At 36.9% G+C, this 62,833-nt stretch overlaps 3 protein-coding genes across 3 annotated transcripts in view; 2 read left to right on the top strand and 1 right to left on the bottom strand.

The window, feature by feature from the left end:
* Positions 1 to 11,770: 11,770 nt before the first annotated feature.
* On the top strand, positions 11,771 to 17,564 carry LOC145765344 (uncharacterized). The gene is made up of 3 exons (XM_082577147.1): positions 11,771 to 11,913; positions 13,774 to 13,980; positions 15,774 to 17,564. Exons 1-3 carry the CDS (start codon positions 11,782 to 11,784, stop codon positions 16,275 to 16,277), a joined length of 843 nt encoding a protein of 280 aa, XP_082433273.1. The 5' UTR covers positions 11,771 to 11,781; the 3' UTR covers positions 16,278 to 17,564.
* Positions 17,565 to 23,474: 5,910 nt separating this feature from the next.
* On the bottom strand, positions 23,475 to 36,696 carry LOC145765067 (uncharacterized protein CG5902-like). The gene is made up of 5 exons (XM_082576806.1): positions 36,461 to 36,696; positions 33,000 to 33,110; positions 28,068 to 28,182; positions 26,764 to 26,854; positions 23,475 to 26,102 (listed from the first exon to the last, which is right to left on the bottom strand). Exons 1-5 carry the CDS (start codon positions 36,661 to 36,663, stop codon positions 25,840 to 25,842), a joined length of 783 nt encoding a protein of 260 aa, XP_082432932.1. The 5' UTR covers positions 36,664 to 36,696; the 3' UTR covers positions 23,475 to 25,839.
* A 20,336-nt stretch (positions 36,697 to 57,032) lies between these two features.
* Positions 57,033 to 62,833, top strand: part of LOC145764965 (casein kinase I-like) — an 11,970-nt gene continuing 6,169 nt past the window's right edge. The window contains exons 1-5 of the mRNA XM_082576683.1: positions 57,033 to 57,164; positions 57,569 to 57,679; positions 57,791 to 57,939; positions 59,920 to 60,148; positions 60,393 to 60,563. Of these exons, the coding sequence (XP_082432809.1) occupies positions 57,089 to 57,164; positions 57,569 to 57,679; positions 57,791 to 57,939; positions 59,920 to 60,148; positions 60,393 to 60,563 (736 nt within the window). The 5' untranslated portion in view covers positions 57,033 to 57,088. The remainder of the gene's footprint in view (positions 57,165 to 57,568; positions 57,680 to 57,790; positions 57,940 to 59,919; positions 60,149 to 60,392; positions 60,564 to 62,833) is intronic.

The following is a 62,833-nucleotide window of genomic DNA, read 5'->3' as shown; positions in this document are numbered from 1 at the left end:
CTTCAAAACAGCAAAAAGCTAAGCGTTAATCCAAAGTTTTCGGCTAGCCTTGACCAATTAATACGGATGGATAAAATTGAGTTTTATAATTGTCTATAAGATATAGTATTTATGTCCTTTAGTTGCTGGCAGCGTAGGCTATATGCCAAAGAAACACTGTCAGTAAAAAGTAGGAAAGTTTCCTGTTTAATGAAAGAAATATTGGTAGACAATCTAAACTTTGCATCTATACAAACACTTTCAGTGGCAAAAGTAAATATTTTTCAAAAATACAAACCATTTTTTCTTCATTGTTACGACATAAAATTTAATGTAAATTTTTAGTGCAACAAAATGGCAGCCAAAATCTAATATACAGTCGAGCCAGTTACTTTCATGCTAGCATGCCACTGTAAGGGTCTCAAAAAAAAAAAAAAACATTCTTTAGACTTAGAACATTAATCGAATGCCTTTACCACTATGTTACTCAACCAAATCAAAAGACAATATTTCATTAGTAAACAAGTCATTTTAAAATTATGTTCTATTTTGAACATGCCCATATAGTATACGTACTTTACCTTCATTCTCGCAGTGTCAGCTTCGTTTCTTTTTGTCAGCAGTCTGCTAAAGCCTCCACTTTTCATGAGCTCAGAAAATAGCAGATGTATTTCCCATCAAGAAACGCCTGCCACTGCTCAATCAATATAAAAATTTGATGTCACTGCGCCACCATTTGGTGTCACTGCGCAAGAACTAGCATCGCGCGCTGCGCTGCTCAAGCGCCTAACAGGCTCCAGCTGGGAAGCGAGAGCTGACACTTTGCGTATAGCAGCCCTTGTCCACTCTTCAGCAGAGTACTGTGCACCTATTTGATACCGCAGTGCTTGCTGCCACCACATCGACACTGCCATAAACAGCGCCCTGCGCACCATGACCGGATGCTTGTGTCCCACACCATTGGTCAATCTTCCTATTCTTGTAAGCATCTAACCTGCTGAGCTTCGTCGTGAAGAAACCATTCTGTCTCTGAGTGGACGGGCATTGGAGTCCATCCATCTCTTTCACTCCAAGGTCTCTGCTCCTTCACACGAGCACCCCCATTGACTGAAATCAAGACACCCATTCGAGCCTGGACAAAGACACCCTTCTGATCAGCAAAGCTGATGACAAGTCGTCTCTGCGGCTATTTGGACGGACCATAAATGGAATTTTATTTCCCGTTCGTAGAAAGAAGACTTATAAAAACGTATATTTTAAACAAACAGCAACAGTTCGAAGTGGTAGCAGTCTCAAAAAATTTTTCACGATATTCAAAAAAGTTGCGCAGGGATGCATACTTTCACCAATATTATTCAATTTATACAGCAAAGAAATAATCAAGGAAACATTAACAACACTAAACAAAAACGGAGTTAAATTCAATGGTCAAGTAGTAAGCATTAAGCAACATACGAAACACTGATGACACTGTCATTCTCGCTGACACAGAAAAAAAAACACAAAAAGTATGGACAAAATCAATGAAATCAGTAAAAAATAGGCTACGGAATAAAACTAAAGTGGGAAGAAAACAAAGACAATGTTGATAGAAAAATAACAACGAAAAAAATTAAGCTGGAAGGAGAACAATTGGATCAGGTCACCACGTACACATACCTAAGGTTTCTCATTACACAAGATGGAAGATGCATCATTGCACCAATGATATAAAAAGAAGAATCGGACAAGCAAAAGCGTCATTTTGGAAATGCATCTAATTTTTAAGAAGAGTTATAGATTTACAATTAAAACTGAGACTACTAGAAACCGCAGTGAAACTGATGAGCTGGCTACAAGACGAGACGTAATAGCACTTTTGTAGGAGTTGCTGCTAAACAGCAGCTGAATAAATTTACACCTAGAGTGCTTGGTCTGTAGAAAGTGTAATAGCTCTTTTTGACTTATTTAATGTTTTAAAAACTGCGTGATATTAAACCGCTTAAAAGCAGGAATTAGTCGCCTCAATCATATTTGGTACGATGCAGCATGCGGACTTCAGTCCAGTGTTGCATGGCAGGGTAGTGCGGTGTAGAAAACAGTAAATCCGGTAACTTTTGGTTGTCTCGCTTATTCTTATCCACGACGACCAATACGTTTTTCATAGAGTTGATTCTGCCAGAGTTGCAGAAACAAAGCAAGCAATATACTGTATGATGAGTTTTCAACTTTGCTGCAGCACATCATTTTTTATAATTTTATAAAATATTTACTTGGCAAAATGGCATAATATGATTTTTGTATTTGTTTGAGGAGGTTAAAAGCGGCGGTCGGCGGCGGCTTGCCACAAAGCGGCGGTCGATTACCCAAGTGGCAAGAATACTGTGCGATACTGATGAGCCCAGCCTCATGGGCGAAACACGTGTCTATCGCTGTCTATTCGATGCTACAATCGGCTGCCCAGAAACTTATTTGGTCAATTGTTACTTATAAATATTTGGTTAAATTTATTACTTATAAATATGTTGTTTTTCTAAACTTAAGCCACAATTATAAATCTGATATACAAAAACGGCTATGGTCCACAGAGATTTCTAAAAAAAAATTATGGTCCACAGTCACAAAAAGGTTGCTCATCACTGATGTAAACCATTGCTTATGCCGTGACTTGTGAAATTTTACGTAGCTGAAGTGCCGACATAAAAAAGATAAATATTTACTCATTCCAGAAAACAATGATGTCGAAAATTTATCGCTATAAGTAATCACAAAGTGAATCCTTCAACAATGATAATTACACGTTTTTCTTTTACTGTCTTGTGCACTGTGCAGTAGGCTGAAGAAGATAGCCAGATTTTCCCCCTCTTGGTGCCTCTGTTTTATAGTAGCCTACGGTACACAAGTAGGCTCATCGCTGAAACAATGGAAGGAATTAATCTGGTGCCCAGCGAACAAGGCGTTTCTTTTGCAACTTTGCAATCCTGGTTCAACTACCCATTAGCACATCTTTAAAAATACAGAGTCAATAAAATAAAGTAATATAGAAAAAAAAGCCCTGACGTCAAGCAATCCTTTAATAACTCAAGCGAAAAAGTTATGACATTTTGATTTGAACTTAAATTGCGACTATATATAACATTTTTCAAAATCGCTTGAGAAATTTAATCTTCTACTACCGTGATTTTCTAAATGTGACAATGAAAGGTTTCGCGTCATTCTAAACGACAGTGCACGATTACTTTTGACACACCCTGCCCTGCAATGTTTAGCGATGTGGTCATTAGGGATGGTTATCAGAAGAACTTAAAGGTTAATCTAAAGTTGCTAGGAATTATCTGATATCTTGCATAGCCCACAACCAAGACAATGACAAAAAGGATTTTTCACAAGTTCTGGAAACAACCTACTGTAAGTGATTGTTTTCTTTTTGGCTATCTCAGAGAAAAACGTATGTTTGCAGCAACATAGAAGATCATGAAACAGATGGAGACAGCAAAACGGAAAATGTATGACGTAGTTCTAACATAGAAATAAGTTAAAGCATATTTAGTAAAAGGAAGTTTACACCATAAGATGTAAAGATTTAAGACAAAAAAATAATTTGCAATGAGATAAACAATCTAAAAGTCACGATAAAATTTTATAGCAGATACGTATACTTCTAACCCAATGTGTAATGGCAAACGTTGCATGAAAACCAGAAAAATGAACTTAATTGCAACTCTGCATTGTGTTCTAAAAAGGTTGATTCATGACAAAACTCTTCAAATACATCACAATAATGCTTGATCAAGTTACGACATTTTTTGTAGCTAATTACTGTATGTATAGGCTATACGCTTAATCATTTGTGGCTCACTGTATTTTCATCACATTTTCTTTAATAAAGTATCTTTTCAACTTTTAAACAACACTCCCAGCCCAGTGTATGCAATTTGGTTGAATAGATCTAGTCCACTTTTTTAATCTGTTGTTTATGGACGGTTGTCTGAAATCAACAATTACAAGCAAGTTACAACCCTCCATGAAGTGTTTTTGAAGCAACTTGCTTCTCATCAAACACTGTTGTAATCAACCAAATTCAAGCTGAACTTATCACATTGCATTCTGCGAGCTGGTGGAATTCAATAGAGAAATTTCCAGTTTTAATTCGTTAATCTTGCTAATTGCTCAGGCGTCACTTTAAAATCAGAACAAAGTTGAATTATTGACGAAGTCATGAGATACTTTTATTTGAATCACCCAGTATCGACTTTGAGTGTAAGCATTTTTTCGATAAACACACAAGAGAAAGTAGATGTCCTTCTGCGTTTTTTTAAAAATATATATTTATGCGTGTTGTTTTGTTTCATCAAACGATTTGTACCGGATTCATTTGTTAAAGGAGAGTCACTCCTTTAAGAAAAAGCCTTTAATCGTCTACTTAGTGATATTAAAGTAGCCTACGCTACAACCAAAAAGATGATAAAATAGAAAGGTTTTTTAACCCATTTCGCTTTATTTCGATAAAGATAATAATTGAAGGTTCCAGTCAGTGAAAGCAGAAAACGTAGAAAAAAGGCTGTGGCTATATTTACACTACATAGTGTAATAATAGCCTCAATAGTGTTGCCAGACAAGGAATTCTGTCCTAATTTGAGAAAAGTTGAGCTATTTAAAACAAAAACTTGTATTTTGGAAAAAAAAATTATTCCTGAGCAAAGATCAAAATCTTAATTTTATTCCTAACTCTTACCCTTACCTTAACCCTTCCTAACTTTAATCCTAACTCTGGCAACACCTGATTGTGGAAAAATAGCCACTTCCTAGAAAAAATTGGAGGCTTTCAAAATTAAAGTTTTTTAGTAACATTAGTCCAGAAAAATGGGTCACAACCCTGTTGTTGGTTTACTGTAACAATGCAATCAGTTGTTGTATTGTATGCTTCCAAAACGAAATACGGCAGTGGACTGAAGTTAAATCATAGCCTATAAAGTTCCATAAAAGCTATAGCTTCCTTGCAAGAAACCAAACAGCAATAAACTTTGCCAACTTTCTTTACGTTTCAACTGCTGATTCGCTTTTACCCTATTAAAATTTTTGGTTACTTCGGCTTCATCAAACTTAATTACTTATTTTTCAGGGTTTTGGTATGGTTATAATTTATAAACTTTTAGTTACTAAGCAATTTTCACGAGTATTGTGCTACAAGGAAAAGTAATCAGGAAAGTGTTTTTTTATTGCGATAAGATTGAGATAAACTTGTATTTTTAATTATCGGCTTACATTGAATATTAACCTAAAAACGATTATAGAATCGTCCCAACCAATTATTACAGCATTAGATGCAAATTACTATTACATTGCCAAGCAACTTTCCCCACGGCAACGTGGTTTTCAATAGAGAGTACATAGAAACAATTGGCGTTGTATGTAAATAAATCACATATATAAAATAGTGCATTTGGAAATGCTCGAGATAAATCCAACTTTTTACTGCAGGTTTCCTTATAAAAATGTCAATTTTCTTAATTTTACTGTCACAAAATCTTGCCTTAATGGTTGATATTTTTAGTTAGCTGGTTGCCTTTGACTTTAGCCGTGTATTTGTGGCAGTAAAACTTGGCAGAATCAAGCAGATAATTATATCATTTATTTCACAATAATTATGATGATTGCTGAGAAATTTTTTTATACCGTATTGAATTTACAAAGCAATTTTTTCATAGTAGCCTATGTGGCTAGGTTTGATTCCTAAGCAGCTTTACGATATATTTTGCATGAATGGCAAGCATTTTACAACGGTGGGAAAGCTCCTATTTTAAATGATTACGATAATGTTGTTATTTGATTTCATAGAGAAATAAAACATAGTAACTTTAGCGGGTTTAGCATACTTTATTTCACACAAAATATAACATAATTAAATAAAATAAACTCAAACGTTTTCGACACGTACGTGTGTCCTCATCAGGAATTAAATCTGCAATACATAAAATGAAAAATCGTAAGATAAATTGTGAAACGTGCACTGACAATGTCTCGATCGACCAATTTAAAATCATCTCTCGAGGCAGATCTGATTTTCAGACTAAGATCATGGAAGCCTTAGGAATCAAACGTAACAATCCATCTCTCAACCGGCAGTTATTCGCCTGTGGCTCATCGTTCCTTTTGTGTGTGTTCTAATTGTTTTGTCCAATGCCTGTAGTCTACACCTCACGTGATCTGTTTCCCACCGCATAATTTACTCGCAATCATTCTAGTATCATTTGTTCAGTTTGTGCTTTCAGTCCAGAGTGTCGTTACAGTTACAGTGCATAGTCAAATTTATCTTACGATTTTTCATTTTATGTATTGCAGATTTAATTCCTGATGAGGACACACGTACGTGTCGAAAACGTTTGAGTTTATTTTATTTAATTATGTTATATTTTGTGTGAAATAAAGTATGCTAAACCCGCTAAAGTTACTATGTTTTATTTCTCTATGGTTCAACAAAGCAAACTCTCTACCAAAGCTTTATTATTTGATTTCGTTAGTTAAATACAATGCCTTCCATGCAGACTAGGCTACTGTATTTATGTTTTTTCAAAAGCTTTGTTAATTTTATAATTGTGTGTATTACCAAAGAATAGACCTACGATATCATATATTTTCGACACGAGTAAAAGTTCTATGTCTTATGTAGTATAGGGTAGTAACTGCTCCCTTTGGCAAGTTTTGTTGAAAAAATGAGGATCCTTTTGTCTAAATTCAGGGGTTAATAGTATACTATGAATCCCTGTTTAAATTACACATGAAAGGCCGTAATTACCAACTAAGTACGTAGTCGGTGGTTCATATGAACATTTTCTTGAGTTTTTTGAGACAATGCGATAATTATGTCATTACTGGAAGCACCAACAAGCGGAAAATGAGGTAGCAATGGTTAATTTGACACTTAGCATACATGTGAACTCTACTGAAATTTTACTTGTAACGATAACGAGAAAAATGTGATGATACACTAGACAATAATTTACTTAAAACACAGAAAATAAATAAAAATTAGTGAGTGCATTAAGTTTTTGTTACTTTTCAAATAGCCTACTTAACACTTTAAAAACCGTTCACTCTTTTGCATTCTACACCAACCTATTTACCTTCAGGCTAAGATACAAATAATCTTGTGGTTTAGTCGTGTTGTTGCTTTCCGCAGAACGCGACCAAAAGTCATTGGCAGAGAATGTAAGCGACGTATAGTTCTTCGACTTGTGAGAGAGCCTATATAGAAAAAGTGAATGGCGTTAGTGACGTTTCTTTGGGACTTTCAAAGCGTAAAAATGAAATGAATTTTTATGAAGGAAAGTTCTCAAAAGACACCTAACTCTTTGTCTTGTTTTGTCTCTCCAAGACATGTCTTAGGTTATGCTATGATTTATTTTCCCTACTTAAAGTAGGTGGTGGAAGGAAATTTTTATTTCAACTTTAGCCCAGATTTTAGGATATTACAGGACATTTTAGGACCTTTGGAAAAAAAGAAACTTCCGTCCAAAACCCAGAGCAGAACTTTAAATCTTCTTTGATAAGATAGGCTAGACGCTAGATAGCAGATATGTGGGCTAGTCTCAAACGAAGTCACACTAGTGTGGCAACAGCTTCACAATAAGCTACATTTGAATTTATCAATTTAGTGCGGTAACTTACTGTACTCTCTACTTCTTTGACTGGTATTGGTCGCACTACGCAATGATTTGGATCATTCGTAAATTCAACAGTTTGAAAATTTGATTCAAAAAGTTTCAGTTTCGAATTTTGTATTGAGCTAGCTAAATTACCAAATAACCGTGGTGCTAAAGCTTTCCATATTTGGCTTGTGGAAAAACGATCGGGGGAACGCGGTAGGCTTCAAGAAAAAACGGTTCAGTCATTAATGTTGCTTTTTCTTTCCTGGAGTGCAATACTGTGCATTGTAAGGGAAGTTAAGAAAAGACCTTCTAGAAGTTCACTTCAAGATTAGCGCATTGTCTGGTGTTCTTTTGATAGAGCTTTCTCGACAACCACCTCGCGTCGACAACCATGCATTACAACAACTGTCTGTTGAGAAGCATCTTGAGCAGCAGTTATCAGCTTGAGGTTTTCAATTGGTTGTTGCAGCAAAAGCATAGGCTACCAAAGGCAAGTCAAAGCATAGGCTACCAAATGCAAGTCAATCTACGTTATTAAACTGAAACCAGCAGTTAAAATAGACAGCTAGATGGAAAAGAATTGAACGCAGGATCTCAGAATGAGGGTTTGAATCAAAAATATAGAGTAAATTTTTGCAGACTAAAACCAAAGACGTTTTATTTATTAAATCTGTTATCATAACAAAACAAGCTATATAGCGACTTCATTTTTTGAAAACTAGTTTTTTGAGATAGGTTTTGATCAATTTACGGCCGCTCAAATAGAACCAGCTTCATACAAACTGTTTACTTCAATTTCACGCTTTGTGCGCATGCGCGTAATCATGCGCACAAAGCGAAATAACTACTTTGCGAATGGGCACGAAAGCGAAGTGACTACATTTTCTGTTTTTTACGATAAAACTAAAATTAGAAAAATGTTTACGGAAGTCTTGCAACATATTTAATGTGTTTTAGTACAATAGAAAATAATATTTCAATTTTAAATGGCGTAAACAAAAATTGACGTCCATACAATATTATAGGCAATTGAACGCAAAAAGTAATTTTCAGGGTATGGGGGAGGTTTTGGACGGAAATTTAATTTATTTTCTAGAGGTTTTAGAATGTCCTGTTGTATTCTAAAACCAGAGATAAAGTTGGATTGGAAAAAAGGCCGATTAACCTTCCCCGCCACTTAAAATAAAGTTGCTTGGTCGCACAGAACTTGAAAATAGCAAATATAAGGTTGCTCAATGCTCATTGCTCAAAGCCATAGCCGTACGAGACCAAACCATTTTGGGGGGGGGGGGCAGAACGTAAATTTTCCCAAATCTGCACGCTTTTATAGAAATTGTCCAAATATAATGTAGCTATGCGGTGCATGATCACAGTGAAAAATTAACATAACAAGATCACCAGCTAGCTAGAATTTCTTACCAAAGTAGCTTAATCAAGATAGAACAACTGAATTCATCCTTGAAGATACGCATGCAGCTTGCCAACATTTTTTTGCAACCAGAAAAAGCAGGTCAAGTTAATGCAAACAACTGGATCTGTCTCCACAGAACAGAAGTCAAGATATTAATGAAAATAAGTGGAGCTGCCATGTTTCACACAAGATCTTGCAAAGCAAATATTTTGCCAGCTTGCATGGCAGGTTTTAAGTTTAGAAAGCTTTGAAATAAATGAATATAATATGATTGGTTTGAGATTATATATTTCAGCAGTAGCATTTTAAATATTGGTGAAATTAACATGACACAGTTGCATATACAAACTAAATATTTTATTTTTTTATTTTGGGGCGCAACTGCATCATTTTAGTTTGGGTAGTTTTATAAAAGTAACCAAACAAAGCTAAGCAACACCACAACATTAACATTAGGCTATACATTTAACAGGTATAACATTTTTGTGTTAAATGTTGTAGTGTTGCTTATAGCTATGTCCGTTTATGGTTGAAAAAGTAGGCCTACTGTAACCTCTCCACCCGAATTGTTTTACAAAAGTTTTCACCAGATTTATATAAATTTATAATTTGTAGTTGCCCAAATCAAGATGATGCATTTATGAATTCTATGAAAAAAATTAAAGACTTTGTAAATTTTGATGCCGAGGCAACTGCATCATGCCAATTTGGGCAGTTTTATAAATAGACTATGATCAGATAATTTCATATTTTTTGTTGCCCAAATCTAAACGATATAGTTATGTAAATGGGAAAAATTAATCAATTTGTTCATTTTGTGGAAACTGCCTCACGCTAATTTGGGTAGTTGCATAAACAGACTAATCAGTTCCATCAGATAATTTCATGTTTTCAGCTGCCCAAATCAACACGATGCATTTGTGAATATTAATAAAATTAGCTATATAGCAAATTTTGCGTTTTGATTTGTGCAGTTTCACAAAAGTATTAGAAACATAATTTAGGTGGCTGCCCAAATTGGCATGATGCAGTTGGTTAAATGCATTTCGTAGGCCTACTACAGTTTGATCACCATGCAATACAATACATCAATATGGGTGTGCTAAATGAAAATTTTGCGGCACATTTCTTGTGCTAATAAAAGACTGTAGGCTACTTAGTTTGATAGGTAGGCTAAAAGATATTAATTTATAGCTTTTCTTAATTCATGCAATTTTGTCGCTTTTTCATAGCAATGTTTGCCCTAATAATTGCAAGATTTTGCCCAAATTCGCGATGTTTTGAAACAACAGGGGGGCAGCTGCCCCCCTTGCTCCCCTGGCTCGTACGGCTATGCTCAAAGCTGCAGTTATTTGTCTGAATTCCTTCAAGAGCTGTCGTCAGAACAAAATAAATCTAAATGTGGTGAAATATTTATAGTTGAAAAAAAGAAGAAAAACGAAATGTAAATTTTGGCTAATTAGAGTAATTCAAGTAATTTGTAATTAACAGATAAAAAATAATTTTAACTAATTAGCTTTAATTATGAAAGTTAAAGCAAAACAATGCAAACCGCTGTGTTTTGAAACCTTAATTATCACGATCAATATTATTTATTACCACAGTATTTCTGAAACAAATCAAACTACAGTACTGTACAATTTAGTTTGTGTTTCTTGTACGTCAGCAATATAATTTGTTCACGACAAAATTTTCGAAAAAAAAAATCAGACTTTTATCAATACATGATTTGAAAAGTTAGAAACTGTATTTATCTAAACGATGAAATTGCTTTGATGGTTCACAAATATTCACAACTATCATACTATTCACAACTATCACATACTATCACAACTATTCACAACATTCTTTCACAGCTATAATAAGTAGCTATAACCAATAGGTTGATGCCGGATGACCTTTGTGTGACTCGAAATTGCTGTTTGAGGAATTGTGAGAAAATAAAATGATGCAAACATAGTTAACAAAATCTCAGAAGCATCTTTTGATCTTTTGCAGTCGTGTTTTAAATATTTTACAAGGTATCACATCACTCTTTTTCGAGTAAGAACTTCACGTAAATGCCACTCATACCCTGAGGCTTTTTTGACAACAGTTAGTCTCCTGAAATACGACCGGATACCTTGAATTGTATGACTTGAAGCAATATATCATTTGTTATAGCATAGGCCAGCATAACACCAGCTGCGTAGTTGAGACTCTGGTTCGACGCTCGATGGGGAGCTAGTTCGACACCGCCTAAGAGAATGTGATTGTGTCTTTGGCAGGATACTTAAAGGTAGGCTATGCCGTAGATTGCAAAGTGGTCCCCTTTCGACCATAACCTTTAATTTCTCTCTCTCATGAACATTGAACAATACGCTAAGCTGCTCTAAAGAGAAATCCCCAGGGCCCTTCTTAGTGCTATGACCTGCTGAACTGAGAAAAAATGAGGCCTCATAAAAAATAGTGCCTACAAACAAGAGATAAGGTTATGGTAATGCAGTTTGCGTTATTTGTTTTGTTTGTTCACAGAACAACAATGAAACAAATATAAATAGTTAAAATTGAAGCATTTCAACTTAAACAAAAGGTTACGCTATTCAGTAGCCTATTCTTAATCTTAGTGAAGAACCATATCTGCACTAAAAACCTCCGCTGTTAACCACTAAGACAAGACGAGACCTCAAAAGAAGTTTTCAGTATGAAGATTAATCGATAGGCTTCAACAACCGATTTAAATTACAGTCACGAATTACAGAGTCAGAAAAGTTATTGATAAATATGAACAATTTAATATATTTGATTTTGCTCATATGGAGCTACAAGCTTACAAATTGCTGCTCAGACACAAAGAACAAGCCACAGTCGGTTGAAGAGAGAGCACAACAAGCAGAAACAATTATTTACGCTGAAGTAAGTCATGACTAGGAAACAGTAAATTTCTTTTTGACAATTTTCTCAACATTTCTTATTGACAATTTTCCCTAACATATAGGCCTACTTGGACAAGTTGTAAACGGGAGCAATAAACATACAAACACTCAAAAAGAAGCTGATCAAGTTAATGCCTCAAAATATATATAAAATCCTGACGTTTTACTGATACTAATATCAGTAATATGCAACTTGTTTTATAAAAACAAATATATACGCAGTTAAAGAATAAATACTGTACAGTATTACCGTACATAATTATAACCTTTCTAAAGTATTTAACAGCTTTCTTTGACTGTTCAATGCAATAAAAGTAATCGCAATTACTTATTTTCAAGAACTTTGCCAACCGGTTTTGGAATAACTGATTAAAAAATTAATTACATGATTGTAGGTGTAACATGAACTCAAAATAGATAAAAGATACGTTTGCAAAATGTCGCAGTAAGGACACAGAATAAATCATTAGGCTAATTATTGTTTCTTCTATCAAAAGCAGGAAAACATTGTTAATGTCTACCTCGCTTCATTTTGTGGCTGGTTTATTGTGGAAACAATTTCTCCAAAATTTCTTATGCTTGTATAGGCCTGTAAGCGGTTAGAATGGCAGATGCACACGTAGCCTTTGAAATAATGTAGATGGAATGAATTTTTTTCTGGTTGAAGTGTTATTTTCTGCGAATTATTCTATCCAGTACATGCCTATAAATGGAAAGCTGTTCTTAAGATGTGTTATAGCCTACACTAAAACCTGGTCATCTTTCGGATACCGTATTAGCTTACTACTTGTAGTGCAAGCCTTACCCTACTTTCTCGTTCCGACGCTTGGTTATGGAAATTAGTGCATTTTTTAATTCGCAAGTTTGAGACGCTTCCCCATCACAAAATGAAATTTCGTTCAATTAAACTCCGAATTATTTCAGCTAAAATTAAGCATGAAAAATAAGAATCAGCTCTGTTGGCATTGATTGAGCGTCTGCAAACGTTAAATCGATGTGGAAAAGAAATGATTTGCCGACGACTGCCTGACATTTTTCGCTGGACTGCCACACCGTTTAGTTAAATGGTCACTGACGATTTAGTGGCATTTGTATGTATATGTGATAAGTATGTAAGCTTATTTATAAACAGTAAATACTATTAATGCTATAAAAACTGCTCAATGCCAAGCAAATAGCCAAGCAGAGCGAATTAAATCAAATATAGTTATTGCTCTCTAAAACCTTTTCTGTTTGAATAAGGACCTTCTGATGATCCTCCTTTTAGAGTGAAACAGTCTGAAGGGTTTAGGGAGTAATAACTATATTTGATTTAAGCTTATTTGTATACAGGCTAAGCCCGCTGCAGAGCACAAACACAAGTTTCTTCCATGCAATCTTTAACAAAAAATACAAGATGTGACGTAGAGCGAAACAATAGATTAAAAATATGTTCACTTGTATTTTAATTCTTGCTTTGACAGGTGATCTTTTAATATCAGCAATAAATAGGTTCACTCGTGGTGCACTTCATAATATAAGGCCGCCATGAGGCCTAATAAATCAAAGTATTTATGATTTTATTTAAATTATAATAACAATACCACTAAGAATATATTGCCGGTGGCGTGACTTAGCGATAGTTTCTTGACAAGCCTCGAAAATACATGAGTTCGATACCCTTAAAGAGCACATTTTTGTTTTTGTCAAGATATTTTATGCTATGCCTGAAGGTGGACACAAAATTGGCTTCCTTACTCCAGAGCACTTAATTTAAATCTTTTAACATCGTGCATAAGCCTCAAACAGGTTTAAATGATACTTTACATTGAATATCTAACGTTGATGTCGTACTTTTTAGGCTGTTCAAATTTACCCTTGGCGTTCCCTTGACCCATCGTTCAATATCATAACTGCAGAGTTCCGTATGCTTTGTCCTTTGAAGAATGAAGAAAAGTTTGTGACTGGTCTAAAAGAAATCACAGACGAGAGAGTTGGCGATCTTGAGGAATACAAACTGTTGTTCAACGTCACTGAGTTGGGATCTGCACCAGGACGCTGTGTAAATGTAAGTAGGCCTATAACACGTGAATTAAGCCTAAAAAATAAAAACAGGAAAGTGTTTTCCATGTCTTATTAAAAAATAAAGAGCCTAAAATGTAAATACTAAACTTATGTTCAACAAACAAACGTTTCGAAAACTATAGGCCAACCGCCTTCATCCTCACTGCTATAAATTAGTGCTAGGCCTATTAGGCCTATAGCGCTGAAGATGAAAACAGTAGAGTTTGCGAAATGTTTGTTTAGTGAACATGAGTTTAGTATCTGCATTTTAGGCTTTAGGCCTCAATTTTTTTTATTAGAGCAACTAGGCGTTCTAACCGTCTTGCTCCTATGTTTTCTATATAGGCTAGCCTATTTCATTATGCATTAAAGTCTGATCCATTCACCAGGCCTTGACATGTTTCATTTTATCGACTATGGACGGTAATACAAGTATTTTGAAAGTGAGAACCTCCATTTACTACATTACTTAATAATGCTCAGTTATGTCGTTTAGTCTATAGCCTAGTAGGCTATAGACTCTATACCCATATCACAAATTGCAGTGCATAGCATTTTCAACGCGGCTCCAATGGCCATCTTTACATGTTTTAAATTAAAGTCTAAAGTTACAGTCATGTGATAAAGTAATGAGATTCAATTAGCCTACCGTCGAAATTTTAGACAAATTATTAGGTTTTCAAAGTTGTCGATATTAGCCAACTACACTTGCGAGTTTTATTTTATTTTTTGTAACCAATTATAGTTCGAAACAATGTTTACCAACAGTCAACCAAAATTTGAAGCATGTTTGTAGGCCTAGCCTAATGAAAGAAAAAACATGTAAAATTTCAACAACGTTCATGTTATGCAGCTGAACTAGTTACTTTGCTTCAGGCAAATTGTTGTTCTCACCTTGTACAGCAATCTTGCTGCATCACTGAATCCAGTCAAAAATAAAGTAGCCTAATATTTTCTAACCAACACGAGAATTGAACTTTTCTATTTCGTTCATTTGTTGGACTGATGGCAACGTGTTAAGGAGATTAATTGCAAAAACATAAATTCGATTCACATTATAACTTGGTATTTCAATCAAAATTTATGTTTTTGTATTTTGTTCTGACCAACCTGTTGCAGAATACCGTACCTGTGCTAATTCTACAAATGTCAATTGTGAGAATGGTATTTACGTAGATCTATGGTGATAAATCAGTTCTAATTCATAAAGTCTTGATTTTAAACAACAAGTCAGTTGTAAATGAAATGGTAACTGACCTATTCTTATAAGAGGCCCACTGTGACATGTCGATTTGCCGGGTTATTTGATGGCGAATTGTCGAGCATCTTCCCAGACGTCATCAAGACATGTTTAAGCCTTAAAATTGCAGATACGGTAGTAAAATATCTTTGCAGTCTGAAAAAATATTCATTCCATTGGAGGATCGTTTGTGACATGAGTTCTGTCCATACTGTATCATATGTCTATTCTCGTATCTCATAATATGTCTCACTTAAAGTTTACAAAAACAGTAAGAAACTGTAGGCTACTTGAATCGTAACTGATTGCGGAGTCTTTATCAGCAGACTGAGAAGCTTAGTTGGAAGTTTAACAATGGCAGTATGACATACTTTTGTAACGAGGCTTCGAATCACTGACATTATTTCCTCCAGATAGTTTTCAAAAATAGGCTACTGTGGGCTACTCAGTTGACTGTAGCGTAAAGTCAAGTGTTTCTGTCATTCTATCTATGTTACAAAATATATCTGTACAAAATTTCTGCGAAATCAATGAAATAAGCTTGAAATATTTTTCAGACTAAAGTTGAATTGAAGCATCGTTATTTTCTCTTCATCCGACATCTCAGTGAAGAGGAGAAAGAAGTGAATCAATATCCTCATGCTTTTGCAGCTGATGCAATTAATCAAGAGGCGCCGGTGCTTGAAGACACGGAAGATCATAGAAACTCTTTAAAATACATCACAGTGGATTGCAAATTGCCGAACTTGTGGGATGAGGAAAGTGATTCAAGAAGCTCTGTGCAAACAACGATGAAGCCGAAAGAAAAAGAAACAAGGTTCATACCTGTTTCTTTAACAGAAGGGCCAGATGATATAAAAATAGAAGCAAATTCTGTGATAGAGACGACAACATTCATGGCAGACAGAGACTTAAAAGACTTTCCTGGAAATCTGCAACATCAAAAACAAAACCCGACAGAGATTTCTACGACGTCCACATCAGCTGCTGCTGTTCAAAGAGCTAGTCTGCAGCACTTCTTAGTTTCTACTTTTATTTTCTTTCTGACACAAAAAATCTAGTAAATTTTTATTCTTTTCTAAAAATACGTTTCTCTTTTTAAATGTTATAGTCGTAAGTCGACAGCTGTATTATTGCAATTTATTAGCATTTCCATTGAAATGCAATCTAAGTAAGTACCAGTAAACCACTTGTCAAAACAGCTTTTCTACCGCTGAAATTTTTTCAGCTTGAAGTGCTTGCATAGAATTTATTATTTTTTAAGAAAGTAGACCTCAGTATTTTCATTCAAAACGAGTTGCTTGTTTTCTCTATGAGGCAAATCACAGTTTGAAGTTAACATTTAAAACTTTGTTTTCAACCATCATGTTTTCGAATACGTTTATTGAAAGACATCCGCAATGCATATTAAATAAGGCTACTTTTTTGAACAAGTACTAAGCCTAATTTTGATACAAACTGTATCAGATTTCGTTTCGAATTAAATTCCTTGGTAAAAAATTTCATTTACACGCAGGCTATTTCAAATCGCATTTCTTTTTGCGAAAAAAAATCGTTACAGTATCTACACTCTACAACTTTTTATGATAAGCTGATAGGTTTCTATCTGTCAAACATGTTCGGCGTGTCCTAATAAAACCTTATCGGTGAAGAAAATCTCAATGAGTTTATGAAATAGGTTTGAACGTCAAAAGAGTTGATTATAGTGTATATTTGCATAAGTTTTTATCAAAACATTTTGACTGCCTTGTGGCTATTACAAATAGGTAAATTTCTTATTATGTTCTTGAGGAGAAAATCACGTTTAAACCCATTGCAACGCATATATTATAATTTGAAACAACCTCCTGTAATGTTTTTGCAAGTATCGTAGCCGAAATAACAAGAATGGCGAACCACTGGCCGGCAGGTCACAAATGAACCTACCATAGATTTTCAGTAATCAACTTGTCTTTATAGAAATGATTCAGCAAAGATTGATTCATTAAAAATGTTTAATATGGCCCCACTTTTGTTTACTAATGTAGTAAGCTCAGTAACGTTGACAGGGGTGTCCATAAGGTACTTTTGGACCCGGGCCCGGGATGCTTTTAGGGGCCCGTAATCTTTCCACGTGGCCCGGAAACTTGAAGAACCTACCGCGTATCCTTTGAATATATTGAATATACAGTAGTGTTTTATTTTTATTATTTTATAGAAGTGTCTTAGCTTGAAGGTGTAGAATCTCATTGGTACCGGGCCCAAACTATCCTCTCAACGGCCCTGAGTAGGCTACCTTATCAAATCGCCACACGATGCTCAACTGTTTTATTAGCATGGACAGCGCACTGGTACAAATAAATCACACGGCAAAAAGAGTACAATAAACATTGCCAGGTCAGCGACTTTACAGCAGAGAACCGGCCTGCCACACCCTCGACGGCGGGAAGCAGCGTGATTTTAGGGTGGCAATGCACCCGAGAGAAAGGTCCACCAGCTTAGGTCGCGAGGGCCAGGCTGGGGAGTGAAGGTGCATGTGAAAGACGAATGTGGATCGAAAACTTTATGCAACTCGTTCGCAAAACATAGAGTGGCGGAGCGGGCCAGAGAGACAGACTTAACTTTTCTCAACGCAAAAAGGTCGGCCACGACTGGCTGGAGGCCTGTCATGTGTTGTAGCTGGAACCGACAGTAATTTGACAGACGGGCAGCGCTCACGTCTCTTTCATGCAACCGTAGCACAGGTAGGCTACGTTTGACTCTAATACCCGGTCAGCCCTTCGGCAGAGAGGATAAACATACTGTTTCCCACAAAGAAGAAAAGCTTAACAACTTAGGAAAATTTATGTTTTTGTGGGAGACAAAATATGAATAAAAATTTGGAGCAAAGGCTCAATTTATTTGTGTAAAAAAGGTAGGCTACACTACATGCGATTATATTGTTATTTACTGGAGAAGACTAATCGTTGAATGAACGAGCTCGGATGAGTAGCCTACTGGTCAGACGTTGAAGTAGATTCTCCCAGTTTGGTTGGGAAGCTTGAAGCGAACCGGAAGCATGGCTAGGCTGCGTTACCACGGAAAGCAACTTTTGGTGTTGCACCTGGTTGATCAGGGGACTGTATTTATCGATAGGCTACGTTGAAAGCAACGCGAGGTTGATCCGAGAGGGCAATAACAGCCTGTGCAATAAAATATTTGATTGGTGAAAATACAGATACAGTGTGATAAATCATATTATAGAATTAATAGACGCTATGCATCCATTCGCATTTCACAATATGCAATAAATATTTATTTCGTCCATTGTTTTTGCTAGCATCAGTTTAGCATCACTAAAGACGTTGTGATGCCTGGTAAAGGCAAGTAGCCTATAACTGGGCAGCCTAGCCAACTTGTAACGTAACAAAGTTGTTGTATTTTGTAAATTTTTCGTTTTTATTCACATAACTTTGCACAAAGTTTCCAATTTTGGACTTGCTTCAACTTATAACGACTGCGATACTTTTGGGGTAGCCTTGAATAACAATTGGGCTAAAAAAAAAATTGTAGGGCTGCATGAGTATGCTATCGAATTTATATTTTTATGGGCGAAGTCAGCGCAGTTAGGTAAGGTTCGCCCCGAAAGCTCAGTGGTATAACACTAGAATTACCAAGGTGTCCTATAGGACACCAGGTCTTCTTTAATCTGTAATAGCCGCTTCGGATTAAGAGCTTTTGTTCTGAAATTCCTTGACTTTTAACAAAATTCACTTGACATAATGTTACCGTATTGACCGAATTCCAAGGATATTTGTTTAAAAAATTATATCGCATTTTTGATTGTACACCCTAGAATTACCACTGTGTCCTATAGGACACCACAAAGCATTTTACGCTGTAGCCTACTGGCTTAAAAACCATATTTTAAATCTAAATCTCTTTTGCTATCACTAGCTGCCTGTCGAAACTCACTCATTATGACGCAGCAGCAAGTCTTTGATTTGCAACACAGCAACAGCAAGGTTTTTACGTTTACATTTCACACACTATAGTACCTATGTAAAGTACCAACCAAAAGCTAAAAAGCAGTCTGTCTGTTATCCACCATGCATTCTACCCCAGACGTGGACGACACCTCCACGGCTGCCAAAAAGCCATGTGTGATCGATTTCTACAATGAGAACAAAGCCGGCGTCGACGTTTTTGATCAAATGGCTTGTTTGTGGAGTAGCCTACAGTACGTGATCAGTTTCCTGGAGGTGGCTATTAGCTGTATGGGGTAACATCCTCGAAATAGCGGCAATCAACGCATGTGCCCTTTTTATAAAGTCGACGACTGGTAGCCATATGTCACAAAGAGACAGGGTTGTCAGACAGCTTTTGAGAAAAAGAGCCAAATAATGTCGAAAAAAGGGCCAAACTGGGTAAAAAAGAGCCAAATTGTTCAATAATGTTAATAACGTTGCTAATAAAACATAATAACGTTAACAACGTCAATAACGTTACAACATTACAACAACACAGTCTACCGTACATTCTAATCTACAAGAACAATTCCAAATCTTCATCTTCGACAGTGTTTCCACTCGAATCTTTGGCATTGGCATAAACATTGTCAGCTAAACACTGTCTAAAAAATCGTAATAACACTTTTCAGTCTCAATTTCCGAAAGACATTTATTTAAATAGCTGGTTTGATAGTATGTGCCAACTGCTTCCAAAAAGAGCCAAATATTGAAAACAAAGGGCCAAGGGGCCAAACAATTTTTTTGGGGGCCAACTACCTCTAAAAAGGGCCAAATTTCACAAATTTGGCCCCAAAAGGGCCAATCTGGCAAGCCTGCAAAGAGACTTTATACTCGAGCTCATTGAATGTTTGTACCACCAACTACAAAACAACGCAACTGTTGTCATGACATCTGGGTCAAGAAAACGTAGGATATGCTATAGAAGAGGCTGCAACAATGCAACGACATTTACGTGTTCCAAGTGTTAGAATCCTACCTGTGGAAAGTGTTCGCAAAATGATTCAAAAGTTGTTTTTGTGAAATTCAGCGGGTATTATATGGCTGGTCACAACTACACAAGTGTACTCATTTATGTTTCTTTTACATCTGTAGGCTAGTCTAAGATTGCTAAACCGTGTCTCATAAAGTACTTATTTTATATGCTTTTTTGTTCGAAATAGGTTTTCAAGAACACAAGTTGCATGCAAATGTGTTTCTTGGGAAACAGCTTTCATTTAGAATGCAAAATAATAGTTAAAACACTAGCAGTTAGACAGAAAAACGCTGCATTACTGAAGGTTTTCTATAAGACACCGTGGTAATTTTAGGGTGTAAAAAATCCTGGTAATTCTAGCGTTAACCAGGCGCGGATCTAGGAGTTTTTTTTTGGGGGGGGGCCAGAAAATTTGAAAATGAATTAAAAAGTAATAAAAAGATAAAACAGATATGAACAATCAGTGGCGTAGCGAGGAATGTGAGGGATTTTGACGGCCGGCGGGCGAAGCTCGACGGCGTGTTTGCCAAAGGCGACACCCAGCGGCGGGGGGTCCGGGGGGCCTCCTCCAGAAAATTTTAAAAATTACTTTGAATTTGGTGCATTCTGAGAGCATTTTCAACAAAAATATGAGTATAAATATTCCTGTAAAATGGTGCTGTCCGGTGGCATAGCAAAAGTATATGATCATGTTTTCTTCGGCATTTTTTCGGTAATAAAGCTAAGTCTCTATGTTTTCTTATTGCTAATTCCTGGCTGAGATGTTTGAATGTTTGGTATTGGCAAAACTCGCTCTTTCAATGCAGTTTCGCTTAAAATTAGGCAAACTTTGTTTTAGAGACATAGAGACTGAAAGCATCATTCTCAATATCGTGACGTCACACGCGTGCCAAAGAGGGGGTTGTAAGTCCGCCGTGAGACTAATATCAGCTGTTTAGTAGCATATCAAACCATTCAACAATTTCTCACAAATTTTGGGGGGCCAGGGCCCCTTGGCCCCCCCCCCATAGATCCGCGCCTGGGTTTAACCACCTGACTATTCTCCATTCAGCGGCACCTAGCGGATGGAATAATTCAGACAACAAACACTTCAGCAATCGGAAACTTCACTCTGTCAAACTCGATGACTGATTGACTGGGCCTGCGTCCTCTACAAGTAGGCTATGCAACATTTCCAGGATTAAGCTCTCAAAAAAGATTTCCCGATCCAACGATTTTTCTAAACAATAAAAGTTTTGGAACCACTGGCATATAACTTAGGCTATCAAACTAAAGACCTACAGTTACAGTGGGATATCAATATTTTAGAAGTAACCGAGGCCCAATCCAGCCATAGCCTAACTAACATTTCAAAAATTTATCAAAACAACATCCGGTCTTTTAATTAATCTAATTTAAGCCTACGAAATTTACTTCACCTACAGTAGCCTAATATCTTTTAACCTAAACATTGGTAGCCTATAGGCTCATGTTACTGTAAGTTAGGTTAGTACTAACATTAGCCTATGTTGTTGAGTGAATAATGCTTTTACTTCGGAGTAAGCTATTGCATTTTGTCTCAGGTAGAGCAGTGGATTAGGCAGTCGCTTGTTAAAAATGTAGACCTGGATCTATTCGACACCTTGTATAAGCGGGTTGTTGAGATAAGTCAACCTAGCACCGCTTGCCTCTACCGAGGCCCTAGGGTATTCTAATTAGGGTGGGCGTAGGCCTAGCCTACTGGCTGAAAGACGGTCGAGAGAAAGGAATTAGTCATCCTATTCTCGTTAGTGCCAAAGGCTTAGTTGTCACGAGAACCTTATGTCGTCTCACCTCTGGAGTAACTGAAGATGTGACTTTTACTGCATTTTTCTCAGTCTTTAAAGTAGGCAACATGATCAAATTACTCTCCGTGGCTGATTTACTTACTCCTACTCCATCCGTGGCTGATTTATACCACGTCTGCGTAACATCACAGGCTTAGTTACTGTGACTGAGCAAGTAAAAAAATGTCAGTATTTTTCTATTTTTGAAGATAGGCTTGAACAACAAATGCTGATGGATTTACTAGACCTACAGCTACAGTTTGTCCATTCCCGTTAGCTTATTTAGCCTAACCTGTTTGTATTAGGTCTACTTTTTTGCGTTTACTGAAAATACTGGACAAATAAAACTAAAAATTGTTTCAAAAAAACAATACTTTAACTTGCAGCTTTTTTTGGGGGTGAGACTAATTTTTATCCCTTTGATTCCCGACATAGGGCAGGTGGCCGATAAAATGCAGCTACCAAATTATAGCCTACGACTGACCGGCCTCTATTATACAATCAGTTATCAGTAGCCTACAGCCTAGAATATGAATGCTTACTGTGGTATAGGTTTCCATCTTATCACATGAATAGCTCATAAAGCAGGACATTATTGTTTAACCTCTGTCAATTTATCTTGCAAAATGGAATTTATAAACTTAAAATTTAAAGATGCATCCGACGAAGAATTAGTTGGTTAACGTGAAGTACAGCATTAGGCCTACAGCTCTACCTAGTAGTTCTCGTTACAATAACGCGTTATTAAAATTTGCGATAAAATCTGCAATTTTTCACATGCCAACCGCCCAGAAATCTTCAAACGGAGAGTGCAATTCTAGCGATCAACTCTACTCTAGTTTCCGAGCGTGTTGTCACTGTTTTACAACGTGGTTGAGTTTCATTTTTCAGTAGATCTAGTCTTCTTCAATAGATTGATAATGCTAATAATGATATAAATCAGCTGTTACCTCCAGTCATTCTGTTTTTACAAGATTAGTACTTCAGACATGCTTTTCATTCTCGTAATTTGCTTGACATTGTCAAAATATTTCATATTTGTGGTCATTTTGCTCGTGTGCCTTGCACCATCACATTTCCAAGAGAGTTACATCTTTGCGTCTTCTCGTGTCCAAAACATCGTAGCCTACTTTTCTGAGGTTGTTGTTGTTGTTAACTGGATTCTAGTTATCGTCTATTTGTAGGCTAACAAATTAATTTGTTTTTCCTTCAATCTGGAAAATGTATAATATAGTTTCCAGTACACACGGCATCTCAACATTTTATGTCACGTTTTTGCATGTTTACACTTCACATTCGCAGCCGATGCGGCAATTGGGAATACTAGAGTTCGCAGTAATCTTAATTTTTGCCAATTGACCTATGTTTCCACACCGTTGTGAGAAATGTCATTTGTTTCGCCATATTTGCCGTAGCAATTCGTCTTGTAACTTCTGTGCCATCATCGTAAGTGTCTGTTACGACACAATCTAGATAGCCGAAACTATTAACATGAAAATGTTTTATTGTGGTGTTCACAAAATCGATAAAAAAAATTTAGGGTGGACTGTTGTTTGAAAATCAAACATTATATCTTAGTAAAATGATTAAACGATTGAATAGCACTAAAAAAATTAACTAACGTCCAAATATGATACATAGCACAAGAAAACAAGCATACTTCTGTACATTGATACAACGCCAAAGTGAAAAACAACAGGTAAATTGTCACTTGGACAGCCCACAACATTTCTTGAGCAAAATCCTGAATGCTAAGACGAGATTACCAAAAACAGTTAATGGGACTAAAGGTCACTGGGATTTACCAAAGCCTAATTAACAAATCATTTCTTACATGGTTTCAACGTCTCCAAACCTTGAATCGATGCACAAAGAACAGATTTAGAAGAATTGTTGTAAAAGATGAAAATGATTACAACTTTCATCACATTTCCATACAAAGAAAATATAACAAAATGGAGTTTATAAAGCGGGCTCTTATGAGAGACAACAATACTGATGAAATTAGTTTAAAACAACTCAATGTGATGAAACACTTTGCGATGCTAGAAAGTCGCTTGATATGAGTTTGTAGCAAAACGATGAGACAGGGCTGAGAGTTCGTTCGTGAAAACAAGTTTCACTTGTGAAAAAACCATCAGGCTTTTCTAGCAGTCTGCAACAGTCAATTGGAAGCCACGTTCAAAGCTAAAACATGGAGAAACAAATCTGCCACGAGCCAAAGCAATATTGGTAGAGAGGATAACGTATTTGTTTCTCTTAAAACAACTTTTTTTTTCTGTAAATGCACCTCGTCCCATTCAAAGCGCACTCCGAGTACATTTTTCACATCGCAATTTATGCACTGTGAATAGAATATTTCATAATTACAACACTATTGGATAGAAAAAAATTATATTTAATGACACTTGTGGCATGTCGAGTCTTTTTCTCTTCTGTGGAGTTCAACCGACTTGCAATCTTTGCTAATTTAACATTGCAGTATCTGAGACTACTATTTGTTGGAAACAACAGAATTAATGTTTCAGTTTGTTGGAATGCCCAAAAATTAATTTTGCTGGCTGCATTATTACTACTTTACATCCAGCGCAGCCAGAACTTCCCAATGAAAAGAAAAACAACAACAAAGCAGTCAATTTTAATAAATGACGAAACGTTTGAATAAACAGACTAACACGTTACATAATCTTGATGAAGTCTTCCTTGAATATCGACTAATTTAAATCAATGTTAGAAGACTTTGACTTTTTATGATTGAGCTCCGGTGATTATAGAGCATAAGCTTTTATGCTCTTGAGCGGTGTCGAACCGGCGCCTGCGGCTGTGTCTGTGGCAGGACACTTAAAGGCATGCCTGAAGGTGGACACGAAGATTGGCTTCCTTGCCTTCCCGTCCACTTAATCTAAATCTTCAACCACCGGATGTAAGCCTGGATATGACAAAAAGCTTTTATGCTGCAGCACACACAATCCGACTGTGGGTTATCAGAAGCAATTGCGAAAGCGCACAAAGTCAAAAGAAATGTTGATCACTTGTAAGGCCATTCGGTTGAGAATAACATTCGAACAGTTTTAATTTCATGGTACAAGTGAACACAAAAAAGATTAGAAACAAATGCACATCAAAATTTCAACAAATCCACAACAGCCGTATGCCTCTCGCATTTTATCTTTTGCTTCAAGTCTTTATGGTCCGGAGCACATCGTATAAACAACGTCAACATAACCAATCGGACAAGAACCTGAAGGAATGAAGAAAAATCAAACCTAGCAATTTCTTCATTAATTCAACATTTCTCACATCACAGAAAAACTAAACTTGGCTGAAAATTGTGATTCATTGCCATCATTATCTTTGACAGCTTCAGGTTACTTAAACGCTGCAGTCAGCAAAGGTTGTCCAATGTCCATTCACATCATTGCTATGTCTAGCGTCGTTGAAGGAACGATGGAAAAGGAAAAGCTTTTGGGTGGTGGTAAGACAGACAATAGCCTACTACTACTAGTCAAGGTAAGCAAGAATATTTCACATTTCAACGCCAAGTGACGTTAAATTGAATCAAAACTGCAACGTTGGGCAAGCGGGAACATATTTTAACAAATTTTCCTAAAAGTTTTTAAATTGCCTAAAACATAAAAGGTAAGACATCATTCTCGACAAAAAATCTTTATTAGTTTCGAAAGATTTTTAGAGAAACTGCAAATTTCTTTGTCGTCACATTTTCACTTGAACATATTGAGGTGAAAATTTCATAAAAATACGACTAAGTTAGTCTTCAATTTATCAAAATTCAACAGACTCAGAAGGAAAGTTTTCATAGCTGTTCTTAACTTTAAGATGCAATTTTTTTAAAGTACTAGTGGGGATAGTTTTTTTCACGGCCAAGTTTTCGAGAGCTGCTTTGACCGGGCGTAGAATAAGGCTTGTTGCCGTGGTGATGAGAGTTTAAATACGGCTTTCCCATGTCCCCTTTGTAACTGAGATAATCCTGATAAGAGACAGAAAGCTTTTCCGTTATATATCGCGTTGCTTTCACGGTGTCCAAATAAGAGTTTGTGACACGGGAGCGGTATCCTCCCTTGCGCAGTAAATTCTCAACCGTTTGCAACTGGTCCCACCCTGAAAATAAACGAAATACCTATTACTATTGGCATAAACCCAATGTTTAAAAACTGTCTGAAAGCGATTTGACACAGAAAACAACGTGGAAAAAATACAGTGATCAAGGCAACAGAAGTCAAGGAGGAGATATCGGTCAAAGAGGTTTACACGAAACCGAAAATCAGATGGAAAACTAGCAGGAAATGCATGATCAAAAGTTTAAGCATACACAAACATTGTAAAAAGTTCTCTCCGACAAGTTCTGTCAATAAAATATATATCCGACTCTGAAATTGATAAAACGACAAACTCAAGCAATTTTCTAAATGTGTAGTCGAGCAACCGCACTCATGGACAAATCCTCTAATCTCCATTCAACAGAACCTGACTGTTGAAAGTGGACCAGGAGTGGGAAAACTCACAGTGTAGCTTTCCAAGGAGTTTCAAGCCGGAGAACAAAACACTTACGTGATCAACCGATTCGCTGAAGCTGAAAATATTTCCAAAACTACTTTCTGTACACGCTCTATAGTCGTGAAATAAGTAGTTTCGTATTTTAAACGCCAAAAATTGATCAACAGCAAATAGGAATTGTCTTTTCACAAGGAATATATTTGTCGATGCATGAGCAAGATCAAAAATTCAGAAAATCTGTTTGACAGAATCTTGTGACACTAACCTTGCTCTTTGCTGACCTCTGGCAGATAAGTAGCAGTTTTGGTGTGGCCTCTTTCGTTTTTGAACTCGATTCGGATCCCGTGAACTCCCACCTAAATACCCAAGCAATATGTTTCCAATAAAATTTATAAATCCATACCAAATAACTATAAGAAATTTGGCTTATACCTCTATCTATGCATCGGGTAGTAAACTATTATGGCTAATTTGTAATCCTTCTCTAATAACAATTTCCTATTTTCTTTTCAAAAGGAGGTAGTTACGCATTACATGATTAAACCATTTAGTTTCGGAACTCTTCTAGAGTTAGCTCAGCAGTTTGTCTCACAGTTTTTGTACATTCAGCGGTGAACGCTACATGTGTAATCTGTATCGGCCTTTTGTAGCAATTAACAAAGTGTTTTCACAAATTCCTATTTTCGTTTCTAAATGAAGTCGTTATTCATTACACCATTTAGTTGGAAGTTTTGTAGAGTTTGCTCAATATGCTATGAGCCGCTATGTATTAACAACGTTGTAAGCTCACAAAGTTAAAAAGCCAAGCTCACAAAGTTAAAAAGCCAAGCTCACAAAGTTATAAAGCCAAGCTCACGCTAGCTGATGAGTTTACAAATTTACAAGTAAAACGAAGAACAATAAATCACTATCACCAGATCCCACTGTCGATGTCGACTCTGTCCCAGCCAGCCAAAGTTACTGTATTCACATCGCTTCGAAGTCTGATAACGTTGAAACGATGTAAAAGCGCCAACTTTGTCATCTGGGGTGTGACTGGCTTTTGTTTATGGATCTTTCATCTCCACTTGTCTATCTTTTAGTAATAGGGAACTTTACTATTTAGAACTATACCGGCTGCCACTGCACATCTCCTAATGTTTTGACCAGTGTTTGCCGCTACATGTATGTAATGATCCATATCTACCGTGGATTAGAGAATCAGTAGCGTTGTCAGGGGAGGGGGGGTCTAAGGGGTACTTCTGGACCGGGGATGATTTAAGGGGCGCGTAACCTTCCTAAGCGGCCCGGAAACTTGAACAAACTATCGCATATTCTTCGGATAAATGGCATGCTTCTTAATGGTCCCGAGAATCTCATTGGTACCAGGCCAAAATTATCCTCAACACTCAACAGCCATGGATTTAGGTGGCTCAGTAATCCTTGACTAAGTGGTCAGGGTGCCCCATCTTTGTTTTGTTCGAGTAGTGTGTTTACTGATATCGCCATATCATGCACGTGCACAAAATCAATACTTTCACACTGTGGGAACAAAAGGTTTTTCTAACAGCACTTCCATTTATTACTTACCTGCCAGTCCAAGCAATTTTTGCACGCTTCAAAGTTCAATAAAAGTGATACAGAGCAGTGCAGACGGGGCAACTCGCTGGCAACCATTGGACTGAATCGGCTGTCTTTCATGGCACTGCAAACGTAAGTTTAACTAAAGGCATACAAGTAACGTTGACACTTGACAACATACAGTAAGCAATAAGCATACTTGCTTCGACCAACACTTTTTCAGGTTCACTTGCTTATTTTTCAAACATAACAACACTTCAAGGATGGATGTCACTAGTACAGAGGACAGACATAATCCAACAAAGCAAAATCCACTAGTGCGACCGCTTAAATGCTGTCCATGGGTGGTTTCGAAATTATTTTTTTATATTTGTTATGACCATCTTTTTTGCATTGTCTACTACGTTACTGCGTAAAATTTGCAAAGATTGAGCAGTGTTCAGAGGTGCCACACAACCATTCAAGTTTTCACTTAAAAAACAATGTAAACTATGTAGCTTGTATTGTTAGGGTGGAATGAAAAACACTTCTATTAGAATTTGAAAAACAGGTTCTAAAAAGCCGCTACATGGACCTAAAACTCATTTCACAAAGTGGCACCCTCCAACAGCTGTGCCATCCAGCCCAAAATTTCAAGTAGCCACATTTCGAAAAGTACTTAAGATGGATGGGTCAAACAAAGCTCAAAAGAAGCAAAAACACAAAGTTTCTATCTGTCCTAAGAATTCTTTTTATCCTAACTGCACTACAAATTAAGTTATTAAAAAAAAACGCCTTTTATGCTAAATCGAGGACTGTGCAAAATCAGATAAATTGTAAATTAGGCTATAGAGTTCTGCTGAACGGTGTATTGTATTCATTTATGCCCCTCAATCCAGTCGTCTGTGACTGTCACAGGTCAAGTGTTATTAATTCTATTACTCTATAAGTAAAATCTCAAAACCAGGGTCCAACATGTGACTAGGCCAGGCAACCTGATGGAGGTACACTGGTACAGTATTTCACTTTTTTCTTAAACTATGCATACAAAGTTTGTTTGCGCGGCTAAATTCTTGAATACCGTACCAATTACAAGGTTAAATATATGGCACCACTACGTCAGGCAGAAGCTCCTTTTCTAACTGTATCATACCTTAAGAAGGTGACATGCTCAGTGGCATAACCGGGGGGGGGGGGGGTAATTGCCTCCCCCCTGTAAACATTACCTCTTGTAAATGCAGCTAATGAGACAATAATCAGGAAGAACTGTTTTTGATTAGAACTAAGTATCTCATAGTGCAGTAGCCTACAGTATTCTTCGATTCACCTGAAAACAATACGGCACAATTGCTCACAATTGATGATGGTGTTACCTTGATTCAACATATTCGTTCCTTAGAAACTATCATTTGCATCACTTTTCCTTCATTTATATAACTAAACCAGAATCAGCAAGTGCAATCTGTATGACTAGAAGTGTAGTCAGAGAAGGCAATTGCCCCCGCCCAACCCCGAAATATTTTTGTATATGTAACCGACTAACAGACTTGTAACCTATTGAAATGCTGTAGAAAAATAAGCTTATTTCTTTTCTGCTACAGAATTATTTAACAAGTTTTGCTATTGACTTATGCTGAAAGCACTCTGAGAATGTACAAATTCAAAGTATTTTTTTCAAAAATTTTTGGGGGGGCAACTCAGACGTCTGCTACAATAAGCTGCTCATTTGTATGGTTGGTTGGGTAAAACCTCTGCAGGGTTGATCGGTTTAAACCGCCCGGTAAAAACCGGTTAAAACCTGGTTTAAACCGGGCAGTTTTGACCACCTATTGCTGGTCAAAACTGGTCAAAACCCCTTTAGTGTATGAATCAAGTTGCTTTTCAATTGAATTAAAAGTATTACCCCCCATATTATTAGTAATGATGTTCAACTATATTTTGTTTTGATCAACTAAATGCTGGATTTGGATCAAAAAATATTCAACTTCTCTGTTTGTTTTTGATATTTCAATCAGTTGGTTATTTTAATTACTGAGAAAATTCAAATTTTAAAAATAAGTTTCTGATGAACCAAAAAATGCTTGATAGAACGATGAACAATTTGCACAGCCAACTGAAGTACAAGAATTTATTCCAACAATTTTTTTTTATGAAAAACATTTGCCATCAAATTTTATCCAGTTAAAATAAAACAATGCGAATGCATATTCTAAGATGCTTTAAAAATTAAAGACACGATAGTTTATGATTCGTTCTTTGAAGCAAAGTACACGTCAAGCCAAGAAAGGATTATCGGAAAAGGAACAAGTTGTGATGCCTTATGCCTACCTACTTTATGTAGAACACCTCAATTGAACAATTGGAATTAACAAGTCTCTCCAGTATATTCAAATGCTTCATTCACCAGTCAATTTCATCTTTTCTTTCTCCCTCCTCCCTCACCTTCTACCATCTCCCTCACATTTTCAGTGATTTTCTGGCGAACACGATCAAGCAACTCATTACAGGGTTTTGACCAGTCAGGTCAGGGTTTTGACCAGTCAGGTCAGGTCAGGGTTTTGACCAGTCAGGTCAGGTCAGGGTTTTGACCAGTTTAAACCTAGTTTTGACCGGTTAAAACCAGGTTTAAACCGCTTAGTGGTCAAAACCCAGTTTTGACCACTTAGAGATCAACCCTGAACCTCTGGGAGGTTTTTCCCAGTTTTCCCCGGGTAAAACTGGGGGAAACATGGACAAATTGGGGAAACCCTTAAAACTTCTAAATGCAATGTTTGTGGAGTTTCTTATGCAATATAATGACTAGCCAGCTGTTTAGCTGTTATCTCATGATCTGAATTGCACCAATACTTAGATAAAATAGATAAAGCTCCGAATCATCACAGAGTGATAGTTCAGGTTTTTCTTTTGACACTTTCTCAATGCGTACTGACTCACTGCGTTCTCGCAGTACCAATTGTAATTTCTTATTGAATTCAGATGGTCTACCTCCAGCTCAAGGACTACACCAGTCAGTGTTGTGCTGCTGTGACTTCAGGGCTTGAAATAACTTATTTTTTGCGGTGGACATATGTCCACCCAAGCGGAGTGTCCGGCGGAAAAATTGATTTTCCAGTTGAGCAATGAGCATGTATGATATCTAAAATACCGTCCCGCTGGCACAAAGTCGACGGAATCATAATAGCTGGCTAATATGATTGCACTTTTACCAGGCATTTGTATCTCTGTAATATCCTCTGTTTCCTCTTCTGCTGGTCTCTTTTTCTTAGACGTTATTCCAAACCTAAATAATTTTCGCTGCATACTATTTTGTTGGTCAACTAACTGTTTGTTGGTTAACTAACTTCAACTGATCGTCGTGAAAACTGTAGTCTAGCTAGATCTGACTAAGACTTTGACTTAAATTAGTACAATTATGAAGAGGAATGTTTGATGTAACAATATTCCTGTTGTGATTTTTCATTATCGCACGGAAGCAGTCTTTTCGTTTAATTGTGACATTATAATTCGTTTTTGAACTTTGCTTTTGAAAAAGATGACAATTTCATTCTCCTACTGGCAGGATATAAAACTAAGAATAAATCTATTTTTCCAACATCTCTTTTATCAAATCAATAAAAAAATTGTCACCATTTAAATATTGGCAATACATAAGAAAAGTTGCAAACAATGTGCCAGTAAAGAAGTTTTGTTCATTGATGATGGCAATATCATCATGCCCACCATCCAGTGCTGGAATAGAACGCTTGTTCAGTAGCATGGCTTTAATCCACACAACGCAAATAAATAGATTGGGCAATGAGAGGGTTGCCAAATTAGTACATGTTTATAGACACTTTGGATGGAAAGAATCTGAAACCCCAGATGCAGAGCTGTTCAATGTCGACAATCAAGACTGTTGTTATTAATGACTGAGAGATTTTACGGGCTCTTAATCTTTTCTTTTTTTGGTTTTTGTTGTTCAATGTTTACAATTTTGTTTGTTAACTGCATGTTAGGCACAGGGGAGCATCTGACTTGATAACATACCGGTATGTTCGTATGTGAACTAATGATTGGACCTATCTATTACTAGATATCTACTACTAGATAACATACCGGTATGTTCGTATGTGAACTAATGATTGGACTTATCTATTACTAGATATTAGTAAATCACGGTATTTTTTCTTTTTTCGTAGGATGAGCACAGAAAATCTGATAGGTTCATTCAAAATATGATGGTATTAAACATTAACTAGAGTAATCATTATTTCATTCGCAAAATTTGCAAATTTTAACAACTCAAGTTTTTCCCAGTTTCCTCCAAAAGGTTTTTTCCAGTTTCCCCCAGGGTTTTACTTTGTTAAACCAAAGTGGGGGAAACCTCCTTGGCCAACCCTGCTCATTTGTCTTTCATGAATTCCTCTGCTGGCCATGCCAATTGCCCGTGAGTATGACAAGACAAAAGCCTTATCGTGAATTATTGTTCAATGTTTACACAGTATATACTGCCTTCGCTCATGATGTCACTGAAAATGTTGCTCCCACCTAGAAAAAGCCTTGCCCTGTAAAATGGATCTGGTTATGCCACTGGACATGCTCCGCCATTAGTCCTGTGTGGACTGTTTGAGAAATTTGAGACCGTTTCAGTCCTTCAAAACACCTTAAAAAAACTGTACACACCCACTACAGTAAATATACAGTACACTATATACAGTATATACTGTACAGTGTACATATACCATATAATAATGTTTTTTCCCGATTTGCAGCTTCGTGTGGCATTTCTAATTATTGACCAATTTTTCTGAAATTTTGCTTATCTTCTTTTAGCCAATGTAACAATTAAGTGATAGGGTCGTTGAAATACTTTGGTAAACAAATTTGTCTCATACATTTCGAGACCAGTAACTGGTCAGGTAAGCACTAAGCAGGGTTCTATTGTCTTACAAAATGCAACTTTACAATATAGATATGCAATACCTAGTGATAGCGTATTCTCGTAATCCGCTATGCAATGATGTATCACTGAAAGTTCCAATGCAACCCCTCAGTCGAAGATCCTTACCGATTTTCCATGTTACAAACAGAGGGCTGAAAAAATCATAGTGTTAGTTGGTTAAAAAATGCTACTTTTTCTAGGCATAATTGTAGTATTCATACGATGAATTGGATAGTAATAGCAAAAAAAATTTAGTTTAGTATTATTATTGTTTGTTATTATGACACGTACCAGTCGTACCATGATAATACACATTCTTGAGCAATTATTTTTATGCAACTACAGTATATTGTACAGTTAGGGTAATGAAATAAAATAGAAATGTGTATAAATCAATGCAGGCGTTCTAACTTAGAATTTATAAAAGCTATAACTATAACTAGCTATTTACTTGACAGTTAGTAAACAATAGGGTGGGCTGAAAAACACTTATTTTTGAATTAAAAAAAAAAAGTGTTCAAAAAGCTGCCAAATCGACCTAGAAATCATTTCCCAAAATTTTGGGGAGTGGCCCCCTCAATCAGCCGTGCCACCACGCCCAAAAGGTCAAATCGCCATATCTCGAAAACTACTTGGGCTGGAAGGGTGAAACAAAGCTCAAAAGAAGCAGAAACATAAAGTTTCTATCTGTTCCAAGATAACTTTTTAGTACATAAATAGTTGCACTACAAATTAAAATATTTAGAAAAAACACATATTTAAAAAACACATATTTTACTAAAGCGAGTGGTTTAAGTTTTGGAAAAATTGTAGAAATTTTCACTTTGGTGACGCATTCGGTCTGGAATGTAGAAAAACATATATATAACATTCAAATTAAATCACTAGTAATAGTATTCAAAGTACTTTAACACAGCCTGTTTCATCCTATGATGGCATTCATAAGATTCTTATTCAAGAACTATCTGAAGATTCCATCACAGGGTGAAGCTAGCTGTTTTGGTTTTTGGTACTAGTATTAATAATTTTATTTGATTATATTTCTCTGCTTGGCCATGTGGTTGGTATTGAGCACTCTTTTTGTAGAGTTAATAGTTCAGTTTTTGTATATATATATATATAACATTCAATGGTTTTACTTGACATGTAATGTATATAATATTTTGCAAAACAAACAAAAACAACATAGAATTTAAAGCAGTTATTTCCTCCTGTAATGTGTTACAAGTACAAAGTCACCAATTATAGGCTACAATTAATCCAGCATTGCCTTTTCAGTTATGTACTTGCAAAGTCGAGTGATTTGACATGATTATTGATCCATAATCAATGCTATCATCAAATTATGATTAATGGGGAACAACTAGCCTATATCAACTATAATATAATATATATATACTTTCTACAACCAGTGAGCAAATTGGATACAAATTAGCAAGAAAACATAGCATAATATACATTCATCACATATCTACTATATATATACAATAGATATATAAATATTATTCAATCTGTTGTTAATCTACATGGTGAATTGTTTTTTTGTCAAACATTTTCATCAGTTTTCGTGAATGGACTCTTTGTCGTATCATCCCATCCCTTCTTTCAAATGTTGCAACTGAACTGGATGCTTCAGATACAAGTTTGTCATGTCTTTCCACAGTTTGGTTATGGCAAGGATGTTTAATTGTTTAAGTTGCAATGGACTTTGTCTGATTTGTTCAATTTAACTATCACTGAGATGTCTTTGTTAGAGGAGGTTCTAGCAGGCCAGAAAAATCCAGGTTCACCATTGTGTGAAATGCCTTTGCTTTCACATTGATTTTTGGAATTAAAAACTTACGAACTGAACTTGTTACCCTCTGGCTCTGCCTGTCTTGATCTTCTAGTTCCAGAAACCCTCCTTCAAAGTTGTGGTTGTCTAATTTGAATTCAGGGATCCTTACACGCAGGGTCAACACTTTGTTTACAGCTTGCCTGCGAATAATTTCATCCTCGAGTCCAAGCATCCCCAAAATATCTTGTTCAGGATGTGCACAAAAGCCATTTCTTTGCACAACTTCAAAGGCAATACCAGCAATTTTTCGTTTGGAAATTTTATGATCCTTTGTAGCATATTATAGAAGTTTTTCTGATCCATGTGTAATTATGTGATTTTGCTTGATTTCAAACCATGATGGAAAATACATCAGCATGCAAAATTTTGCTAGCAACACCAAATTGGTTGAGGGATTTTCTGTTGCGGTATAAAAACGTAGGATGCGACAAGCCAGAGTTAGCCACCTTGAGTGCACAATTGCACTAACCCCGATCAGCTTCAAGTCTACGTCAACAGATCCAACCATCATTGCTAAACAAATTTTGTAAGCGTAATTTTGATCTGCACTGAGATGGTAGGCTAAATAACATCGTTAGGCAAAAATGAAAAGTTTTGATTGAGAATAGAAAAAAAAAGTTACCACAAGCCAATCGGAAACACAACAGTCAATGGCTTTTCCAATAGGCCCAGTAAAACTATCTGGACTATTGGTAATGCCATCGAGAGTTGCAAAGACATGGTGCAGAGGGAGTTCATTTGCATGTAAAAAGGCACACCGACCACTGCAGAGGTCTCTTAAGAAGTACTTCCAGGCATCTTATGTATCCAGAATGGGGTCCAGTCATTGCAGGAGTGCCATCTGTTCCTACCATTGCAAGTTTTGTTTTCAAGTCAGTGCCTTCCATAGCTTCATATACACAATTTGCAATGTTTTTCCTTTTCCATTTTCAGGTGAGAAACAGGTGAGGTGAGCTTTTTAGAACATCTTTTTTTTTAAATTCAAAAATAAGTGTTTTTCAGCCCACCCTAGTAAACAACTTCAAACAGAAAGACTAATACCAGGGACCGGCAACCTTTCTATAATTGTGGGCTAAAAATGTCTAGAACTTGCAGGGCCACAAGCTAGGACAGGGGCGTGCAACCTTTATTCCAGGAGGGCCACATATAAATAACGGTGTCCGACAAATTGTACGTAAGCAATTGTTCGTAAAGCAATTGTTCGTAAGCAATTGTTCGTAAAACAATTGTTCGTAAAATTAATTCTTTGTAAAACAATTCTTCTTAAAGCATTTTTTAGTGCATGCAGTTAAAATTTGATGTATACGTAGAAATGCTTTACGAAGAATTGTTTTACGGATTTTATTTTACGAAAAACAGTTTACGAACAATTGCTTTACGAACATTTCCTTACGAACAATTTGCCTATAACCATAAATAACTGGGTAAAACCACAGGCCAAACGTTTATTTAACATAGTAGTTGCAGTCACAAAAAATAGTTTCTTTTTGTTATTAATCTTATGGCATTATTAGAGGTTACCGTATCTTCTAGAAGTATTTGGCTTACAAGTGTCAATCCAGCTCTTGTGTGAATTTAACAAAATTTCACAAAAAACTAAGACAAAAAAATTTCTTCTAAATAGAAATAATCTCATACAATTGAACAGAAACAATAAAAACCCACTATGCATTATTTGTAAAGGTAGGTATCTTCGGTGGCTCCATGTTGTTCAATCGACTATTGAGAACATCAAAACAAAAGAAGCACATTTCTTCACAGACAACAGAAAACTTTCCATAACCATTGCTTGCACCATGTGATATTGATGAATGACCATTATGGTTGGCAGTGCTTAGATCAACTTGCTTAATTAATTCACCATTCATTTTATCTTTTTTTCCACCACAACAATTTATAGCCATGCTAAATAAACACAAAAAGAATGACTTAGAATCTCAGTACAATTTAGCTCAAGGACATGAAAAACCTCACATTTTAATTTTGAAAGTAGCTATATTAATAATGCCATACATAAGTAGTCATTTTATACAAAAAATTGTGTTATAATCAACAATGTGTGGAATGGTGAAGAAGGGTTTGTTTAGAATCTTGTACCAGCAATAAAACTGATTGTCTACCTTAATAGCTCAGTTTGTTACCGTACCATATATATTAATACCAACTTTGCGAATGAAGGAACAGTTAGATCAAGTTGTGTTGGTTAGACTTCCATTGTGTGCACTTGAGCAACGCTTCTAAGGACTGCTTCCCATTTAGTGGCAGCTACCGTAGTTATGGAATAGCCTAATTCAGACAACACGCCATTATTGTTGCATTGCGACAAAGAAATTGAATTCTATTGTAAAAAGTATGATTATGTAAATGACCAACTTCAACAAATTGGTTAGGCAACTTAGGCTATTAGTATTGATTATTATTTTTGCAACATGAAAACCAGGAACAAACATTTAAAGGGATTTAGGACCCTACTGGCCTACTCGTAAAGTGATCATGGTCAATATACTTACTAAGGGAGTACAGGGTATATTATATGACTAATTATTCCATAGATCTGCTATTGTTACAATTAGAGATGTAAATGCAAAAAAAACGAACCGTTTTTTTTTTAAAAAAACGTGTTTTTTTTCAAAAAAAACTTGAGCCAAAAAAAACACTCGTTTTTTGTTTTTTTTTGTTTTTTTTCATATTTTTCTGAAAAAGTTGCAATTTTTTGCAATTTACAGCTTAGTTTCATTATAGTGCTCTTGAAAAACATTAAATTACTAAAAATAGTTTTATTGGTGTGCTGAAATTCCTAAGTGTTTGTGTTTGGCAGCATATGTTCTTGCATAGTCCTATGAGGACCTATGTTGTTTCGCTTTCTTCTTCATTCTCTGGCATGTTTGTGGCAGTAGACCTGACAAACATTGAATTAATGAAATTTGATACATGACATAATGTAGATGAGTTAATTTCTTTTTCCTTTTATGGAAGTTAGCCTATGATGTTAGTATACTGTGGTACTGGTTATTCTTGTACACACTCAATGGGTTGATGAAATTTTGACAAAACAAGGTGGCAGTATTCAGAACACACATTTACCTTGTTTGTGGACGTGGTAAGTTACTAATGCAAGCTATTGCCAATAGCTTGTTTAAACATGTTTTGTAACTGATAGCTTGCCAACGATGTATATGCTTTATAAATGTTGAAACAGAAGTATTCTTTTCGTGTGTTGTAAGATCTTGGATTGGACACTTCGTCATTGATGCTTCTTGCAGATTATTTGGGACAAATAATGCAAGAGACCTTATCACTGATATTTTTAGCTGTCAAAAGTTAGTGCATTTGTCAGAAAAGGTTTAGGTTAATGTTCCTTTCAAATGCCCACCACCCATGTTGACTATTGCTAGTAACTACCATTCTACCAACCTTGAATGAAGAAATTTTTCCTTTAAAGTGGAGTTTTTCAGCACTGCTCAGTGCTCAGTGTTCACATAGTGAATAAATGCTTTATAATGCTTTTCCTGACAAGAATAAAGTTTTAGGCTACCCATATTCCCACAATGCAGGATAAAGATACAAAACAAACATCAAAGATGAAAACTTATTTTATTTGAGAACTAGGCCTACTGTTTTTTGAGATAAAAAAAAATTGACCTCTTGTCGTTACGCACCAATAAAACTATGATGCAAACTTTAATTTTTTTTATTGGGCAGAGGAAAGATTGACGAAAAGTTAGGCAAAAACAAAAAAAGTGCTAAAGTCTCAAAGTTCTGCAAACTAGTTCAAATTGGATGGATTAAGTCCAACCAATAACCATACTTCTTTTAAACATGTCTATGACAGCACAATGGTGTGATTAAGGGAAAACAAACATGACTATGACGTCACAAAGGATTATTGAATCTCTTCAGGGAAAATAAAAAAACATCAAAACGTTTCCATCTTTCACTACATTTAAATGTGATTTGGGCTAAAAGTTGGGACTTTAGCACTACACTGCTTTTGCCAAACTTGTCATCAATCTTTCTTCTACCCAATTATTTTTTTTTTAATTTACGCACCATGGTTTTATTGGTGCGTAACGACAAGAGGTTAATTTCTTTTTAGCTCAAAAAGTAGTAGCCAAAACTTGTTGGGGGTAGAGCTAAAACTTATGTAAATATGTTGAGCGGTTCTTGAGATATGGCCGTTTTTCTATTGCTCCTTATCTATAAAACCACTTAGTGGCTAAGGTTATTTCACTTATAACTCGAGAACCGCTTGTGTGATTTTCATCACGTTCGCACCAAATGCACATCAACTGGAACAATCTCTTGACGTTGTACTGGTAATGGTGTGGTGTGCTGGTGAAAAGTGCCTTTGTGAAGTAGAGAAACAGGACCCTGACCACCTGGTCCTAACGTAACATGCCCATTAACCAAAATCCCAGGTGGCTTCGAAACTGTACACGAGTGTGGTACTGCATTTAACAACTGGCTGAACCAAATTACAGACAATACTTGAGATGTGCCAACCATAGGACACTGTGTTACTATTTGAGACGATGAGAAACCTTTATGGCTCGTGTGTTGAGACTTGAGAGACATATTGTCTCATTTGAAAGATGTTATACGAGTTATGAGACTATTTTTTTGTTGAAAGAGACGCTATTGCAATGAGTTTACCCTAATTGCTGCATATTGTGACATTTAATAAAAAAATAGGTAAAAAAAACAAAAAAAAAAAAAAAAAAACGAATAAAAAACAAAAAAAACGATAAAAAACAAAAAAAACGAGCTTGTTTTTTTTAAAAACAAAAAAAAACGTTTTTTTACATCTCTAGTTACAATCTACCCAAAAAAACTCCACCTCAAAGCAAAAACAAATCACAAGAGCAATGTCGCCAGCTCTCTTATGGAAAAGTACTAGATTTGACTGATAAAAAAAACACTAGGTATTATACTGTAGGTAGTATATATATATCATAAACAGTGCTTCCACTTTTACAAAGCTAGATTACCACTTGCATATTACGGAATGGCCCGTCCGATTCGGTGAGTCCGATTCCTTAACAGGGGATTTTTTCAATTTTTTTTTTTAATGATCGGGTACCGTAGCCTAATTATCATTGCCGTTTAGGGTTCGGGGTTAGCATTAGGGGTTAGAGGTTACGAACTCACCGAATCAGACTCACCGAATCGGACTCACCGAATCGGACTCACCGAATAGTAGCAGACCCTGCATATTACCACATTTGTCCTCAGATTACCACATTTTTTACTGTGATTTTCTTCCCGGTTTTAACCGTATTTCAATTTGCTTTTACATTAACAAAGTGGCTATTTTTACCCACTTGTTGCCATGGTTACAATCAGGTGTTGCCAGAGTTAGAATAAAAGTTAGGAAGGGTTAGACTTAGGAATAAGGTTAAGGGTTTCGATCTTTACCCAGAACTAAAAACAAAAAAATTCCAAAACGCAAGTTTTTGTCTTTAAACTTTTCGCAAATTAGGACAGAATTCCATATCTGGCAACGCTATTATTTGGCTATATTTACACTAGGCCTATACAGTGTAAAATAAGGTCTAAAACAACTACTCAATTTATTAACAGTGTCGGTTATTAACAGTTATTAAAACGTCCAAAATAAGTAGCCTAAGCAAAGTACCGTAGGCCTACTGTATTTGACACCGCAGCTAGAATCTGAAAGACATCTTGACTATGCATATGATCACCCTATGTTCAAAGTGAAAAGTCAGGACGCATTCCAAAATCAAACTGAAGTCTGAAAACAGCGGAACATGCTAGTCGCATGCCACATTGGAAAGTTTGGCCTGCGCGGGGGATAAATCCCCCGCGCACTTCAAATTCCAGCCGCGGTTTCAGCCGCGCAATTCACGAAAAATCACAAGCGCAGCCGCGCAATTCACTAAAAATCACAACCTCAGCCGCGCAAAATCGCTCCGGCCAGCCGCGAGACTGCAACTAAATAATGGCAACAATGGTGCTCCATTGCTCCTATAAAATCCGCTTTTTATGTCAATATGACGTCACAAAACGGACGCAACTGTTATTGGGAGGGTGAAAAAAAGGAATGTAAAAAGCGGCGGAATGGAGGTGATAAGGCGGAATGAATATGGATTTTTTGACAATTTTACTATTTTTTCACAATAAAAACATTACACCAACGTCGAGTGACTATTTTTTTACAATTAAAACATTACACCAACGTCGAGTGTTCGATATAAGACCCTAGGATAACTTATAGCTTATCAATTTGCATCAACTCAACTAAAAGTTTATCTAATTAAAGTTTAACATCAAAAATATGAAACCTTTGCCACTATGTGCTGTAGCTTTCTCATACTGCTCGGATTTTAGCAATTTTGCCATCGTTGGAGAGCACGATCGTAGGCCTACATCTACCTGAATCAATTGGCTACAAACCCAAAACAAGTAGGCTAGGCTACTATCTTTATTTTGTGATAACTTAAACTTCACCAACTTATACCAATTCTCAGCAATTTAATTTTTACATTAAAGTTATTATTTCTTTCCAAGCTAAAACAATAGCCTATGTCTTGCTTTATGCACCTGAAAAGTTTCAAGTTTATGTCTCATCTACAAAACGGGCAATCGTCGTTCAAACTTAATTGCCTGGAGAAGCTTTTTTACAATGCATTGTAAAGGCGAATCGATCATTCATCAGTAGCCTCTAAGCCACCCCTGTTTGATTCAGTAACAAGACTTTACATTGCCTGGTTTTGATCGGAAAGAAGAGAAAGGTTACTCAGCCTGCTAAACTCTAAGTTATGACAACAGTTTTGGGTCGAATTCTTTCAGGTAAAAATCCTCCTTGGTAATTGCTTAGCGGTTAAGTCCAGCGAACGCAGTTAGTAGCTATGACAATTGGTCAATATCTTGTTGTCCATATTAGGCTACTTGCTATTTGTAGACAATGGACTATGATATGTCAATAAACACCCTGTTTAAAAGGAGTTTTAATTCCAGTGTTTTGTTGTTTCATCACACTGGTGCCGCGCCGGGACCGAGCTACTCTCGTGGCTGAAATTATACTCCACATTGCTCCCGGCACCGAAATCCATTCCGATGAATGGGGCGCATAATCGAATTTATCCAGTGAGTGTTTGTTTATCTTTCAGTTTAATCGCAAACATGCAATAAAGTAACGAATAAAGTCAGTAGGCTTGTGTTAGCCTACTGTCCCTGCAGTGATTCTTGCTTGCAGTGATTCTTTCACTTAAACAAAACGTTTTGTTTCAGCAGTTTTGAGTTGTTCGATTCTTAAGTTGTAAAGGAGACTCAATTTCTCCAATATTTATCATTTATGTTTCTTCTTTAATCTCAACAGAGTATAAAACTTGTAAAAGTTTTTCATCCATACGACGTCATGAACGAAATTACAAATCGGCGTAATGACGTGACATCATCTAAACATTTTACCGAATAATAAATTAACAAATTCGATCGTCAAAAGTGGTTTGGTGGTGGTAAATATTACGTAATGAAAAAAATGTGATAAGGTTGGAAGACATTACGTCATGTATTTTTAATATAAATATGAAGTTTAAAATTTATTCTTTTGTTCATAGTCGTAATCCACCTTCAAAGCGGTACTACAAAGAACAATTTTCGATAAGGGGGGCATCAAGAATAAATCGACATGACTTTTAACCCTTAGAAGTTTGGGCTCCTGGAGTCTTGCTCAGTTTGGGGGGGAGCTGTCAATTCTTCTTATGCTTTAGAAGTGATATCTCTGTTATTTTGGCACGGTTTCAAAATTTGGGATTCACTTTGTAAAATTATTCACGCTGAGCATATCCGAAAATTAAAACTATGTGAATTTTAGAACTGGTCATAGGCCTATACGTTGAAATGTTGAGGTCACTTATGAGTGTAATTTGTAGCGTGAGTTTACACATTATTTTTTGGTAGAGTAATGAAGAACGTGCATAGTAATGTTGTGATTAATTTTTTTACATTATTTTACATACAGCCAATGCCCTTCACGCTGTGAAACAGTTAGGATTAACGAGACATGGGCCAAATTAATAACTTTCATCCAGCTGGTGGGAAAATATTTCAGAGGATGTGCTGAGAAATGCCTTATATCTTTCAATTTATAATCTTTATTCGCTCAAAATTTAATCTCAATAAAAGTGAATAAAAGTTAGGAAAGGTCAAGAAATCTCGTAGTCGCAGCCTCAGTGGTTTTAGAGATACAACTGTTGATACAAAAAAGTTGAATTGACAGCCCCCCCCCCCCCCAACTTTCAAAGGGTTTGAATTGAGTTAACAGATCTATGCCGTAAGGTTTACGTCAGCTCCGGAGATCAGTAAAATATAAGGTTGTCATCTTCAGTGCAACAAGACCATTGATTGATTGGTTTAGTGAGGATTCGTAGTCCCATTACTTTCATTTTGAGTGATTATACTGATTTTCAATTTATTCCTACAAGACGTTACATAATGAAAAAATATATAACTAAGGTTGGAAGACATTACGTCATGTCTTTTCAATTCAAAATGAAGTTTAAAATTTATTCTTTTGTTCATAGTCGTAAACTCGTAATCCTCCTTCAAAGCGGTATTACAAAGAACAATTTTCGATAAGGGGGGCATCAAGAATATGTCGACATGACTTTTAAGGTTTACGTCAGCTCCGGAGATCAGTAAAATATAAGGTTCTCATTATCGTGATTGTAAGCCGCGGGAAATTTTTTCTCTAAAAAACAGATTCCCGGGAAGCTAAACATTTTTTCCAGCCCTGGCAGAAAACAAGAGAAATTAAATAATATACCACTGTCTTGCACCAGTGGCGTAGCCAAGGGAAGGGGTTTCAACCTTTCAAATTGAATTTACGGATGTTCTACATTGTTTAGGCTACAAGAAAAGTTTTAGCCTATGATGTACTTTCTCGTCAAACTGTGCAAGGATGCAAGGCATCTGCAACTACTGAGATCGCTTGTTCGATCTAGATTAACATCTAAACAGCTATTCGTTATACAAAACTTGAATATATCAGAAATAACCTAAAGTAACTTCATTGTCTCAAAGCTTTTTGTTTGACACTCATCAAGATGTATGACTTCTATGACGTTACATTTTCTAAACTTTGGGTTGACTTTAGAGCATAAAAGTTAGTGACTTACCGGAATAAGATCGTTTTTTGAATCAACCAAGGAGAAAATTGATAAATAATAAAACTGTAATAATCTCGCAAAAAAAAGCAATTAACCTATGTCTCTAAAACAAAGTTTGCCTAATTTTAAACCAAACTGGATTAAAAGAGCGAGTTTTGCCAATACCAAACATTCAAATATCTCAGTCTGGAATTAGCAACAAGAAAACATAGAGACTTAGCTTTATTTCGGGAAAAATGCCGAAGAAAACATGATCTTATCCTTTTGCTATGCCACCGGACAGCACCATTTTACAGAAATATTCATACCCACAATTTTGTTGGAAATGCTCTTAGAATGCACCAAACTAAAAATAATGTTTCAAAATTTTCTGGGGGAAGCCCCCCAGACCCCCTGCCGCTAAGTGTCGCCTTCGGCGAACACGCCATCGGGTTTCGCCCGCCGGCTGTCAACAAACCACCTTTCAAAATTTTTGATTATGCTACTGTCTTGCACTGTCAATATTTTGCCCCCCCAATGTTGAAGGTCTGGCGGCGCCACTGGACTGTCAGGTCGTTTTCTTGAATCTCAGCCAATTTATTCCTCGTAACGATTAATTTAGACTGTACCTCAGCTATCCTTAGAGGCTTTACATTATCTTCCATCTTCCTTGCCTGTGCCCTCGTAACAGCGGCAGCACATATACCCCACTCCGGATCAGGTTCACTAGGTGGCCTTGCTTCTTCCACATTACCAATTACTAAATCAATGTCAAACAAACACCTTTCCAAACACAAGGCTTCCACCATTCCGGTAAGGTAAGGAGTATCGATATGCACTCTGGCTAAAGGTTCTTGAATTAAAGTGCTATCAATTGCCCTGGTACGGCCCGTTTTACCAGTCAACTGATCTTCACTGACTGTAGTGGCAAAGGTTTTATATCTTTGATGTTAAACTTTAATTAGACAATTTTTTAGTTGAATTGATGCAAATTGATAAGTTTTAAGTCATCCTAGGGCCTTATATCGAACACTCGACGTTGGTGTAATGTTTTTATTGTAAAAACATAGTAAAATTGTAAAAAAAATCCATATCCATTCCGCCTTATCATCTCCATTCCGCCGCTTTTTACCTTCCTTTTTTTCACCCTCCTAATAATAGCTGCGTCCGTTTTGTGATGTCATATTAACCAAGGAGGCGGATTATATCACAGACATCTTATTATAACTAGACTGCGCTTCTCGTATTTCGATTGAAGAAATTGAAAAAAGGCGGCGGCCATTGTTAGTGTCTCAAACTCGCGTGAAAGCTGCGCTGTTAACGATAACATTTCTGAGCTGGTTGCGCTTCTGCAGAAAACTAACTTGTTAACTATAATTTAGAACTTTGGTGTAATAGAGGTTTTATTCATCTATGAAATGAATAAAAGCATGTGTTAAATTGTACAGAATTATACATACAGTCTATAATATAAAGCAAAAACACTGCGATGCGAGAGCACGTATACGATACACTGAATGCATCATTTCCAGCAGTTCAGCAGAACTCTTACCGTATTCAATTTGGCGTTACAGCTGAGCTGATGATTAGCCTATTGTAAAAACAGCAACAAACAGTGTATTACATCAAACCTAAGCAAATGATACGCTATATTATAGCGGCTATAACGTAGGCCTATAGCTCAACAAAATCAAAACAAATTAAATATTCACCAATACTGATGTGATGTCGAAAGGAAGTAGTTTATTGGTGTTTGAAAAGTACTGTTTTGTTAAGCGTTTTACGAACCAATTTGCCTTGTATTTGCTTGCAGGTTTCCTTACCAATGTGGTAAAACCTAATTTTTAAATAACATTTGGACACAGTTTTGACTAGCGTAAAAATGTGATTATCGGTAACGGTGCATTCAAACACAAGATCCGTGAGATTAGTAAATATCTTGGAATGGTTTATATTTCCAAGCACAGCTACCGCAATAGCTTCCACAATGCCTGGATGAAGAGGTAATCTCCCAGCTGTGGTAGTTAGTAACCGTTTAATGCATAATTCAGTTTCTTCACAAATATATACAACACTGAAAGAAGGTTTAAAAAGTCCACTTCTATCTTTAAATGATAAGAAGCTGGGTTGAACAGGTAAAGTGTGTGAACTCAGTTCAAAGCGGCACCTTGCACATAACGTTATCTTTGCGCACATTTTGGCAGCATAAATTAACAAATTCTAACAATATGTTTGCGATTGTAGAACAGCAAAGGTGAAATCATATAAAGATTTCGTCATACTAGGTGAATTGCGGAGATATTTATTAGTTGTTATTTCACAGCAACTTGAAACTGAAGCTATTTCTTTAAAAGTTATTGTTGATGAAATCACACGAATTTACGTCATAATGCAACGTTTTGCTACAACGGAGAAAATCGAAAGCCATCAATCTCTATTGAACAGAATCCTGGTAAAAGCTGCGGTTGTGTTGTTGCATAGAAAACTATTTGTTTTGTCAATTATTTGTTCACAACAACTGAGTTTTTTAAGAAACGCAAATATTATAGGAGAATTACATTTTGTAGAAAGTTAAGTTGTGTTCAGTCGTGTTCTCATTGCTTTAAGAATTGGCGCTCCAGTTGTTTCAGGAACGAGGAGGCGACTGATTCTTAACTAAATAATTCATCTACTTCTACTTGTTTTAAAGTATCAGGTTTGGTGGCCGTGCTTAACTACTGTATATTTATCGATTCATATACCGCAATATTAAATCCGTTCATGCACGTCTTAAACCATAATAGTTTTGCCACCTTTTCCTTTTGTTGGTTTTGTTCCTGTATTTCTTTTTCACAATATCATTTGTTTTGCATTCTGACAAGGAAAAATAAATTGAATTGAATTCAAAACAATGAAAATTCATTACGGGTCCCTACAAAAGCATTGGCAAACGCGCGGAATAGGTACACTAATAATGGCTGACGTCTGAACCTGCTTTCTTCAAAAATCGTAAACGAGAGAAGTGACGATGCGCGGTCTAGTTATAATAAGATGTCTATGGATTATATACAAGACGATCCCTATAAGACGATAGAGATCGCCTTGATTCTATAGGAACACGCTTAGCGCAGTTATTAAGCTGCTGCTGTTATGCTATTTCCAAAAGAAGCTCAACGAGGCAGAACAGCATTGCAATTGCAAAGTTAAGGTTTCAGTAAGCATTTTCCTTACGTTTTTGTAAATAATTTTCAAACGCGCAATTTCCAGCGTTTGATATTGACAACCGCGCAATTTCCAGCGTTTGATGTTGACAGCCGCGCAAATGCAACACCTGAAACTCTTCTCCCCCGCGCAATGTTCAAACTTTCCAATCTGGGTCGCATGCTATTATAAGCAGTTTTTTGCATATCTGTTCAATTTCGGAAGACAACAGTTTAAATGCTCTTATTTATTGGTAGTATTTTATGTCAAATTTTCAAAATTTATGATTTCCACATTTTGGCAACATTTCCACACACAATTTCCATATTACCACAAAAATTTCATTACCACATTATTACCACAAGCGTGATGAAAATTCCCCAAATTTTGTGGTAATTACCATCAAAGTGGAAGCGCTGATCATAAATACACGATCTTTACATGCATAATGTACAAAAATGACAGCCAATGGCGTTAGTGAGTGTTAAAAGTCTTTAAAATCAGGGGCGCCGGAACGATTTTTGACTGGGGGGCCAAGATTATGAAGAAATGGCACTTTTGTTGCTGAAAAGCAAGTTTTTTTTTTAAGTTAAGATGTACCGTAGTGATAATGCTCATCTATCAGCTCATTATCGAGTAAAGTGTCCGGTATATAAACAACAACGGCACGGAAGGGCATCATGCTATGTTATAATGATGTAACCGGATGCAACCTAGTTCGTACCCTGAACAGTTCGTACCCTCAGTTCGTACCCTGAAAAGATCAAGAGAATAAATTAAAAAAAGCGGAAGTCAATGATCGCAGTTTCCGCAAACATTTCAAAATTTTTCCCCTGAAAAGACCGAGAGAAAGATAGCACAAAGCCGAAGTCGCTGATCGAAGTTTCCGCTAACCGTAACCCTAACCTTAACGCTAACCCTCGCTGATCGCAGTTTCTGCAAACATTTTTCTGCACTTTCCGCTAAACCTAACCATAGACTACTTTCTATGCTCTAACCTTAACCCTCGCTGATCGCAGTTTCCGCAAAATTTTTTCCGCAGTTTCCGCTAACCTTTACCCCAACCATAGAGTAATCTATGCTCTAACCCTAGCCCTCGCTGATCGCAGTTTCCGCAAACATTTTTTCGCTAACCGCAGTTTCCGCTTACCCTAAGTCTAACCACCGAGTAATCTATGCTCTCTAACCCTAACCTTCGCTGATCGCAGTTTCCGCAAATATTTTTCCGCATTACCCGCTAACCCTAACCCTCGAGTTGTTTGACAGAAAAATCGCTGTTCTCTTTGAATACCGTAGCACTAGAAATGGCCGAGTGGTTAGCGCGGTGGGCTCGCAGTCAAGAGCCTGCATGTTCGACTCCACCCACCCGCACTTGCTGTTGTTTCTTTGGGCAAACAACTTTACGATAATTGTCTCTACCCAGTGATCGATTTCGAGTAATGGGTAGTACGGTACCAAATTTAAGTCATAAGTATAGTATGCAATCGGAAACAGACATTGCAGTCGGCTGCAGCGTGGGTCAGGTGTACGTCGGAAGGCGGCCACCGATGCATAGCGCTTAAGTCCGCTTTCCCGCAATGCAGGATAAAAATAATAAAACAAACAAACAAACAAACATTGATGCAGCCAAACAAAAAATAGGTGGGGGCTACTTTGAACACTGTCCAAACTTATGCACATCACCAACATAGCGCTAAATCACTAAAAAAACACTAGATGCAATTCAAAAACACTAGAACACTAGATGCAATTCAAAAACACTAGATCTAGTGGAAAAACACTAGGAGTGGCACTACTGCGCAAGAGAGATCACCGCACCGATTCATCGAAGGAAGCTAAATCCAATCTGGCAACCTTTGTTGATGGTGAAGTGACTTTGTAATAAAATTGTAAAGGGTCTTATTTTTGGAACGATGTTTCTAGACCAAGTTGAGTCAAGTCAACATATTTTGTTTCAACAGCGACATATGTTAACAAACAAGCAGAGTAAATGTAATTGTCAAAACAATGCATTATACAGTTGTTGGTTAGATTATGACGCTATCAGGATGGTAGCGAAAGTCTCAAAAGACCATAAGCAGTCACGGTTAGTTGGTTTTGAATCTTTATCTTCGGACTGACAAAGCCTTGGTTGCTTATTCCTGGTAGTTTCGCACAGTGTTTTTTTAAGGTGTTTTGGGGGACCGAAACGGTCCCCCAAATTTCTCCAGCGGTTTCCCAAAATTTGGACTTGCAACTACAGTAGAAAAGTAATGGTTGTTTTTCGCTATGTCTTAAGCAAATATGGCTATTTTTCTGTATTTACATGAAACACTTGCGGTCTCTTAAAACTACTTAGCGGTCACCCAAACCAAACCTTAAAGAAAAACCTGGTTTCGCATACTTGTACAGTGTACACTGTACAGTAGAGGCTCTTGACGTAGGACCGGTTACCGAGATTGGCAAAATGAAGTTTTCCGATTGTTGAAGTGTTGTAGGCGGGAAAGTATTCCATCCATTGTGTGCCGCTGAATGGAGAGCAGTCCTGAAATGCTTTGCTCAAGCGCACACCCCGAGTTTTCAAGCCTATAAGGAAAATATTCTTCCTATAGGCTTGAAAAGGGCTGTATGACTAGCTGAAAACGTTAGCTTATTGTTTTTTGTTTTTATAATGTTAAATGTAGTGTTGTTGCTGAGTTACGTCTGTTTAATAGTTGAAGCGTCGAAGATTGATTGATTGAATTTTTATCCTCGGACTGGGAAAGCTTCTTGCAGAGCTTAATCCTGGCGGTTTAGCATACTTGTAGAGGCTTTGAATCACTGACGCAGGCCCGGTCACCGAGATTGGCAGAGTGAAGTTTCCGATTGTTGAAGTCATGCTGCCGGGGAACTATTCCATCCATTAAATGCCGGTGAATGGAGAGCAGTCCTTAACGTGCGTTGCTCAAGCGCACGCCCTGAGAGTCGAACCAGCGCGCTTGATCTTAAAGCTTCTTCGTTCTAGAGGTGACGCGCTAACCAACTGAGCTATCGAGGCGGACACTACAGGCCTATGATATGAAATGTGCACACCAAATGATTGTACTATCCACACAAGACGAAGAACAATCATTTATTGATAGTTGTTAGGAAACCATTGTTATCATAGATTGTTATATAGGCTGGTATGGTGCTACTTTAAATTATTTGTACTGTTTATAATTTTACCGTGCTACTTTTGCAACAGAAGAAATAAGTGTTTCACCATGCCATATTTCAAACTTATCGTCTTGCTTTGGTATCATGCACGCTATAACGTCCGCGTTTTGTCGCTTCTTTTTTTTTAAACCTTTGCTTTGTTTGGCATATATTTTTCTTTGTTATAATGGTCAGAAATAAAACAAATTGATACTGAAACTCCCCTCTCTCCAAATTAACAGAAGTTCAAATCAGGTTAAAATAGCAGTTGTTTAATCCAAATCTGATTTAAATGCAGTGACTCACTTTTAATCTGGCAGGATTTAAGTCTAAATAAATTCCATCTTCGTCTCTGTTATCTGATCTATTTTTTTCTCGTAATTTCAAAACAAAAAATTATAATTTCCTTATGCCAGCAGCTACACAATCCTCAAAATTAGGTAAAAAAAATTTTCTCTGGCAGCTTTATTTCCAACACAGAGCTGCCAGACTTTATAACGCAGTACAAGATACTGTAAAACAAAACTGTTGGATTTTGAAGCGATTTGGTGCTAAAAATAGTAAGCTTTGATTTGAACCTATTGGTGCAAAAAATCTTAGAACGAGACAAAAATCTCAGGAATATAAAACATGGTGTGTCAGAATACTTTTTGCAAAACTTCTTCAGAGATTCTAAACCAGTTTTTGCATTGTAATTTTTGAAAGGTCCGATTACTGTGTTGGCCGAGAGCAGAGCTAATTAGTATAAAACGACGAAAGGTCTAAATTTTTTCATACTAATTTTTTTTTTTTTAAAAAGTATTTTTGGCTACCATCTTTTCTATTACGTTTAACAAAGCCAGCAGAAAGCTTGCATTTTAAAAATTACGTGTTACAACAGCACAAGTTGTCACACTTGGTACAATGATATTGGGAGGAAGAGCATGTGACAGAAAACTGCTGAACAGTTAGCCTAACACACATAAGTTCCAATGCTAGTTTAAATTTTAAACTTAAACCATCCAAAAAATAATAAGCAATAAAGAACAATTGGTTACACAAATGTAAATTAGTAGGACATGGTCAATACAGAGGTTAAAGTTTATGTTTTTTTATGTCCGATATTTTATGGTTTGTAAGATTTTAAAAATCAAATTTTCCGCAAACAAACAAAAACTCCTAGGATCATTACCAGAAATTTTAAAATGTTTGCGGAAACTCCGATCAACCCTAACCCCTAACCTTTTTTAAATGTTTGCGGAAACTCCGATCAACCCTAACCCTTTTAAAATGTTTGCGGAAACTGCGATCAGCGACTTCGGTCGGCAAACTCTTAGAGTCATTTTTGGAAATTTTAAAATGTTTGCGGAAATGCGGAAAAACGGAAACTGCAATCAGCGTCTTCGGCTTTGTTCTATTTTTTTCTTTCTATCTTTTCAGTTTGTTTGTTTGTGGAAGCACCCTAACCCTTTTAAAATGTTTGCAGAAACTCCGATTAACCCTAACTCTTTCAAAATGTTTGCGAAACTGCGATCAGCGACTTCAGCAAACTCTTAGGATCGTTATCGGAAATTTTAAAATGTTTGCGGAAAAACGGAAACTGCGATCAGGGATGTTCTATTTTTTTGTTTCTCTCGATCTTTTCAGTTTGTTAGTGGATACCGCTAACCGATACCCTAACCCTTTTAAATTGTTTGCGGAAACTGCGATCAACGACTTCGGCTTTTTTGAATTTTTTCACTCGATCTTTTCAAAATACAAATTAGGTTGCACCCATGTAAAGCTATAGCCTACAAAAACAAACTTGAATGATTGATTATCCCAACTAGTATATAATTTAGTTTTCAAAGCGATCTACATGTTGCCCATAATTGTTTCTTGGACTATTTGATTCATGGTTGTCGGTATTTTACCCGACCCAAAAAAACCCGGGTGGGTTTAAAAAAAAAAAAACACTTAAAAAAACCCAGAGCATCATATTTGTCCAATTTTTATCAGAAAATTGAAAAAAGGAACCAAAGTACTACAAGGTACTTAAAACAAACTTCAAATTAGGACTTAAGGATGTGATTGTGAAGGAAATTTCCAAGGATAAATTGAAAACACAGTGGATATTTCTGTACACAAAAATCAAGTAATGCCACTTTGTACTACACTAAAACCAGGGTTGGAAGTCGTTAGTCAAAAAGCAATGACTATTTCACTATTCGATAGTGCTCAAAAAAGCAATGATTTTCCGCTATCGATACTTAAAAAAAGCAATGATTAGCAATTACTAAAAATATTGCATTTGCGTATTTAACCCATTTACGGCTGGTGTTAGGGATGGGCAAAATAGAATAATTAGCTATTCTAGAATATTCTAGAATACTGAAACCGAATATAGAATACAGATATGTATTCTAGAATAATTGACAGTTTTTACCATCGACACATTTTAATGATTTTTATGACTTTACAAAAACAATGAACATCACAAAAATTGCTTATCGCAGTGTAAGTTTCACCAGTCAAACGAGATCTCAACTTGGTGGCAGTTAAACCTGCACTTGAAAAACATCTCTCTGAAGAAGCAGATGTAGCAGGTACACAAAAATATTTTGAAACTAACTGACAGAAACAAGAAAATTGGTTTTTGTTTTGCTTTCCATCAAACAAGGGCGTTTTGAAGAGATGTAGTGAATGCTTTCAACAACGTGAGATATGTATCTATTTCTGAAGCAGGGGAAGCCAAATTTGCTGATTCATCTTCACTACTGCAAGCAGCATCTTCAATCCCACAGCTCAACAAGTCGTCCATGTCAATGTACTGGCATGTACGGTATTACAGGCCCGTAGCCAGCCGGGGGGCCTCGCCCCTCCACCTAAAAATTGTTGCCCCCCTGGCAAAATCCCAACATTCTCGAGCAACAGCTACAATTATAATGATTTTGTCCATTTAAATTTTTTCGGCCCCCCCTAAAAAAAAATTGCCCCCCCCCCCCCTTGCTCTGCGGCAGTACAGTAAAAGGCTAAGACAAAGCCCCCGTACTTCAGCAGGGGAGGGTCGCTAATTCGCACACCCTGTGGTCGACGTTGCCCTGCATACGAGAGTGGGAGCCCACGATGTTAGCGAAGGCAAGTCGACTGTTGTATTCTACCAGAAACAACTTAGGTTTGTGGTACCGAAATAGAGAAAAATCCTAAAAAGCGGATTAAGCTGTTTCGTACTACACTTCCGCAAGACTGTGAGGACTACAAAGCGCTTGACAAGAAAGATCTCTTTAATGCGAACAATGAAACTCGTGCGTTTTCCGACGCCGCATCGCACTGAATCGATAAACAATTCTACTTTCGCTGCAGCGAATTCGTTGCGATCAAACGGACTATTACGAAGTGGATCGTTAAAGCGGTTTCAATTATCCGATTTCATATGCATTTTGAAACCGGTTAGACTCTACAACCGGTTATTCTATATTCGGTATTCTATTTTGCCCATCCCTAGCTGGTGTCCTTTTAAAAGGACATCATTTTGGATATATCAGTAGGCTATTGCATCATCTTATTTTGATTGAATCATTGTGGACTTGCTAGTAGTTGTTTAGGGTCTGTTTTGGAAGGTGTTGATAAATATTTGCGAACAACATACGTACTTTTTCTGAATTTTGTGAAAGTTTGAAAAATGAGAAGAGCCAGATGAAGTGAAGTGATGAGGTACATTATGCATAGTTTATTGCCTATTAGTAATAGATATGAATTATGTCTCTTCATAGTTTGACACTCTATAGTATTGTGCTTCCTACTACACTCTAATTTGTGTAAGGTTTTGCTTCTTTTATTTGTTTATTTTGCTTTATGTTTATTGTTGCCTTTTAAAAGGACACCGGCCACATGGCAACATTTTGGCTGATTGTAACACTGTCAAAGAATATTCAACATCGTGTAAAAGCAGCACATTGTGCCTATAGAAGACTTAACCATCGTGTTTTCAACAACCATGCTATATCTATCCGCACAAAAATTATGGTCCTCCGGGCAGTCGTTCTATCCACCCTTATCTATGCTTGTGAAACCTGGACATTATACCGCCGTGACATCAAACGTCTTGAAAATTTTCAGCAGAAGAAACTGGATCAAATGCTAGGCACTCGTTGGGAAGATTGTTTCACCAAAGATGCAATCCTTGATCGCGCTAGGTTGCCCAGTTCAGAAGCCACCATATTGCAACACTGCCTTCGCTGGACAGGACAGGTCATGAGAAGGGACAACGAGGAGAGACAACTAGAGACAGGTAAAAGCCCCCCAGAAGACCAAAAATGAGATACAAAGATCAGCTGAAAGTCTCCCTCAACCATGCAAACATTGATCTGGATTCATGGAAAAACCTTGCGAGTGACAGGTTACTCTGGAGAAAAAGATCTAAGGAAGGCACGGAAATTTTTGAAAAAAAAGGATACAAAAAGCCCAAGAAAAACGAACACTAGATCTAGAAAAGCTAAAACTACCACGTCCCTACCTCCATACAATCCATACCCTCCAAAGCCATATTATGACATCACCATCCAAAGCCAAATTCGATTTGATGACGAAACTAATGCTCAGTCACGAGCTGGAGCCGACGACTGTCAGTGGCGTATAGCTATGGTTTGTGCTGCCCGCAGCGGACCATGATTTTGCACCCCTGAACGCGTGAAGTAGGAACCAGCAAAATAGAATTCGAGCCAAATTCGTTTCAAAAAAGATTTTTACTATGCTTTTTCGTTTACGTTTAAAAATATTCTGCCGCCACAAGCTTCCGACGGGGGGGGGACTGCCTACTGGAGGGGGTCACCCTCCCACTAGCTACGCCAATGGTTATTGTGAATATAATATGTTCATACAATAACTTTGAAGCGTCCTTCAAGAATGATCTGACAAATTTCTACTGAAACAAACACCTTCTTATGTTAAGGTATCGTGAGATTTACATTTGACTATGTGGCCGGTGTCCTTTTAAAAGGCAAACAAAAAAATGCATTAAAAAAGCAAAAATCATCAAATTGTTTTAAACTAATTAAAAATTTATGGCAATACAACTTTGTGGCTGAAATATTTCCTAAAAAGAGCAATGGGAACTTGTGGCGGCTTTTAATGGGTTAAAGACCAGTGATACCAGGTTGTTTTTTGAAAACAAGCAATTGAATCTAAAAAACAAGCCCAAAAAGGCAAATCAATTCCAATAATTTACAACCAATACCAATTAGCATAAAGCACGCAGTTTAGCAGTTCAAAATTTTCAATACAACCTTTGCAGTCCATACATCATGTTTATTTCAAGAATGGCATTTGTTTACGCCATTCCAAGAAATAATTATCTTGAAAAGAAGGGATACAATGTTGACTACAATAAAAACCTCGCAATTTCAGTGTCAAAAACAAGTTAAAAAAAGTTTGACTGGCCAAAAAACAAGCAACCCGCAAACTGAAAAAAGGTATGCAAACTCAAAGAAAACAAGCCCAAACTTGCGGGATAACAAGGTTGGCAACACCGTTAACGACTATCACTGGCATGGTTTTTCTGAACTGTGTTGCCGCAAAATTTTCCTTAATCCTTTAAAGTTCGAAAATCGGAAGGGGACTAGGTCGGATAGTAATCCGAAAACTAAATCTCGTAAATTTGTTTTGACGACGAAGTAAGTGAACAACAAAAAATGATTCAGCAGTTCTCCTAAATATCGATTAGCGAAAACCGAATAATGATTTCGTTGCTTGCATAAAAAAGCACTGAATAACGCGCATTTGATATTTATTTTTAAAAGAAATGGGTATAAGCATTCGATATTCAGAAAGCAACGAATAACGCTATCGAATAGCGACAACTAGTCGTTACTTCCAACCCTGACTAAAACTCATTTATGGAAGAAGGCCTCATAGTTAAACAGCTCTAGTGCATTATTTTGTTGAGTTATGCCAGCATGTACTGTGAGTGAGAGGCACTTCATTGGTAAAAAGTAGTATTTGATGTGAAATAAGTGCATGAATCTACCTTTTTTGCAGCTTTTTTAAATAAAACCCCAAAAAAAACGAGTTTTTTTTTAAAAAACCCATGCGAAAAAAAAAACCATGCGGGTTGGGCTTTTTCAAAAAAACCCGGGTTTTTCTCAACCCTGGTTTGATTGTGTATTCAAGTGTTCACACAAATAGAATCATTTAAGAACTATGCTGCTCACAAGGTGAAGGCTGTCTACTTGTCTTTCTCGAGCAACTGTCCGGGCAATAGTGGTATTGGTTCAATGCATGCAAGATGCAACCGTGCCGTGTGTTAAACTGATTGTCCTGTTTTGGTACCAAGCAGGTTATAACATATACGTTTTTCTACACCTCGGCTATGTTTGGTAGATATTGTTTTTCATTGTGATGATCAGAAATGAAAAAAAAATTGAATTGAATTGAAATTTTATTATTCTTTCAGCTTGAGAAACATAATCAAAAAGAAATTTTTGCTGAACTTATTTTACAAATGTTGTATGTCTTGATGCAATGTTAGAAAGTTGATGATGGTATTGAGGTAGAATGATGGAAGACTGTTTTCCATCTCATCATTGAAATTTTCCATTTGAAAATATGGATATGTACAAACCCGATAACAAGAATAGGCTACAAATTTGAATGTATATCGAGCACAAACTTCAAACTTGGTTAACTCTGGTACCGTACCATAAGCTTTTATTATTTTTCAACTATTGCCAGTGCTAATCTAGGAATCTGTATCATTTCTAGGAAACTTACATACATATATTTTATTTTAGTTGGAGCTTCTGAATTGTGAGATTTAATACCCCAATTTATACAACAGGCTACCTATTTTATTCTTTATACCAGCTGTTCATCTTTGGTAGGCTAGTTAATCATGGAGTTGAGAGTTGGAAATAAATATAGACTGGGAAGAAAAATTGGAAGTGGTTCTTTTGGTGATATTTATCTCGGTATGATATTTGTGTAATTTAGACCTAACTTTTCTTTGATTAGGAAATCATGTACCTGAAAATATGTTTTGTCACGTTACCGTATTTTGTTATAAAATTGACTTATAAAATTTACACATAAGAAAATGTGATCATGTGCTCTATAATTGTTATTCATAAAGAGGATATCGTGTGATGTCGAAAATGTTTGATCATGTAAAATTTGTTTTAAAGTAGTTTTGTTTTCTGTACATCTTTAAAATAGATATATATGTTGAATCTGGTTATGTTACAAGACACATTCTCTACCAAAGCCATATCTTTTTCAAAAAAATAAGTTCTTTGTGTTGCATACATATAGATAACCAATTAACCATTGCCATGCATTCATGTTAGTAATAATTTGTTAACTATATTGGCACCAGGTACGAATATATCAACCGGTGAGGAAGTTGCCATCAAGTTGGAATGCGTGAAAACCAAACATCCTCAACTTCACATCGAAAGCAAGTTTTACAAAGTGATGCAGGGTGGAGGTGATTGGATAATTACTTTAAATCAAAAGAAGTTGTATTTTATGAATGTTCCATGCCAAAGACGCATATACAACGTAAAATTAGTAGATTAATAAACTTTCATTTTTGTAGTTGGTATTCCGACTGTGAAGTGGTGTGGTGCAGAAGGAGACTACAACGTTCTGGTGATGGAACTTCTTGGACCCAGTCTAGAAGATTTGTTTAATTTTTGTTCAAGACGATTTAGCCTAAAGACAGCTTTACTGTTGGCTGACCAGTTGGTATGTATTATAAGTTCATACTTTTTCTGTGATTGTTTTGTTTCGAAGTTTGTTACGTATCACCACAGTTTTGAAATTGAAGTCTGTTCATTTGATACCCAAATCTGAACCTTTATTATTTCCACTATGATAGATTTTAGTAAAGAAGTAACTTTGTTGCACCATAAACAGATAACACCAGCAACGACACATCATTTTGCAATTAGCATAGTATATATATACATGGGCGTCGACATAGGGTGGGCAAAATATATTTTGCCCACCCTGTTTTCATGACTCTTTTGAAGTGTTCGTTACAATTATTTCCGTTTTTGTTAAACGCTGAATTATCCAACCAACTGCAGCGCAACTTCTTGTTTTACGCTATGTCTCTCGCTAGGTATCCGACAGAAAAAAGCAATTTTGCAACAATGCTGCGTTGAAAAAAGGCGGTACTCACTGCATTGTTGTTGCTACGGCAACTGCAACACGCTGGCAATTCGGTACCCGGACATTTTGCCGAAAGACATTTTGCTGAATGGACATTTTGCCGAAACTCCTTTTTGTGTTATATCTATCGATATTCTCCACAGTGTGTTTTAGTCTATCATTCACAACCTTAGTCCTTTCGGCAATTTGTCCATCGGCAAAATGTCATTCGGCCAAATGTCCTTTCGGCAAAATGTCCGTGCACGGGCAATTCCTGGTGAGAGAAAGCCACGTTTGATCTTTTCTCCGAATGGTCGCATTTTTCCGAATGGTCTCAATCAAACTTCAGTTCCGGGTCAGCATAAGGGAATATGAATATGACATCATAATGAACATGACAATAAAATAACCGATACAAACTCAAGACGTACTGAAACAATCGCTTTTTACAAGTCTTTCCTCACAAACTTGTTGCTGGGTATTAATTGAGGCACCGCGCGATGTTGTCATTTCATTATTGAAAAGTTAAACATGAAGCAAAGTCAAACATCTATTCGCGCATTCTTAAAACCAGCTTCCAAAAGGCGTCGAGATAATAACGCTGAAGAAGCCACGTCCAGTACGAATGAACGTAGAGATGACATTGATGAAGAAAGCAGTGCTTCAAGGATGGACAGTGGTGAAGTGAATGTCTCAGGCAATGCACCGGTAGTTGTAGAAAACAGCATGAGCTATGGAAATCTACCTGCTTCATTTGTCGTTAGTATTCTGTCGGATCAGCTTCCGGCTTGGGAAGGTTCCGTCAGCACAGTCACCTGTCCGAACATTTTGCGGCAAATCCGAAAGCGCCACTTTAAAGATAACAGGTCACGAGTCACGCGTTTTTTAGGTCGCAAAGGAAAACATAAAAGAAGTTTGTTTAGTTTAGCAGCGCTCATAAGATCGCAAGGCGCAAGAAAGCAAACATCAAACCTATTAAAGCTTAATTGCTGCAGCGACGCTAAACGCAGTCTTTGTGAGAAAGACTAACCATTACGAATTTGCGAACATACACATTCAATGAAATCTGTTAGAAAACTCTCGCCCACCCATAATTCCTCTCTTCTAAGAAAAAATTGATATAAAAACAATGAAAACTATTAATACTACAAAAAAGTGCTCAATGCTAAGCAAAAATACAAAGCAGAGCGAATTAAATCAAATATAGTTATTACTATCTGAAGCCTTTACAAATTGTTTCACCTAACGGATCATCAGAAGGTCTTATTCAAATAGAATCTTTTCCATCTATTTGAATAAGACCTTCTGATGATTCTATTTGAATAAGACCTTCTGATGATCCGTTAGTTGAAACAATTTGTAAAGGCTTCAGATAGTAATAACTATATTTGATATATATATAAAGAATTAAACTAGAAGTTGCAATTTTTTTGGTTGCACTACCGCATGTTAGCTTTTTTCAAGCATTATGAAGTCAGTTTTTACCGCAGGTGCTTCTGATCGTTTTTAATTAAACTATCATAAACGATAAGTTTTGTCTTACATAATTTTTATCTTGTTTTTGATTTTCAGATCAGTCGGATTGAATACATCCATAGTAAAAATTTTATACATCGTGACATAAAGCCTGACAACTTCTTGATGGGCCTGGGTAAAAAAGGGAACCTTGTTTACATCATAGACTTTGGCTTGGCAAAGAAATATCGGGATGCGAGGACCCACCAGCATATACCTTACAGAGAGAACAAAAACCTGACTGGGACTGCGAGATATGCATCTGTAAACACACATTTAGGCATAGGTATATAACACTGCTATGTAATATGTATTCTATGCTGTTATAAGTCTTTTCTTTTTGGTGTTTTATTCTTAATTTTCAAAAGTAACTGAATAAAGCAAAAACCCAACTAGACACTTCAATTCAAGAGAAAACTCGGTAAAGTTAATCAAGACTCTCCGTAAAGGTTTTTACATGTTTCGCCCTACGATTGATGCGTTTCAATCTTCAACTGATCATGTTGATCTTTAATTAAATATTTTCACAGAGCAAAGTCGACGAGATGACCTTGAATCACTCGGATACATCCTCATGTATTTCAATCTCGGCTCGTTGCCATGGCAAGGGCTTAAAGCTGCCACCAAGCGACAAAAGTATGAACGTATCAGTGAGAAAAAGATGTCCACCCAGATAGAAGTGCTCTGCAAAGGCCACAGTTGTAAGTTATCAAGTGGTTGTGATTTCACAACTTAGTTACACTTTGTTTCTCGGCAGTCGATTTGTAGCAAGAATTGACAGCGATAGACACCGTGTTTCGCCCATGAGGCTGGGCTCGTCAGTATCGCACCACTAGTGTTAAACTGTTTTATTTGCATCAACAGCGCACGGGTACAAATAATTGACACGGCGAGAGAGCACAAACAAACATAGCCAGGTCGAAGACTTTCAGAAACCGGCCTGCCACACCCCGCGGCGGCGGGGAGCGGCGTGATTTATGGGGTGACGATGCACCCGGAGGGTTAAGTCCACCAGCTTAGGTCGCGAGGGCCAGGCTGGGGAGTCGAGGTACCTGTGGAGGGAGAGTGTGGATCGAAAAACTATATGGCCCGTCCGCAAATTTAGAATGGCGGAGCGGGCCAGGGAGACAGGCTCTTTCTGCATAGCCCAGAAAGAAGCCCTGCGACAAACCGGGCGACCCGTCGTGTGTGGACGCTGGAACCGGCAGTAATTGACCGCCGGGCAGCGCCCACGTCTCCTTCACGCGTCCTCGCGCAGGTACTTTGACTCTTATACCCGGTCTGCCAGTAGGCAGAGCGGATAAAATTGGGGTCTCCCACGAGGAAGAGAGTCGAACCATTTATTCTGCCACAAAGGTATTCGACCACCGCTTTACCAGTCTGTTTAACTCTTATCTTTGTGGAAAGAAAAGAGCCAACAAAACCAGCAGGCGCCAGGGCAAAGGACATTGTGAAGAAAGGGGCGTTCTTCCCGGCTATCAACACAAGGCTGAACACTCACTAGTACAGCGAGCAGTTGCGATTCGCTAACCATAACGGTATAGCTTCCACGCTAATTGTCGCTATATGTCAGGGCATCGGTTGGTTAGCCACTGCCTGGTGTCGTCATCGATGGAAATTAAGTCTTCCATACCATGGGGTGGTCTATATAGCCGGCAATCCTTGATAATGTGGGCTGCCGTCTGCATTTCGCCACACTTACAAGCAGCACTCTCTGCCAAGCCCCAGCGCAACATGTCTGCACCATAGCGTCCAACACCAGTGAGCAAACGGTTACGCCTTGATGAGGCAAGTCTAGAGAGGCCATGTCCCAGCTGGTTTTCGGACGGGGATCTGAATACTTGGCGAAGTGGGGACGTGCTGCTTGACCATTGTTCACACCACGCCGCGTGGCACCACTGTTTGCTAGGGCTTCCAGCAGAGGCTGCCAGAAGGTCTTGTGCAGCGCGTACAAATGGCTTTCTTGATTTTAGCCACTGCTTTGGTGGATATCTCAGCAAGAATTGACAGCGATAGACACCGTGTTTCGCCCATGAGGCTGGGCTCGTCAGTATCGCACCACTAATTCTGCCACAAAGGTATTCGACCACCGCTTTACCAGTCAGTTTAACTCATATTGTTGATTGGGTGGTCTGAATGGCTAGCGTGGAAGCTATACCGTTATGGTTAGCGAATCGCAACTGCTCGCTGTACTAGTGAGTGCTCAGCCTTGTGCTGAAAGCCGGGAAGAACGCCCCTTTCTTCACAATAGTTACACTTTGATAATTGCACCTAGCTTTCATGGGTCTGCTACTATTCGGCGAGTTTCCTATTCGGCGAGAGCCTTTTTCGGCGATTTTTTGAAAATCCAACGACGCCTTCTGCAAATCTGACAATTGAATATTATTCAATATTCAGACATTGAATCAACGGAAATACGAACTGTTAGACTAATTGGGTTCTTTGAATCGTACGTCACCGTCTGTATGCAAACTTGGAATATATTAGTTATTTTTGTTACCTAGCTTAAGTATACTTTTAGAAGTTAGTGCTGCCGGACCTTTTTATTTTTTATACTAAAATTCGTATCATCAAAACTACTTTACTTCTGTAGCTTTAATGTTTTATACAAATTGTTGCAACTATAATCTTTCTCCTTAATTTGCTTTTCACTACAATTTTTTTTGTATTTTTATCACTAAATCAAGCCATCTAACTAAATCTAATTCACCACTAAATCTAATTACAATCCAAGCTGTTGGCCACACATTTATTTTAATTATTCAAAAGTACTAACTTATAGACATAAACATGACGAATTTTAATTGAATAGTTTCAAACATTTTATTTTTTCTGCACGATTTCAACGTTTAGTGACGTTAAAACGATGTAAAAACGGCAATGATAATTAGGCTACGGTATCCGACGATTTCCTTTCAAAAATTTCAAAAAATCGCTGAATAGGGAACTCGCCGAAACGGGCCATTCCGAG

The sequence above is a fragment of the Aplidium turbinatum genome, chromosome 2, assembly GCF_918807975.1.
Source record: "Aplidium turbinatum chromosome 2, kaAplTurb1.1, whole genome shotgun sequence".
NCBI classification, from domain to species: domain Eukaryota; kingdom Metazoa; phylum Chordata; class Ascidiacea; order Aplousobranchia; family Polyclinidae; genus Aplidium; species Aplidium turbinatum.
The sequence above is the reverse complement of the archived record's forward strand: the minus strand, read 5'-3'. Positions and strand labels throughout refer to the sequence as shown.

Excerpts from the sequence above, each read along its gene's own strand:
- LOC145765067 (XM_082576806.1), bottom strand. The coding sequence starts at position 36,663 with ATGAATGGTGAATTAATTAAGCAAGTTGATCTAAGCACTGCCAACCAT. Across the intron at positions 26,855-28,067 it reads AAAATTGCTTGGACTGGCAG|GTGGGAGTTCACGGGATCCG; the intron begins GTAAGTAATAAA and ends TTGGGTATTTAG. Across the intron at positions 26,103-26,763 it reads AGAGGTCAGCAAAGAGCAAG|GGTGGGACCAGTTGCAAACG; the intron begins GTTAGTGTCACA and ends GTTTATTTTCAG.
- LOC145765344 (XM_082577147.1), top strand. The coding sequence starts at position 11,782 with ATGAACAATTTAATATATTTGATTTTGCTCATATGGAGCTACAAGCTT. Across the intron at positions 11,914-13,773 it reads AAACAATTATTTACGCTGAA|GCTGTTCAAATTTACCCTTG; the intron begins GTAAGTCATGAC and ends CGTACTTTTTAG. Across the intron at positions 13,981-15,773 it reads CACCAGGACGCTGTGTAAAT|ACTAAAGTTGAATTGAAGCA; the intron begins GTAAGTAGGCCT and ends AATATTTTTCAG.